This window comes from Monodon monoceros, unplaced genomic scaffold (assembly GCF_005190385.1).
Source record: "Monodon monoceros isolate NGI ecotype Baffin Bay Population unplaced genomic scaffold, NGI_Narwhal_1 Super_Scaffold_22, whole genome shotgun sequence".
Taxonomy (NCBI): Eukaryota; Metazoa; Chordata; class Mammalia; order Artiodactyla; family Monodontidae; genus Monodon; species Monodon monoceros.
In genome coordinates, this window is record NW_021703779.1 from 112,304,375 (window position 1) to 112,376,463 (window position 72,089).

The 72,089-nt window shown below is 39.8% G+C and overlaps 1 protein-coding gene across 1 annotated transcript; it reads left to right on the plus strand.

Annotated features, from left to right (window-relative positions):
- The first annotated feature begins 31,771 nt into the window (after positions 1 to 31,771).
- On the plus strand, positions 31,772 to 40,093 carry CCDC160 (coiled-coil domain containing 160). Its single transcript, XM_029241155.1, has 3 exons — positions 31,772 to 31,874; positions 32,990 to 33,047; positions 39,067 to 40,093. Exon 3 carries the CDS (start codon positions 39,091 to 39,093, stop codon positions 40,066 to 40,068), a length of 978 nt encoding a protein of 325 aa, XP_029096988.1. The 5' UTR covers positions 31,772 to 31,874; positions 32,990 to 33,047; positions 39,067 to 39,090; the 3' UTR covers positions 40,069 to 40,093.
- The last annotated feature ends 31,996 nt before the right edge of the window (positions 40,094 to 72,089 follow it).

Here is a 72,089-nt window from a genome sequence, read left to right on the forward strand (position 1 = left end):
CAACGAATCAGCCCGGTTCATTTTGGTTGTTACATGAAAGGCACTGACACCACTTTTTAAATGAGCCCCCAGCTCCCATTTCTTAATGTTGTGAACTGAAGGAGTCATGGTAATTCACCTGGCTTTAAAATTTCTCGCAGTTGTTGAGTTCTGCAGCCAAATAAGTTCCACAAAATAAACTCATCGCAGGCACAGGAAAAGCAGCTCTTTTGAAAATACCTTGTGATCAGGCTCTAGGTCACGACCTGGGTCTTGAGAAACTTGAGTTAGTAGATGTTAGTTTTTCTTAGCTCTTTGTTTACCCTGGACTTAGACATTTTGTATTATTAAAAACCTGTGGCTTTTAAGGACATTCTATTTATCTTTCCAGGCTTTTTTGATGGAAATGCCTGGATTTTCTTGGAAACAGGGATTTTATTGTGGATTCCTGGTGCCCCTTGGAGAGGCTTATTTTTCTGGACAATAGTTTTCCTTAGTGTCACTACTCTTTTCATCTCCCAATGATCACAAGCTCCCAAGGTCGAGAAAAGTGCATCCTTTTGTTCTAATGAATCTGAAATTCCATTTTTAAAAGTCTGCAAAAGGGGCTCTTGGTTAGTAACTTAAGGCATAATTCTATTGCATGAAGTATCCAGAGCGGTTAGCCTTCAAGACATTTGGAGAAAAAGAAAAGCCAGCTCAGTTAAAGTCAAAAAGTTAGCAGCAGTGTTCATAGTTGGATCATTGCTACTTAAGGATTTTAATCTTTTATTATCTGTACTTTAAAGTGTGTTGTACAATATAGGCATGCTTGCCTTTGTTAAAAGAATAGGACCCAGTAAACTGGCATAAAGAAGTAAATTACCATTGCCTCTGACTATAAATGGAATGTTCATGGTGTGAAAAGTTCTATTTGCTCCAGACTGAATCTCTTGCCCCCACGAGAGTATGAACATTAAAGTGCTTTATGAATTTGTGTTGCATGCTATTTTCATCGATAACTCAGTCTTCCAGGGAAAAGTGAATAACCATTTTTTAGTTAAAACTAAAAAAGCATTTTTTAGTTTTAGCCAATAGCCACATGTGGTTATTTTATATTTGAAGTTTAATTAATGAAAATTCGACAACACAAAAAAATGCAGTTCCTCAGTCTCAGTAGCCACATTTCACGTACTCAATAGCCACATGCAGCTGGTGGCTCCTGTACTGGGCAGTGAAGATACAGAATGTTGCCATCATTGCAGAAAGTTCTATTGGACGGCACTGCCTCAAAGGGTACTTATTCTCTGACATGACTCTTAGTACCTGGCAGCAGAAAACGCTGATGGTTGTTATAGCTTGCCATTCACAGAAGCCCAACTTTCTAGAAGATGAATGGTGTCTCTTCTTCCCAGTCATAATGTAGAGAAATTCACTGGGGCTGGTAATTTGGTGTGATTATTAAGAATTCTGAAATTTTCCCTCAAGAGTTTTTTGTTACTCTAAACTATAATTAAAAAGAAACAACCAAACCAAACCAAACCAAATCCCTCAGTGCCATCTAGCTTTGATTAAGCAAGGAAGAAATGTAGCTTCTTCTATTTTTTTCCTAACCAGGCTATGTAGAACAGTATAGAAACCGTGTTTGGTTGGCATACATTAAGTGCACACAAAAATTATCATTGAGGATTGTTAAGATAAGATATAATGGTAATATGTTGTAAGGTGACTACTATTCAAACTTACCATGTGATACCATTTTTTCAAAAATCACCTATTTGGCCTTTTCCTTTTTACAGTGACAGTTACTTCCTTTTAGTCTTTCAAAACATTGTGTCTCAGAAATAATGCTAACTAGCTTGGTTTTCTATGCTTCCCAGATTTGTGATCCCTTCAACTTTTCACAGGTCCTTTATCTATTCTACAGACCAACTGGCTTGCTCAGGATTCCTCAGGTATATCGTGTGCTTTCTTCATCTCCAGTTTTTGCGTTCTGGAATGCTGTCTCCATCTCTGTCTTTCTGAGACTTATCCATTCTTCAAGGCCCATTTGAAGTGCTACCTCCTCCGGATCCCTCCGGGTGAAGTGACCCCTCCTTCCTCCGAATTTTAACTGCATTATAATTAAGCGTCTCACCTCCCTTACTGGACTGTAAGCTCGTTGGCACAAAGATCTTGGTCTTAGTCACCACTGGAGCCCTCTACATACTCGGCACAGGGCTGGTGCTCTAGACTTGGAAAATCCTAGCAATATTCTAAATATACACACAAAATTTCTTTGAACTGCATCTGCACTGACAAAGCAAAGGCAGTCGCATTGCACATTTGGCTTTACATTAAGTTTTAACAAATATTTCACCCAAGCCAATTCATTTTGGCTTATAGATTATATAGATCATATTACCGCAGTTATAGATACATCGACCTACGATATTGTACTCATGTGAGCCAAAGAAGAAAGAAATTGGGTTTCAACAATATGAATTCTGGTTCTAGTCAAATCTAGATTGTATTAACACTCGACAAGATAACATCTTTCGTGTGTCAGATTGGCAAAGGCTAAGAAGATCCTGATAAAGCAGTGTCGGTATGGAGAAACAGAGACTCATTTATCTCACATGGGAATGTAAATTGGCATAATTTCTGTGGAAGGCATAAGGTAATATGGTAATAGCTATCAAAATTTAAAAATGGAACAAACAATTTTACTTAAAGAAATGTATTCAACAGTCACCCTTTCACCACTATAGCAGAATGCTTATGGTCTCTTGAGGGAAGTATGCAGCACCATCTAGGAAGTGCTCTTGCCAAAGCATTGGACCTGAATCTGATGAGGCCTGCTTATCAAACTACCAGTTTGGAGGAAAGACGAGGAAGAGAGGAGAACGCGTTAAACAACACCGTGCGAGGCAGTCAGCAAAACCCAGAATGCGGAAAACTGCAGGACAAACAACCCAGTTTTGCCAACAAATAACTGCAAGGGGAAAAAAAGGGAGGGAGAATTTCTAAATTAAAAGTGACGTAAGAGGCATGTCCATCAAATGCAGTATGTGGACCTTGTTTGGATTCTGACTTTTAATAGATCAGCTGTAAGCGATTGTCCTTAGGGGAAATTTGAACACTGACAGCATGTTTTTGATATCAGGAAATGATTGTTATTTTTTAGGTATGGCAATGGTATGTGTTTAATTTTTTAAAGAGTCCTTATCTCTATAGATACATAAAGAAATATTTATGGAAGAAATTTGCCTCAAAATAATAACTATGAGTTAGTTGATTACTGTTAAAGTTGGGTGTTCAGTATACAGGAGTTCATTGTGTTGTTTCTCTACTTTTGTGTATCTTCTACATTGGCTTTTTAAAAAGAGCGAGGTGTAATGTTTTATAACAGTATTGCCTGTAATTGGAAAGAAACCTATAAACAACCTATATATCTAGAATAAAGACTGGTTAAATAAATTAATGTATAGTCACACAATGGAATACTGTGATATTGTTAAAAATAAAGATAGATGGATCGACAGGTAGATCTGATATGGAACAATCTCTCAGATATAGCAAGTAAAAAATAATGTAGGAGAATATGAATAATATGTTCCCATTTATGGAAAAAGGAGGGGATAAATATACACATATGTACATATATTTGTATAGGTTATTTCTAAAGGTATTCTTAAGAAATTGCTAACAGTGGTTGCCCTGCATAAGGGTCTGGGTGTTACAGGAGAATGGAGTGAGAGAGAGACTACTTTTGACAGCTTTTCTAATTTAAAAAATACTTCTCATTTTTTCACACTTGAAAATATGGCCCAGAATAGTAGTTAAGAACTAAACTTCTTGAGTTGACTCATGTTCATTGCCAAATAGATGCTAGAAAAAATTTTGCTGACTGGTAAAAGTTTGGGAGTTAGAACACATTTTGAAATTATCTGTAAATTGGCAAGCATTAATGCTCTCCTTTGTGTCAAAGGAAATGCATGCATTTCTCACTCACAAATGAGAGAAACATTCCCATTTGGAGATTCCCCAGAGGGACCTATGTTTATAACTAAACACATGTTTTCAAGGGCTACGAAGCTGCAGAGGAAATTCGACCCTCTAGGGCAGTGGCAGAGATAATCCAAAACAGCAGATAATCCAAACTTCATAATATTTTGTTTCGAAATGCATAATATTATTTTTAGAAGCAGGCCATTTATGTTCTTGATTATGTTTTGCTGAGGGTAATAGACATATTAAAGTGAATTTGTAGTCTCTGAGCACCCACCAACAGAAGGTGGTGGAAGACATGGGCCAGAAATCTGCTTTGTGATAGAGGAGATACTGATAACCTATAACTGGGTCAGGAGGTCGTGACTGTAGATTTTTATTTCACTTCCCATCACCATGTAGACATTCTGCCTTTGCCTTCCTATGACCTCCTCTCCAAAATCTTTCTGAGAGCATTCCATCGAATTTTCCTTCCAAACGAAAGTTTAAAATAACAATACTGATCTGTAAGGAGAGAAGAAATCATTAGCATCCTTTCTATTTATAAAGTAAAAGATTAGGGTATTTTTCAATTAATATGTTCCACGTGGACAACTCCATTATTCCTGCCTAGCGAAAGGTGATTGTCCAGCACACTGGTTCCTCCAGGTATACAGTTTAACAAGTAGGGCAGAAGCCTTAGAGGTAGACAAGGTGGAAAGTCCTAGATCACTGGTAAAGGGCATTGCTTTAAAAAATATTTTTGTTGTTTTCTGGGTTTTGTTATTGTTGTTGGGCATGGACTTGATGGATAAGGCAAATGCTGCCAAAGGCGAAGAATGAATCCCTTTTCCTGACCACCACCTGCCTGACAGTGTGCCGGGGCACTTCTAGGCCTGGGACCTTGTTTCAGATTCACAAAGACCCCGTAAAAGAGGCGAGGGCTGGGAGCAGCTGCATGGGGCAGAGAAAGAAGTGGGGACGCCCCCTAGATATCTAGCTCAGCCGACCGGGTAGATGTGATGCCTTTAACAGAGATGCAGAACACAGCAGGAGCTGCAGATTTGGGCAGAAGTTAGGAAGAGTTAGTGAGCTCCATTTTCCACAGGATAATTGGTGGGTCACTAGGTCCTGATGGGTCACGTGGTGCACGGTGGGTCATAACCTTTAAGCCAGTGAAAGAAACAAGCCATCCTTTCTATCCCTCTGAAAATCTTAATTCTCACCATATGTTTTACTGCCCATGGCACATTACAGATCACTGGTCTATTTTTTAAACGCCAGAAAACTGTATTTCTATTGTTCTTGTCTTTATCCATTTACTACTTACGTTAGCAACAGAAAAAAAGTTTTTAAGTGCAAGTAACATAGAAGTGTGTTTCATTTACCATAATTGCTGTGTTCCCCTAAAGTGCATATACATCCATTCATTTTCAACTCTCTTTAGCAAAATGTTTCTTTAAAGAAATACAAATATACAGTAAAACATAAGAAAATGCTCAACATCACTCAGAGTTCAAGAATGCACATTAAAACAGCATTATTCACCTTCTCATATTGGCAGGGGTGTGCGGGAAGCCCATAGGCACTCTCCAAACAATAATAGTGAGAATACAAATCTTGGCAACCTCTTTGGGGCCAACGTCCATGCACTTAATCACTCTATACCACCATGCTGTGCAAGTTTTGTGATTTTTCTCCTACAAATATATGCACACCAGTACAGCAAACATTGTCTAAGAATGTTCATTACAATATTGAAATAGCAAACAGCTAGAAAGAGCTTAAATACCCATGAATGAGTGACTAGTTAAATAAATTAAGGTCCATCAGGCAATGGAATAACAAGCAGCTGTTAAAAATAATAAGAGAGATCTATGCGTATTGGACTCTATGTTTAGTGTGATCCTACTGACATCCAAACAAAACAAAAACAATCTTTCTTTCTCTGCTTGTATGTTGTAGAAAATTGGGGGATGAATTAGAAAGAAGCCATTAATGATGGTAATGCCCGGGAGGCAAGATTATGGTGGGACAAGGAGAAAGGAAGACTTTTCTTTTCATTTCTAACCTTACTCTATTGTTTGACTTTTAAAAAATGCATATGTATCTAAAACAATAGAAAAAGAGATGCTGAAACTTTTCAAAACCTATAGGGAATTCCCTGGCAGTCCAGTGGTTAGGACTCTGTGCTTCCACTGCAGGGGGTGTGGGTTCGATCCCTGGTCAGGGAACTAAGATCCCACAAGCTGTGTGGCATGGCGAAAAAACAAAAAACCTATGCCTCTCTTTTGGTACATTTAAAAATGTTGTGTCCTCCTTTAGTGCTGTTTGAAATTTAAAAATAAATTGGACATAGTAACTGCAAACAAATCATTGCAATGCAAAAAAATGTCTTGTTCTCAAAACTCACACATGCCCCTCCCTAGGGATTCTAACACTGTCTTATCCTACAATCTCCCTTAATTCGCTCCAGAATGCTCAATGTTCTTATTCCTCTTCTTCTGTAGTTTATTTTTTTATTGAGATGTAATTGACATGTAACATTGCATAAGTTTAAGGTGTGCAACGTGTTGATTTGATACACTTATATATTACAGTTTGATTACCACCATAATTTCTTTCTGTGGTGAGAACACTTAAGATCTAGTCTCGAAGGAGTGCTTCCCAGTGCTTCCCAGAACTTCTGCTGCCAGTGTCCTTGTCCACATGGTGAGCCACAGCCATACCCACCCTGCCTCTGCAGGAGACCCTCCAACAGTAGCAGGGCAAGTCTGCTGGTGATGTATCCTCTCAAGGTATTTGTGTGAGAAACTCTTTATTTCTCCTGTATTTTTGAAGGACAGTTTCTCTGGACATAGAATTAAAGATAATTAAAATGGCCCCATATTTCAAGACATAAGTCAAAGATTTTCAGGAGTATGGTAATCTTTAATGGCTAAACCTCAGGAAATTTTCTTCACAACCAGGGAGAACATATAGACCAGAGGGCAGACAGCAGAAGCAAGAAGAACTACAATCCTGCAGCCTGTGGAACAAAAACCACATTCACAGAAAGATAGACAAGACGAAAAGGCAGAGGGCTATGTACCAGATGAAGGAACAAGATAAAACCCCAGAAAAACAACTAAATGAAGGGGAGGTAGGCAACTTTCCAGAAAAAAAATTCAGAATAATTAGGGAAGAGGATCCAGGACCTTGGAAAAAGAATGGAGGCAAAGATCGAGAAGATGCAAGAAATGTTTAACAAAGACCTAGAAGAATTAAAGAACCAATACCTAGAAGAATTAAAGAAGAAACAAACAGAGATGAACAATACAATAACTGAAATGAGAAATACACTACAAGGAATCAACAGCAGAATAACTGAGACAGAAGAACGGATAAGTGACCTGAAAGAATGGTGGAATTCACTGCTGCAGAACAGAATAAAGAAAAAGAGAATGAAAAGAAATGAAGACAACCTAAGAGACCTCTGGGAGAACATTAAACGCAACAACATCTGCATTATAGGGGTGCCAGAAGGAGAAGAGAGATAGGACCCAAGAAAATATTTGAAGAGATTATAGTCGAAAACTTCCCTAACATGGGAAAGGAAATAGCCACCCAAGTCCAGGAAGTGCAGAGAGCCCCAGGCAGGATAAACCCAAGGAGAAACATGCTGAGACACATAGTAATCAAACTGACAAAAATTAAAGACGAAGAAAAATTATTGAAAGCAACAAGGGAAAAATGTCAAATAACATACAAGGGAACTCGCATAAGGTTAAGAGCTGATTTCTCAGCAGAAACTCTACAAGCCAGAAGGGAGTAGCATGACATATTTAAAGTGATGAAACGGAAGAACCTACAACCAAGATTATGCTACCCGGCAAGGATCTCTTTCAGATTCGATGGAGAAATCAAAAGCTTTACAGACAAGCAAAAGCTAAGAGAATTCAGCACCACCAAACCAGCTCTACAACAAGTACTAAAGGAACTTCTCTAAGTTGGAAACACAAGAGAAGAAAAGGACCGACAAAAACAAACCCATAACAATTAAGAAAATGGTAATAGGAACATACATATCGATAATTACCTTAAACGTGAATGAATTAAATCCTCCAACCAAAAGACACAGGCTCGCTGAATGGATAAAAAAACAAGACCCATCTATATGCTGTCTACAAGAGACCCACTTCAGACCTAGGGACACATACAGACTGAAAGTGAGGGGATGGAAAAAGATATTTCATGCAAATGGAAAGCAAAAGAAAGCTGGAGTAGCAATACTCATATAAGATAAAATAGACTTTAAAATAAAGAATGTTATAAGAGACAAGGAAGGACACTACATAATGATCAAGGGATCAATCCAAGAAGAAGGTATAACAATTATAAATATATATGCATCCAACATAGGAGCACCTCAATACATAAGGCAACTGCTAACAGCTATAACAGAGGAAATCGACAGTAACACAGTAATAGTGGGGGACTTTAACACCTCACTTACACCAATGGACAGATCATCCAGACAGATAATAAATAAGGAAGCACAAGCTTTAAATGACACAATAGACCAGATAGATTTAATTGATATTTATAAGACATTCCATCCAATAACAGCAGATTACATTTTCTTCTCAAGTGCGTACAGAACATTCTCCAGGATAGATCACATCTTGGGTCACAAATCAAGCCTCAGTAAATTTAAGAAAACTGAAATCATACCAAGCATCTCTCCTGACCACAATGCTATGAAATTAGAAATCAATTACAGGGAAAAAACTGTAAAAAACACAAACACATGGAGGCTAAACAATACATTACTAAATAACCAAGAGATCACTGAAGAAATCAAAGAGGAAATCCAAAAATACCTAGAGACAAATGACAATGAACACACAATGAACCAAAACCTATGGGATGCAGCAAAAGCAGTTCTAAGAGGGAAGTTTATAGCAATACAAGCCTACCTCAAGAAACAAGAAAAATCTCAAATCAACAATCTAAACTTACACCTAAAGGAACTAGAGAAAGAAGAACAATCAAAACCCAAAGTTAGCAGAAGGAAAGAAATCATAAAGATCAGAGCAAATCATAAAGATAAATCAAATAGAAAAAAAGAAAACAATAGCAAAGATCAATAAAACTAAACGCTGATTCTTTGAGAAGATAAACAAAATTGATAAGTCATTAGCCAGACTCATCAAGAAAAAGAGGGAGAGGACTCAAATCAATAAAATTAGAAATGAAAAAGGAGAAGTTACAACAGACACCGCAGAAATACAAAGCATCCTAAGAGACTACTACAAGCAACTGTATGCCAATAAAATGGACAACCTGGAAGAAATGGAAAAATTCTTAGAAAGGTATAACCTGCCATGACTGAACCAGGAAGAAATAGAAAATATAAACAGACCAATCACAAGCAATGAAATTGAAACTGTGATAAAAATCTTCCAACAAACAAAAGTCCAGGACCAGATGGCTTCACAGGTGAATTCTACCAAACATTTAGAGAAGAGCTAACCCCCATTTTTCTCAAACTCTTCCAAAAATTTGCAGAGGAAGGAACACTCCCAAACTCATCCTATGAGGCCACCATCACCCTGATACCAAAACCGGACAAAGATCCTACAAAAAAAGAAAATTACAGACCAATATCACTGATGAATATAGATGCAAAAATCCTCAACAAAATACTAGCAAACAGAATCCAACAACACATTAAAAGGATCATACACTGTGATCAAGTGAGATTTATCCCAGGGATGCAAGGATTCTTCAGTATACGCAAATCAATCAATGTGATACACCATATTAACAAATTGAAGCAGAAAAACCATATGATCATCTCAATACATGCAGAAAAAGCTTTTGACAAATTTCAACACCCATTTATGATAAAAACTCTCCAGAAAGTGGGCACAGAGGGAACCTACCTCAACATAATAAAGGCCATATACGACAAACCCACAGCAAGCATCATTCTCAATGGTGAAAAACTGAAAGCATTTCATCTAAGATCAAGAACAAGACAAGGATGTCCACTCTCACCACTATAATTCAACATAGTTTTGGAAGTCCTAGCCATGGAAATCAGAGAATAAAAAGAAATAAAAGGAAGGCAAATTGGAAGAGAAGAAGTAAAACTGTCACTGTTTGCAGATGACATGGTACCAACATAGAGAATCCTAAAGAGTCCACCAGAAAACTACTAGAGCTAATCAATGAATTTGGTAAAGTTGCAGGATACAAAATTAATGCACAGAAATCTCTGGCATTCCTATACACTAATGATGAAAAATATGAAAGAGAAATTAAGGAAACACTCCCATTTACCATTGCAACAAAAAGAATAAAATATCAAGGAATAAACCTACCTAGGGAGACAAAAGACCTGTATGCAGAAAAGTATAAGACACTGATGAAAGAAATTTAAAATGATACAAAAAGTTGAGAGACATACCATGTTCTTGGATTGGAAGAATCAATATTGTGAAAATGACTATACTACCCAAAGCAATCTGCAGATTCAATGTAATCCCTATCAAATTACCAATGGCATTTTTTACAGAACTAGAAAAAAAAATCTTAAAATTTGTATGGAGACACAAAAGACCCCAAAGAGCCAAAGCAGTCTTGAGGGAACAAAACGGAGCTAGGGGAATCAGATTCACTGACTTCAGACTATACTACAAAGCTACAGTAATCAAGACAGTATGGTACTGGCACAAAAACAGAAATATAGATTGATAGAACATGATAGAAACCTCAGAGATAAACCCACACACCTATGGTCAACTAATCTATGACAAAGGAGGCAAGGATATACAATCGAGAAAAGACATTCTCTTGAATAAGTGGTGCTGGGAAAACGGGACAGCTACATGTAAAAGAATGAAATTACAACACTCCCTAACACCATACACAAAAGTAACCTCAAAATGGATTAGAGACCTAAACGTAAGACTAGACACTATAAAACTCTTAGAGGAAAACATAGGAAGAACACTCTTTGACATAAATCACAGCAAGATCTTTTTTTTTCCACCTCCTAGAGTAATGAAAATAAAAAGAAAAATAAACAAATGGGACCTAATGAAACTTAAAAGCTTTTGCAAAGCAAAAGAAACTACAAACAAGAAGAAAAGACAACCCTCAGAATGGGTGAAAATATTTGCAAACGAATCAATGGACAAAGGATTAATCTCCAAAATATATAAACAGCTCATGCAGCTCAATATTAAAGAAACAAACAACCCAATCCAAAAATGGGCAGAAGACCTAAATAGACATTTCTCCAAAGAAGACATACAGATGGCCAAGAAGCACACAAAAAGCTGCTCAACATCACTACTTATTAGAGAAACGCAAATCAAAACTACAATGAGGTATCACCTCACACCAGTTAGAATGGGCCTCATCAGAAAATCTACAAACAACAGATGCTGGAGAGGGTGTGGTGAAAAGGGAACCCTCTTTCACTGTTGGTGGGAATGTAAATTGATACAGCCACTATGGTGAACAGTATGGAGGTTCCTTAAAAAACTAAAAATAGAATTACCATATGACCCAGCAATCCCACTACTGGGCATATACCCAGAGGAAACCATAATTCAAAAAGACACATGCACCCCAATGTTCATTGCAGCACTATTTACAATAGCCAGGCCATGGAAGCGACCTAAATTCCCGTCAACAGAGGAATGGATAAAGAAGATGTGGTACATATATACAATGGAATATTAGTCAGCCATAGAAAGAACTAAATTGGGTCATTTGTAGAGAGGTGGATGAATCTAGAGACTATCATACAGAGTGAAGTAAGTCAGAAAGAGAAAAACAAATATCGTATATTAATGCATATATGTGGAACCTAGAAAAATGGTACAGATGAACAGGTTTGCAGGGCAGGAATTGAGACACAGATGTAGAGAACAAACGTATGGACACCAAATGGGGAAAGCGGCTGGGGGATGTGGTGGTGGTGGTGGTGGGATGACTTGGGAGATTGAGATTGACATATATACACTGATATGTATAAAATCGATAACTAATAAGAACCTGCTGAATAAAAATATTAAAGAAAAAAAAGATCTAGTCTCTTAGCAACTTTGAAATATATATATAATACAGTGTTCTTGACTATTATCACTATGCAGTGCATTAGATCTCCTGAACTTATTCATCTAGTTGCAACTTTTAAAAATACTTGTTAAACAGCTTTATTGAGGTATAATTGACATAAAACAAGCTGTACCTATTACAAGTGCATAATTTGATAATTATTGCCATCCGTATATACCCATGGAATCATCACCACAATCAAGATAATGAACATATCCATCACCCCTTAAAGTTTCTGGTGCCCCTTTGTAGTCCCTCCTCCCTCCACCCCATGCCTTGAAAACCTCTGACCTGCTTTATGTCACTATAGACGAGTCTGCCTTTTCTAGAATTTTAATATAAATGGAATCATTTATTATAGAGTCATTTTGTCTGGCTTCATTCAGGATAATTATTTTGAAACTATCCATGTTGTTATATGTAACAAAAGTTCATTCCTTTTTATGGCTGAATAATGTTACATTGTGTGAATATTCCATAATTTGTTTATCCACTCAGCTGTGAAAGGACATTTGAGTTGCTTTCAGTTTTGGGCTATTAGAAATAAAGTTGCTATAAATACCAATGTACAAGTCTTTGAAATGGACATATGGTTTCATATCTCTTGGATAAATACCTAGGAGTAGAATGGTTGGATCATATAGTAGGTGTATATTAAGCTTTTTAAGAAATTGCCAAAATTTCTCATCACAAGAAAAAAAATTCTGTAACTGTGTAAGATGACAGATGTTAACTAGACTAATTGTAGGGATCATTTTGCAATATATACAAAATTTAATCATTCTGTTGTACACCTGAAACTTATATAATGTGGTTTGTCAATTATACCTCAATAATAATAATAATAATAAATTACCAGATTGCTTTCCAAAGTGCTTGTATCATTTTACATTCCCACCAGCAGTGTACAGGAGTTCCAGTTCTTCCAGATCCTCGCCAACATTTGGTACAATAAGTCCTTTTTTTTAATATTTATGTATCTATTTATTTATTTGGTTGGGCCGGGTCTTAGTTGCGGCAGGTGGGCTCCTTAGTTGTGGCATGTGAACTCAGTTGCAACATGCAGGCAGGATCTAGCTCCCTGACCAGGGATTGAACCCAGGCCCCCTGAATTGGGAGTGCAGATTCTTACCCACTGTGCCACAAGGGAAGTCCCACAATCAGTCTTTTTAATTTTAGTCATTCTAATAGGTGTGAAGTGATATCTCATTGTGTTTTTTTTTTTTTTTTTTTTCGGTACGCGGGCCTCTCACTGTTGTGGCCTCTCCCGTTGCGGAGCACAGTCTCCGGGCGCTCAGGCCCAGCAGCCATGGCTCACGGGCCCAGCTGCTCCGCGGCATGTGGGATCTTCCCGGACCAGGGCACAAAACTGTGTCCCCTGCATCGGCAGGCAGACTCTCAACCACTGCGCCACCAGGGAAGCCCTCACTGTGGTTTTAATCTGCATTTCTTTAATGACTAATGACGTGGAGCATCTTTTCCATGTGCTTATTTGCCATACGTATATCTTCTTTGGTAAAGTGTCGATTCAAATCTTCTGCTTTTTTTTTTCTTAATTGGATTACTTGTCTTTTTATTATTGAGCTGTAAGAGTTCTATACATTCTGTATACAAGTCTTTTATCAGATACAAGATTTGCAATTATTTTCTTCCAGTCAATGCCTTACTTTTACATTTCTTGAACTGGGTCCCATGAAGAGCAGAAGTTTTAGATTTTGATGAAGTCCAATTTATAAATTTATTCCTTCATGGATGTGCTTTTGGTGTTATATCCAAGAAATCTTTGCCTCATCTAAGGTCAAAAACGATTTTCTCCAAGATTTTATTTTATAAGTTATATAGTTTTAAGACTATAGTTTAGACTAGGTCTGTGACACATTTGGAGTGAATGTTTTTTTTTTTTTTTTTTTTTTGCGGTACGCGGGCCTCTCACTGCTGTGGCCTCTCCCGTTGCGGAGCATAGGCTCCGGACACGCAGGCCCAGCGGTCATGGCTCACCGGCCCAGCTGCTCCGCGGCATGTGGGATCTTCCCGGACCCGGGCACGAACCCGTGTGCCCTGCATTGGCAGGCAGACTCTCAACCACTGTGCCACCAGGGAAGCCCGAGTGAATATATTTGATGTGACATATGGATAAAAATTATTTTTTTTGCATATGGATATTAAAATATTCCAGTACCATTTGTTGAAAATACAATCCTTTCTTCACTAAGTTGCATTTGCACTTTGTCAGAAATCAGTTGTGCATATATATTCATACATCCCATATGGATTTTATAATCAGATTATTGATTTTTACCAAAAAAATCTTCTGGGATTTGGATTGGGATTGTGATGAACCTATGGATCAATTTGGGGGAGAATTGATATCTAAAGTGTTAAATCTTTGAATCCATGAGCACAGTGTATCTCTCCATCAACGTAGGTCTTATTTGATTTCTGTCAACAATTTTAATATTTTCCAGTGTACAGGTCTTTCACATCTTTTGCCAGATTTATCCTATTATAAAAGATATTATTTATTTCAATTTCCCTTTGTTGCTAGTATATGGAAATACAATTGATTTTTATTTACATTGATCTTGTATCTTACAACCTTGCTAAACTTACTTATTAGTTGTAATAATTTTTTTGTCGCTTCCATAGGATTTTGTACACAGAAGATCATGTCTCAAAGAATAAAACTGGTTTTACTTCTTCTCAATCTGGAAAGATGTTATTTCTTTTCTTGCCTAGTTTCACTGGTTAGAAACTCTAGTGATATATTGAATATAAATGGGGAGGACAGACATCCTTACCTTGCTCCCAATCTTAGTGCAAAAGCATTCAGCTTGAGCTTCCCTGGTGGCGCAGTGGTTGAGAATCTGCCTGCTAATGCAGGGGACATGGGTTCGAGCCCTGGTCTGGGAAGATCCCACATGCCGCGGAGCAACTAGGCCCGTGAGCCACAACTACTGAGCCTGCGCATCTGGAGCCTGCACTCTGCAACAAGAGAGGCCGCGATAGTGAGAGGTCTGCGCACCGCGATGAAGAGTGGCCCCCGCTCGCCACAACTAGAGAAAGCCCTCGCACAGAAATGAAGACCCAACACAGCCAAAAATAAATAAATAAATAAACAAACAAACAAATAAATAAATAAATAAGCCAAGCATTTGAAGCCCTTAAAAAAAAAAAGCATTCAGCTTTTCACCACTGAGTATGATATCAGCTGTAGTAGATGCCATTTATCAGGTGGAGGAAGTTTCATTCTATTCCTGGTTTAGTGAGACTTTTTATCAGAGATGAACATTGGTTTTTGTCAAATACTTTTTCTATGTCTCTTGTGATGCTCATATTTTTTTCCTTTTTAGTTTAATATCCTGAATTACATTGATTGATTTACAAATGTTAGCCCAACCTTTCATTCCCAGGAAAAACCCCACTTGGTGAATTATCCTTTGTATAGTTTATTTGATTTGTTAATATTTTATTAAGAAATTTTGTATCTATGCTCATAAGGGATTGTGGTCTGTAGTTTTTATTTCTTGTGATTCCTTTTTATAGCTTTGGTTTCAGATTAACACTGTCTTTATAGAATGAATTGGGAGGTATCCCAGCTTCATTTTCTAAAAGAGTTTGTGTAAAATTAATATTTCTTTCCTAGATGCTGGGTAGAATTCACGAATAATGTTATCTGGGATTGGAGTTTTCTGTGTGGAAGGCTTTTCAATAAGTTCAATTTCTTTATAGATAGTTACTCAAGTTCTGTATTTCTTCTTGAGTTTTAGTAGGTAGTTTCTTTCAAAGACTTTCTCCGTTTCATCTAAGTCATTGAATTTATAGATGTAAAGTTGTTCATAACTTTCCATTTCTGTCTTTTTAATATCTGTAGACTTTATAGTGATGTCATCTGCCTCATTCCATATTAGTAATTTGTGTCCTCTCTCTTTTGCTGATCAATCTGGCTAGAGGTTTATAGGTATTATTAGTCTTCTCAGAAAGAAGAATCAATTTCATTGATTTTCTCTGTTGTTTTTATATTTTTAAATTTTACTTATTTTTACTTTGACTTTTATTTCTTTTCTTTAGCTTACTTTGAGTTTCATTTGTTCTTTTTCTAGATTTTTACAGCAGAATTTGAAGTCATTGATTTGAGAACTTAGAACTGGCTTCTTTTATAACATAGGTATTTATTTATTTATTTAAATTAATTAATTAATTTAGTTTTGGCTGCGTTGGGTCTTCATTGCTGCGCGGGGACTTTCTCTAGTTGCGGTGAGTGGGGGCTACTCTTCATTTGTGGTGCATGTGCTTCTCATTGCAGTGTGTTCTCTTGTTGAGGAGCACAGGCTCTAGGCTCATGGGCTTCAGTAGTTGTGGCACGCGGGCTCAGTAGTTGTGGCTTGCAGGCTCAGTAGTTGTGGCACACAGACTTTGTTGCTCCGCGGCCTGTGGGATCTTCCCGGACCAGGGCTCGAACCTATGTCCCCTGCACTGGCAGGCAGATTCTTAGCCACCGTGCCAGCAGGGAAGCCCCTACCACATACTTTTTTTTTTTAAATTTGAGTATAATTGCTTTACAATGGTGTGTTAGTTTCTGCTTTATAACAAAGTGAATCAGTTATACATATACATATATCCCCATATCTCTTCCCTCTTTGTGAGTGCTTTAAGTTTTTCTCTGAGCACTGCTTTAGCTACCTATAATAAAATTTTATGTGTTGTGTTTTCATTTTCATTCAGTTCAAAATACTTCTAAAATTCTTTTGAGCTCTACTTTGACCCATATGTCATTTAGAAGTGTGTTAGTTTCCAAGTATTTGAAGATTTCCCAGATGTCCTGCTGTTATTGATTTCTAATTTAATTCCATTGTGATCAGAGAGCGTGTTTTATTTGAATTCTTTTAAATTCATTGGGACTTATCTTATGGCCCAGAAAATGTTTTATCTTGGACAATCTGTGTAATTAAAAACAATACATATTCTGCTGTTAGTGGTAGAATTTTGTGTAAATATTAATTAGGTCAAATTAGCCAATAATGTTGTTCAGTTTTTCTATATTCTTAATGACTTTCTGTCTACTTGCCCTATCAATTATTGAGAGAGGGGTGTTGAAGTCTCCAACTATAATTGTGGATTTGTCTGTTTCTTTTTGCAATTCTATAAGTTTATGCTTCATGTAATTTGAAGCTCTGATATTAGGCACAAAAATATTTAGGCTTCTTATCTTATCCAGAAGAATCAACTGTTTTATCATTATGCAGTGATATTCTTTACCCCGGTAATAGTTTTTACTCTGAGAATCTACTTTGTCTGATATTAATATAACCACTTCAGCTTTCTTTTGATTAGTGTTGGCACAGTATCTTTATCCATCCATTTGGTTTTATCCTATGTGTCTTTATATTTAAAGTTTCTTGAAAGTGACATATATTTGAAACTTTGTTATTCAATATGACAATCTTGAGGTGTATCAACCATTTATACTTAATGTGATTATTGATATGTTTGGGTTTAAGTCTACATTTGTACTATTTATCTTCTATTTGTCCCATTTCTTTCTTGTTCCTTTTTCTGCCTTCCTTTGGATTGAGTATTTTTAATTATTACTTCTTATCTCCTTTGTTGACATTAGTTATAACTCTTTGTAGTTTTTTTTTTTTTTTTTTTTTTTTGCAGTACGCAGGCCTCTCGCTGTTGTGGCCCCTCCCGTTGCGGAGCACAGGCTCCGGACACGCAGGCTCAGCGGCCATGGCTCACGGGCCTAGCCGCTCCACGGCATGTGGGATCTTCCCGGACCGGGGCACTAACCTGTGTCCCCTGCATCGGCAGGCGGACTCTCAACCACTGCGCCACCAGGGAAGCCCTGTAGTTGTATTTTAATGGTTGCTTTCTTGGGCTTATAGTACAGGAAGTCGTCTCTTTGCATGGTACTGCTGGACTATAAAAATGACCACGCAAGCTGAGCTATACAAAGAGATCTTAATAATGAGAAAGTAACGATAGTCCTGTGAGCTTGAAAATTTTAACCAAAATATAAAAACTCTTTTACTGTTGTTTATAAATGTATAGAGAAAAGAAAATGTAGTAAAGTGAATATGTATCTAGTACACTGTAATTTAAAATATGAAAAACGTCGAGAATTAAAGTGTTTTGTTTCTTTGTTAAAAAAAACTTATCAAGAAGACTTCCTCTTCCAGGAATATGGTATAGACATACTTTTTCCTATTCCTCCCTCCAAGTACAACAGAAGAAGACTCTGAAAGTTGGACTGAAACAGACAAACCATACTGGCTAGGGACCTTGGTCCCCAAGGAATAACATGGTGTTGAGTTCCCCGGGTTTTCTTTATTGCCTCATTTTTCCCAAACATGGAGATGAAGAAGTTGGCAACCCAGAAATGCCAAGAGGAACAGACCCAAAAAAGTCCCAGTAAAAACCTGCACTCTTTAGCCAAAAGGCCAGGAAAGGGGCAGCCTAGAAAGAAAGAAAACATTTTTCAGGAACTGCTCTAATCCAGCCAAACACCACAGAAAAATCTGTGATCCCACCCCCAGCTCCAGCAGCAAATGCTCAGTAGCTGGCTTAGAATTCCACACTAAGCAGGCGGCAACAAAGTGCTGCAACACTCCCACCAGGGTAGTGTCAGAGAAAGCCGAGTCAGGAGCCAGGACTTCCACTCTGCTGACCCATAATAAGCGTCCCTTCTTCCTCCCTCCCCCCTGTAAGGTATAAGTGGAGACCACATGGACAGCTTGGACTTGCCAGTCCTGGCTCCTTCCCCTCCCCACTGGAGCGGTAGCAGAGGTAATACTAGTTTCACAAAATGAATTGGGAAGTGTTCCCTCCCCTTCTATTTTCTGGATGGGATTGTGCAAAACTGGAGTTAAATCTTTAAACATTTGGTAGAATTCTCCAGTAAAATTATCTGGGTCTGAATATTTCTTTGGGGGGAATTTTTAAATTATAAATTTATCTTTTATATAGAAAATCCTGAAGAATTCACACACACACACACACACACACACACACACACACACCATCTTAGAGCTTATAAACCAGTATAGCAAGGTAGCAGGATACAATATCAGTATACAAAAATCACTTGTATTTCTATACACTAGTGAAGAACAGTCCAGAAATGATATTAAGAAAATAATCCTATTTATAATAGCACTAAAAATAATAAAACACTTATGAATAAATTTAACATGAAAGAAGTGCAAGACTGGAAACTACAAAATATTATGGAAAGAAATGAAAGACCCAAATAAATGAAAAGAACTCCATGTTCACGAATTGGAAGACTTAATATTGTTAAGATGGCAGTAGTCTCTAAACTTGAAGCTTTGTTCTACAAAATTTTGGATATAAGTAAATTACGTTAAATTTGAACAATTCCCTCAAATATTCCCTCTGATAGTCATAGCCTGAGCTTGAAAAGTAACTTTATTTTATCTAAATGACCGCATAGTGAATACTTCAATTACCAAAAAATTATTAGCACTCATTGACCAAAAACCCTTGCTTTTGGGGGTGTGAAATTTGGGGGGATTCCAAATAACAAAATTCCAAGCCAACATGACAAATATGTGCTATTTGTAGATGATTATTCATTTGCTTTAACTAAAGTGTAGATAACAATAATAAAAAGCTATGTATTAAGTTATTGAGGAAGGTGCTGGTCTTATCCATTAAATATTAAGAAGGGGAAAGTAATCTAGGCTACCTGGCTTTAAGCATTATGGGTCTAGTCACAGATGTATCTTATTTTAGCCTGATTTCTAGGAGTATTATTGTCATCTAACTCAGGGTTCCCCAACCCTACCGTCTGAGGCCTGTTAGGAACCAGGCCACATAGCAGGAGGTGAGTGGCGGGAGGGCAAGCATAGCTTCATCTGCAGTTCCCCATTGCTCCCCATCTCTCACATTACCACCTAAGCCATCACTCGCATTACCGCTTGAACTGTCCCCCCCACCATCCGTGGAAAAATTGTCTTCCACAAAACCTGTCCCTGGTGCCAAAGATTGGGAACCGCTCATCTAACTCATACCCCTTGGTTCTAATTCTGTGTTCAACATGTAATTTTTAGTTATAATTATACTATTCATGTAGGTCTGCTTAAGGGGAAATAAATCAATCATTTAACATATGCTTCTTGTGCTAAACACTGTGCTAAGTCCTGGGCATAGAGTGGGAAGATAGCAAGTAAGGCCTCCACCTTCTTGACATTTAAAGATAATTGGGGGAACAGACCTTAAATAAATAAACCTACAATAAATATTTAATTGAAAATTAGGATAAATTTTCTAAGGGAAAAGGACAGGATGCCATTGGATCAGGTGGTCAGGAAAAGTCTCTGAGAAAGTAACAGTTAAGGTGAGATAATGATGTATGAATAGGAGTTAGTCATGTCAAAAGCATGGAAACAATATTCCAGGAAGAGGGAACAGCAATTGTCAAGAACCAGAGGTGAGAGAGAGTTTGACATGTTTGAGGAGCTGACAAAAACATCCGTTTGTCTATGGCATTATATGAGGGGACATTAGGGATATATAGGCAGAAGTTAGATCATACAGAGTTTGTGGTTGTCTGTAATGGTAAATAGTTAGGAATTTATCTAAAGCTCAAATGCAGTACTTTGAATGGTTTGACCCAGGTAAAATGATCTAATTTTCATTTTTATTTTTTTATTTTGCTCTCAAAGAACTTTATTTTTTCTACAGTCCCTTCTTTTTTCTTTTTCTTTTTTGGCCATGCCATGCAGCACGTGGGATCTTAGTTCCCCAACCAGGGATCGAACCCACGCCCCGCAACAGTGGAAGCACGGAGTCCTAACCAATGGACCGCCAGGGAAGTCCCCCTCAAAGAACTTTATCTTTTAAAAATTTTATTGGAGTATAGTTGATTTACAATGTTATGTTAGTTTCAGGTGTACAGCATAGTGATTCAGTTATACATATATTCATAATATACATATATTCATTCTTTTTCAGGTTCTTTTCCTGTACAGGTTATTACAGAAAATTGAGTAGAGTTCCTTGTGCTATACAGTAGGTCCTTGTTGGTTATTTATTTTATATATAGTAGTATGTGTGTGTTAATCCCAAGCTCCCAATAATTTTCCTTTTTAAAAGATCACTGTGGTTGCTGAGAATGAATTGGTTGAAGAGTTGGCAGAGGACATCACGAGGAGGCTATTGAAGTAATATAAGAGATAGATGTTAGTAGGTGAAGGCAGAATGGTGGCAGAGGAAATGCAGAAATGAGAAGAGCCAGATGTGAGCCCTGAGGAGTGGTCATTGAGGAGCTGTATAGGAAAGTGAGGTGTTGTGGAAGCAGAAACTGGTTCTAAGTGGGAAGTAATATAATCAGGTGTGTCAGAAACTGGAGAGGTTGAATTCAATAGGAGGGAAAAGTATGTCAAATCGATATGGCAGCTTAGTGATCTTTTCTGACCTCTGTAAAAGTTTTAGTGAATCCAGAAGCTATGTTCAAGTGGGCCAAAGAGGGAGTATAGGCTTTCTGTTTCTGGCATGTCATCACTGCTGAGAACAACAAAAAGTACGGTTCATAGATAAGAAAACATCTACTGAAAAGCCTTGAAGGTCTGTAAGGTAAGGAATTATCAGGCTAAAACCTCCAAGAATGTGAGAACATAGAGAAGTGAAGTAATGAAATCAGTTTTGTCCTGAAAACAATTGAGGAATTTGGGTGTTTGAGGATTTCAACTTCCCAAAAGCCATTCAAAACATAGGGGTAAAAGACACAGGCCCAGAGACCAATTAAAGGTGAACAGTCTAATAGAAGTCCTTTTCCTATTAAACTGGATTTCTTCCCCAAAGGAATAAATCCTCAGTAAAGGAGAACTTAACTTGCTTTCCCGCCCACTCCCCCAGGGACTACAAAAGAATATTTTCTTGGTGGTGCCAAGCAGGACAAGGAGGAAAAAATTGGCCGAGAAGCTGTCATCATGCAGCCCCAAATCACACTGCTGGGGTGACTCAAGACATCTCTAGTCATAAATTTAAAGTGATTCTGGCCTGTTAATATTCCCAGACACTTAGCAAAAGCAAACATAGATCCTTTGTGAAGAAATTCACCTTTGTCCTAGATCTCAAAGAATTTGTTCAAATTATTTTGTAAGGAAAGTGAGCAGCTCACAAAAAAAGTTAATAATCAAACAAGGAATTGAATTACCATAAGTGAGAATTAGCAAAAAGTAACAGACAGCAGAGCCATATGTGGAAATAATTTAGATCTGGGAATTATTAAACACAGAATATGAAGAGGTATACTTACTATGTTTAAAGAAGTAAACATGTGTGTGGGAAACAAGAAATTCTAAAGAATGACCGTATTTGAAAAACGATTTCATTGAACTTCAGAAAGAAAGAAAAAAATCATGATTGAAATTAGGAACTCAATAAATTGAAGAGATTAATAGCAATTTAGACACAATTAATTAGAGAATTAGTGGATTGGAAGACATTTCAGAAGAAATTATTTATAAGACAATAAATCTTAAAAGTTCTCACAAGAAAAACATTGTAATGTGTGGTGATGAAAGATGTTAACTAGAATCATCGTGCTGATCATTTCACAATATATACAAGTATCAAATCACTTTGATGTACACCTGAAACTAATATAATGTCATATGTCAATAATATCTCAAATTTTTTAAGAAAAGAAATTATTCAGATATCAGAACAGAGAGGCAAAGAGGTGGAATATATGAAAGAGGCTAGAAAATGATCTTATAGGCAGGCTTTGCTATTGTTTGATAAGTTTCAAACCAAGATGTATAATAAAGCTTTTGTTCTGACAAAAAAAAAAAGATAAAAGAAAGCAAACAAGAAACTTGGAATTTAGAATGATAGACTCAGGTCTGAAGTATACACCTAATCAGAGTTCTAGAAGGAGAGTCGAGAGAGGCAATAGCTGAGAGCTTTTCAGAACTGAGCAGAGACACCGGAGTAGAGCAGCCAGAGGAAAGACACAGATTACTTTCAAAGAAAGGAGAGACACTAGACAGCTAACTGACAGCTGATTCCCAACAGCAACAGTGCAGTCAATTGACTACCGAATTATAGTTTTAATGTGCCAATGGAAAAGAACTATCAATCTACAAGTGTATGCCTTGCAAAAGTATCTTTCAAGCAAGAGAGTGAAATATAATGAGAGGAACTGCCACCAGTAGAACCCCATTAAAGGAAATTCCAAATGTAGAATAATATTTGTTGCAGATGCCAGAGATTCAGAAAGGAGAACAGAGCAAAGCAAGTGAAAATATATGAATAAATCTAAATAAATATTTAATATAATACTAATTAATATGAAATAAATAGTAACTTAATTACTTTAGAAAGTAATTAAGTCTTAGAGGGTTAAAGTATATAAATATATAGAATTAAAATATAATACCAACACAAACTGAGAGGGAGCAGTAAATGAACCTAGTATTTAAAGTTTCTTTTGTTGTCAGAAGAGTATTAATTAGTTCCAAATTTTTGTAAGTTTTCATATTGCAGTCTCAGGAATGGATAACTATTTAAAAATAGAATCAGAGGGCATAATCTTGAAATTGAAAGATAAGGAAACTGTGGAATAAAAGAAGGTGAGAAAGAAGGGAAAGAAAAGTGGAAAAGAGGAACTTACAGAACAAAAATAAGGCTATAGAGTTATCCCAAATATTCAAGTAGGTAAACTGAACAAAGATTGTCAGACTGGTCTTAAGAAACATACAGCCAGTTAAGTTATGTACTGAGACATATCAAAAAACATAAGAAAGCAGAAAAGTTGAAAGGAAATGAATGGGAAACGTATATATCCTAAAATAGTACGCAACCCAACTCGATCTCCAGATTCAAGGCAATTCCTATGAAAATCTCAGCTGGCTTCTTTACAGAAATTGACAAGTTGACCCTAAAATTCATATGGAAATTCAAGGAGATCAAAACAGCCAAAACAACCTTGAAATAGAAGAACAAAGTTGAAGGACTCATGTATCCCAATTTGAAAACTTACTGCAGCACTGCAGTAATCAAGACAGTGTGGTACCGGTACAAAGGTAGACATATAGATCAATGGGATACAATGGAGAGTGCAGAAATAAACCCTCAAATTTATAGTCAATTTATTTTTTAAATTTATTTTTTAATTGAAGTATAGTTGGTTTACAATATTGTGTTAGTTTCAGGTGTATAGCAAAGTGATTCAGTTTATATATATGTATATATTTTTTTCAGATTCTTTTCCATTATACACTATTACAAGATATTGAATATAGTTCCCTGCACTATACAGTAAATCCTTTGTTGTTTATCTATTTTTTATATAGTGGTGTGTATCTGTTAATCCCATAATCCTAAATTATCCCTCCCCTGCCAACAGTCAACTGATTTTTGACAACGGTGCCAAGACATTCAGCAGGAAAAGAATAATCTCTTTAACAAATGGTGTCAGAAAAGTTGGATGTTCACATGTAAATGAATTGTTGGCCAATTCTCTCTTTTTGTTATCTGTTTTAGTAAAATGTCACTTGGATTTATCACTGGGATTCATGGAATCAACGTAACTACACACTTTGCTGTCTGTGCATGAAATGAATACAGCTGTGAAGCGACCAATTACCAGCAAACTTTGAACAAAGTGATGTGATTGATTACTGATCATGATGCACATCTGTTAGTTACATAGTTGTGTATGGATTGAAGAGCTAGCAGCAAAGTCTGTAACTATGCAATTACAGTTAATATACTGTGGTAATTAAAATTTGAACCATGTTTTTGGGAGACTGGTGTTATTTAATGAACTGAAATTTGTGCATATTGAAACCAAGCAAAATAAGAACTATCTGTATACACACTTTACTTATTAGAGTCTACCTTCAAGTGATATACTGTATAACACTCACATATAGTACCTTGCGATATGCTTCCATTTCTTCCCTCCATCATCTGTGCTATTTTTGTCATACATTTTACTTTTACATATGTTATAAACCCACAAAATGTTGATAATTTTTGCTTTAGGCAGTTGAATATCTCTAAAGAGACTCGAATAAGAAGTCTTTATATGTACCTATATATTTACTATTTCTGGGGCGCTGCAGCCTTTGTGTAGGTCCAGATTTTCATCCTCTATCAGGACTGAAGGACTTCCTTTAACATTTCTTGGAGTTCAGGTCTCCTGGTGATGAGATCTTTCAGCTTTTTTAATATCTGAAAAAGCCTTTATTTGCTTTTGCTTTGAAAGATGTATTTACTGAGGAACGAAATCTAGGTTGACTTATTTTTCTTGCACCACCTTAAAGGTGTTGTCCCACTGTCTTCTGGCTTGTATTTTTTCTGATGTGAAATCTCCTATCCTCAGTATATAATATGTCTTTTTTCTCTGGCTGCTTTTAAACTTTTCTGTATCTCTGGTTTTAAGCAATTTGATTATCACATGCCTTGGTGTAGTTTTCTTTATGTTTTTTATGCTTGGAGTTTGTTGATCTTACTAATTTTTGAGTGTCCAGTACTTTTGAGTGTCCAGTGCCCAGCATACTACCTGATATGTTGAAGATAAATCAATAAATATTTCCTAAATCAAGAATGATTTTGTAAGGCAAATCAACTATATGAATGCATCTGTTTGGATTTCCAAATAGTTTAAATTGTTAAACCAAAATCACTTTCACCAACAAGTCTTATTATCTTTTTCTGAGGGCTCTTATTTTCACTCCAGCTCCTCCCACCTATTGCCTTGCACAGTAAGTTCTAGTAAATCTGAATTATCTTAAGTTTTCTAACCTGTCATGCTGTTTTGTGTTTCTGTGCCTTTGCACGTGCTATTTCCTTGGCTTTTACCTCCTTGGTCTGCATGGAGAACTACTACTTATTTTTCAAGACCCACCTTAGAGGTTCAACTTCTGAGGAACTTAAGACTTCCTTGACTCAAACCCCTTCCCCATCTGATTGACCACTTTTTCATCTGAGCCCATCCTTATTTTATAAATATTACCATCACGGCATTTATCACATTTGTCTACCTGAATGCTTCTAGCATTTAGCCCAATTCCGGGCATGTTGAGGTACTCAGCAATCATTGCTTGAATAAATGGGAGTTGGGGGAAATTTAAGAAAAAGAACAGAGAAATTAGAAGAAAGTCATATAAGGCTGGATTCAGTTGCTTTTGAATCAAAATTTTATTGAGGTACACAAACATAAAAAATGTGCAAATCTTAAGTGTACAATCCATGATTTTTACCTGTAAAAGCATCAATATAACCAGTGCCCAGATCAAGAAATAGAACATTACCCAAACCCCAGAAGCCTGCCTGGTGCCCTCTCTCAGTCACTATCTCCCCTAAGATAACTATTATTCTAACTTCTAACACTAGCAATAAGTTTTGCCTGTATAATGACTTCTATATTACAGGCAAGACTGGATCAAAATTTGATACTTTTATTATACAGGGCTACTACTACCAATGGCTAAAACTTGTTGAGTGCAAACACAGTTATAATTGCTTTACATATATTAACTAATTTATCCTCAAAGCCACACTGTGAAGTAGGTACTATAATTACTCCCCATTTACCAGTAAAGAATCTGGGATACAGAGAAGTTAAGCAATTTGTTCAAAGACCCATAACAGCTAAGTGGTGGAGCTGGTATTTGAACCCAGATAACAAGTCTCCAGAACTTGTGCAGTGCAATGTACAAACAACATCAAACTCTATATCTCAGCAACATGTGATATGTCAACGGTTTGAAACGGCTACTGTTCATCACCTGCTCTTGCAAAATGTGAATGTCAGAACACGAGATATAGGGTCTCCCAGGCACTTGTGGCCAGATGCCCTTTATATGTCAGTGCTGCATAGTTGTTGAAAACCAGACCTGCCTGAGTTCAAACCCCAGCTCTGCTACTCCCTAACCGTGGGACCTTAGGCAAGTTACTTAATCTTTTTGTGGCTCAGTTTTCTCATCCAAAAATATAGGTAATAATAGTACTTTATGAAAGTTAAAGGAATCACTCCTGGCACAAGGTATGAGCTCCATTCATTCATTCATCTATTGAACAAATATTTGTTCAGTGCCTACCATGTGCCAGGCACTTTATTTGGTGCTTAGGATATATCAGTGAACAATCAAAGATCCCTGCCCTCTTGGACCTTATAGTGTAGTGCAGCCTGGAAGGGGGGTGGATGGAGAGAACAGAAGAAAAACAACATAGTATAGTATTTTTGAAAATGATAGGTGCTATGTTTTTAAAAAGTAGAGTAAGGATAAGGAGCAGTGGGAATGCTGGAGAGGTTGAAAGTTGACAAGATTAAATAGAAGGGTAGGGGTAGGCCTCACAGAGAAGCTAAGCTTTGAACAAAGACTTGAGGAAGGTAAGGAATTAAGATATGTGGATATCATGTACCTTTCAAAGAGCATTCAAGGAGAGGGAACAGGTAGCTAAGTCCCTTATGGTAGGAGGGTGCCTGGGTGTTCTAGGAACAGCAAGGCAGCCAGTACTGATGGAGTAGAGTCATCAAGGGACAAAGTGGCAGGAGAGGAGTTCAAAGAGGTATTGTATGGGGAGGGGTGAAAAAGAGGGTACAGGGATTCTCCATGCAAATCCTGTGGGGCCTTGTAGGCTGTTATAAGGATTTTGTTTTTTACTACAAGTCAAATTGAGAGCCTTTGTAGGCTTTTGAGCAGATTGGTAACATGGTCTGACTTAATAGTTTATAACAGTCTCTCTGGATCTGTGTGGAGAATAGGTGGTGGGGGGTTGTGGGTTGAATTGTGTCCCCCCCCAAAAGATACGCTCAAGTCCTTACCCGCCCCTGTACCTATGAATGTGCTCTTGTTAGAAATAGGGTTTTTGCAGATGTAATCAAGTTAAGATGAGGTCATATTGGATTAAAGTGGGCCCTAAATCCAGTAACTAATGTCCTTATAAGAGGAGGGGAATTTGGGCACAGACACCCACAGAGGGAAAACAGCTCTGTGAAGACACACAGTCACATAGGGAGAACACCATGAGAAGACAGAGGCAGAGATTGGAGTGATGTGTCTACAAGCCAGGGAAGGCCGCAGATTGCTGGCAACCCCCAGAAGTTAGGAGAGACAGATTGTCCCTCAGAGGCTCCAGAAGGAATCAACCCTGACGACACCTTGATTTCAGACTTCTAGCTTCTAGAACTGTGAGAGAATAAGTGTCTGTTGTTTTAAGCCCCCACCCCTGGTTTGTGATACTTTGATACAGCAGCCCTAGGAAACTAATATAGGGCAAGGGTAGAAGCGGTTAGGAGGCTAGTTTTCATAGTCCAGTCAAGAGATGACAGGGGCCAGGATCAGCGTGGTGATAGTAGAGACAGTGAGAAGCCATCAGATTCTGAATACATTATGAAGGTACAGCCAACAGAATATTCTGATGTACAGGATGTGAAGTGTGAGAAATGTTAGTTATTATTATCTGCATGAATAATTTAAATAGTTATCAACATGAGGGCTTCCCTGGTGGTGCAGTGGTTAAGAATCTGCCTGCCAATGCAGGGGGCACGGGTTCAAGCCCTGGTCCAGGAAGATTCCACATGCTGCGGAGCAACTAAGCCCGTGCGCCACAACTACTGAGCCTTGCTCTAGAGCCCGTGAGCCACAACTACTGAGCCCCTGCACCACAACTACTGAGCCTGCGCTCTAGAGCCCATGAGCCACAACTACTGAGCCCACGTGCCACAACTACTGAAGCCTGCGTGCCTAGAGCCCGTGCTCCACAACAAGAGAAGCCACCGCAATGAGAAGCCCGTGCACCGCAATGAAGAGTAGCCCCTGCTTGCTGCAACTGGAGAAAGCCGGCGCACAGCAACAAAGACCCAACACAGCCAAAAATAAATAAATTTATGGAAAAAATATTTATCAACATGACACATATACCTATAAATGTGTATTTTCTCATTGTCCCAAATATCCCAGGCTTGAGGCTACTCAAGCAGGGATCGTTTGCCAGGGAAATCAAAAAGAAGCTTATTTTGCTGTGTGATCAAAGGGTAAATCACATTACTTGCCTGGGTCTCAATATCCTACTTGGTAAAACAAGAAGCTTGGGTTCCATTGTATGAGCGTATGATTCTATTATTATCAAGTGCCTTGTTGCTTTGGTATTGATAAAGGTCCCAGAGGGTAGTAAACTGTTTTCTGTCTTCCATTTTTGAAAACCTATCTCCAAGTCTGCAGTAGCTTGGAATAACAAAACTCTCTGTCCTCACTGTTGTTTACTCTCTGCCATTTGATACTTGAGTACATGAAGGAGTGACCCACCATATTTAAAAATAGAATGTAACTTATTATGCAAGACCAAAGTAACCCTTTGTGCATTTTTTCAGGGATATGGAAGTGGAGTGGGCTTGCCTGATGGGAGTCTGGGAAATAAAGGTTTGGAATTCTAAATCTCAAGACTTTGGACTCCACTTCCCAGAACACAATTATCACCATCACCTGAGTTGTCACCATCAGTGCGTTTTTGCTTTTCTTTTTGGCTGTGGGAACTTCGTTCCCCAACCTAGGATTGAACCTGGGCCCCCCACAGTGGAAGCGCAGAGTCCTAACCACTGGACCTCTGTGGAATTACCCTCCATCAGTGTGTTTATATTTATATTTTAGGAGGGTTAATGAATGTATAAGACAAGGTAATACTAATACTAACGGTAATAGAAACATTTATATAGGGTTTGCTATGTGTCAGGCATTACTCTAAGGTTTTTTGTTTGCTTGTTTGGGCTGCGTTGGGTCTTTGTTGCTGCGTGCGGGCTTTCTCTAGTTGCGGCGAGCAGGGGCTACTCTTCATTGCGGTGCGCGGGCTTCTCTCATTGTGGTGGCTTCTCTCGTTGCAGAGCATGGGCCATAGAGTGCACGGGCTTCAGTAGTTGTGGCACACTGTCTCAGTAGTTGTGGCTCCCGGCTATAGAGCACAGGCTCAGTACTTATAGCGCCCGGGCTTAGTTGCTCCGTGGCATATGGGATGTTCCGGGACCAGGGCTCGAACCCATGTCCCCTGCATTGGCAGGCGGATTCTTAACCGCTGCGCCACCAGGGAAGTCCCTACTCTAAGGGTTTTAAAAATATTAACTCACTCAATCCTCACAACATTCCTATGAGTTAGGTTCAATTATTACTCCTATTGTACAAACAGGGAAACTGAGGCACAGAGCAATTAGGAAAGATTCCTTTATTACATTAATAAGGGATCTTATATCAAGCAAAAATAAATGTAACCCTTTTAAAAGGATTAAAATAGACATGATAAATGCAAGGCAATTTAGAGACTTAATGTCGAGGAAAGTAGTTTTGTCAGAATCCCACAGACTAATTCTGATGCGGTCCATAACAAAATCCATGTTGACATTAGGCTTCTTCCTTCCTCCAAACTTTGTTGACACTGGTTCTCTAAGGAGGAAAAGGAGACTGAGAACCAGGCCCCCAGGCACCTGAATGCAACCTTGCCAGCCACCAAACACCTGTTAGATCCGGTTCCCAAGAAGTTTTGAAGTTTTGAAATGTATCCTGGTCTTGTTTCTAAGTCACTCCCTTGCTAGGTCTTGAAAAATTAGACTGCCGCTTTTTAGATGTGCATAAACCTCCCTTCACCTGAGATTCCAGAGCCAGTGTTTCCTTTCACCTTCATGCTTCCTAGAAAATACCAGCTTTCCTAAAAGTCACTATGATTACTATTTTGGACACTCCAGACCCTCTGTTTCAGGCCCTACAATCTTTGTGAGGGCCATCTTTAGGTCAAGCCCAGGCTGGGTCCCTGTTAGAATATAGCCAAGGTGTGTTGTCAGTGTGTGTGTGGCCAATTTGATGATGGAAGAATAATCATTGGGCAACCAGGCTAATCAAAGTCTGAGAAGGTCGCTTATTTATTTAACAAAATAGTAGGACTGAAATGAAGGACGTGGGTTTGTATCCCCAACCAAATCCTGGAAGTCCTGGAAGTTGTGAGCAACCTTTGAAGCTGGAACAGAGTAGTTTGGGGACTGATCAAAGGAAACCACTTTACACTGCCGGTAGTGTAGGACTAGTTGCCTGCAGTAGGTTTTAAAGTCAAATAGGTGCAAGAGTGGTTTAGAGAAATTCCTGAGTGATGCATGAGGAAACCGTGGGCTACCCGGGGTACAAGCCCAGTCTCCCATAGGGGCACGGCCGGGGGACATGCTCTCCTGTCACACGCCCTTAGAAAGTCGATCAGAGGCAGAAATTCTGGCCAGACCATTGTGCGGACGGGCGGGGGGCGGGGTGCAATTCGCATATTGTCAAGGACCCTGAACCAAATCCAGGCTACCTTCCGGAGCTAACCGTCCTCCATGTCACGTTACTAAACTGCAGGCCTAGGGATTATCCCTGTGTCACTCCCTCCTCCCCCACAATCGCAGTGTCCAGGTGGATTTGTGAGTCACCCAGACCCTCCGTAATAAGCCCACCATGGGTGGGGCTGCCTCGCAGTTTCTCGACCCTTCCCGCCCTGACTCAGCTCTCTTCATCTTCGAGCTCGGCTTTCGTGCAGGCAGAAGCCGCCGCGGCGCCCGCCCCACCGGGCATGCTCAGTGCTCGCGCGGGCTGTGACGATCGCCAGGCAGCGCCCGGCCCGGCGCTCTGGGCAGCGGCGCGCGGGTCCCTTTAAATCGGGCTGGCCGGTTGCCAGGCAACGGCACGGCTCGCGCTGGCCCTGCACTGCAGAGGCTCTGCCCGGGGCCGGTCCGGAGGGGTCGTGTTGGCCAGCGCCGAACCCAGGGCAGCCGCCCGCCGCTGGTGGTCGTCTTCAGGGAAGAGGGGCCAGGGCCCACCGGACCCCACCCACGCCGCCAGGTATGTCTGCGCCCGGCCCGGCCGGGGCTCCCCAGGCTAGACCCTCGCCCTCCCTGGGTGAGCCGGGCGGAGGCAGCGCGCTCCCCGCCTCGATGCCCACTGCGGGTTTCTTCACCCTTAAGGGTCCCGGCCGGGAACTGGCGGGCGTTTGGGAGGGAAGGGGACAGGGTGTGGGACTCGGGGTGTGGAAGGAGGAGTGGGGTCAGGCCTCGCCCCTGCCCTCTTCCTCACGGCCCGCCAGCAGAGGGTAGGGACTGGAGAGGTGGGAGGTGTCACCTGCGGTGGCGGCCCGGGCAGCACCCTGACCGCTAGCCACCTCGTCTCCACTGGAAGCAGCGGTGGCAGGAGTTTAGTTAACCATTTACAGAGAAAACCCCCAAACTATGCATGCTTAGATGCAGCTTTATAGGAAGAAAGTGACTTCCATGCTAATAAAGTACTCGGCCTTTTGGAATTAAGGCGACTTCGTATCTTTTCTCCTAGAAGGAATTATTCCACACTAATAATAAAGAATTGGGGGTAAGAACCGTGCACAGGGCCCGGTTTTCAATGGTACTTTGCTTCGCTCTCAGTATCGGCCAAACAATAGAGAAGACAATTTGTCCGCTTGGCTCCTATGTGAGGACCATGAAAGATTAAGGCAAAAACCGGGATCACTTCCCTTTTTAATGATTTTTCAAAATAACTAGACTCTGGGGGAGGGAGGCAATGCCTCGGCTCCCGCCTCTGCTAACGCGGCTCTTGGCCTGCTGCTTACTAACAAGCATGCCGCTGTGGCCACCAGTGGTAGCTCATTTGTTCAATAATTGCTAAAGGCGAGGAGGTACCGTGTTGAATAAGACGCCACCATGATTCTTGTCCCATCTGATATTTGCATTGCTGGGGGAAGGAAGACTTAGTGGTGTGGTAGTGGGGAAATTGGGTTGACAAGTTCAAAAGGAAACTTGCTTCAAAGTGTCTGACATCGCATTTCAGGTAAGCCAAACAACATTAAGGCTATCACTTGTAATTTTAAGCTACATCTCATATGAACACAGATTTGGGCATTTTGGTTAATTATATATTAACCAAAATATATAACATATATTTTATATGTAATATATTTTCTTTTTCAGTTCAATCTGGAGAAGGAGAACAGCGGCATCAGACAGAAGACCTTGGACGTCAGGAATTGTAAGTACCGTTTTGCTGGCTGCTAGCTGGTTATGGAGGTTTAAGAAGCACACAGCCTCACCCAGTGTAAATCTTCAATCTTTTAACTAGACCATTAGTCTGCACTGTCAGTACACTATCAAAAAAGCCTCATGAAAATACAAAAGAAAAGTGTCCTGAAGACTTTAGGTAAGCCAAATAAACTTTAAGGGAAAAATAAAAGCCCTTTCCCTAAAATGTCACCCCCCAAAACCTCATAAGCCAAAAGAGAAGTTATAAGTACTTACAGAAACTCAATTAGAATCAAAACATTGTAGGATTTTCAGGAAGAATATTAAGGGTCATTCATTCAACAAATATTTATTGAGGGCCACTATGTGTCAGGCAACAGCAGGGATACAACCATGAATAAGATGCCAGGAGATCACAGCGTATTGGTGAAATGAAACTATGTATGAAATGATGCAGAAGCACAAGAAAAGCTCAGAGTGCGGAGTCATCCTTGATAATCTTCAAACTGACACCCCATTTGTAATATTTCTAAGATATTATTGGTGGCTCTGAAAAACACTGGGACATTTGGAAAGTTCATGGTAAAGCAATTGGTGATAAAAAATGCAAATCTCTTCGGATGTAGAAAAGACTACAACTCTTCTGCTTAGAATCAATTTAGCTTTGGAAATTTGCGGACATCAACAATTTACAGGATTTAGGGCTAATTCTTCCATGAAGATGCAGGTCGAATTAATGTAAGATTCAAGTTTAGGTTCCCTCCTACTTACCTTAATAGTACTTCCTTTTTTTTTTTTTCAAACTGACTTTTTCTGAGGTCTGATGACTTCAGGCTGGCAACTTTGAAGCACATATCTTTTGAGAAGGGTTGGGTTATTTGACTGGTTTATGTTCCGAGGGAGGGTAAGGAAAATCTAAAAAAGAACAAAACCCATGGTGTATAGTATACTTTAAAATTGCTTCCATTTTCATTTTCAATAATTTCTCCTAACCACCTGGAAATAGGTATATTGTCCCTATATTACATCTGAAGAAACTGAGGTTCACAAAAGGTAAGTTTTCACATAGTTCTAAAGTGTGGGAGCCAAGATATCTGATTCCTTCAGTCTTTTTTTTTTTTTTTACCATAGTCCACACTTAATTCCTTTCTCAAGAACTTTCTTTTCCTTCCCCACAATTTTGCATGGTAGAACATGTTTACCCACCTTCCTTCAGACAGCTTTGGGCAGTCCTCATTTTTGTATTTAATAGTTTCTGTAAACCAATGATTTTGGAAAGGCTGGGGAATGGAGAAGCTCCCCTAAAGGGAGCAGGTCAGCATCTTCTGGAGCAAGGAGAGGGGATAATGATGGCTGTGTTTTGTGCCTGGGAACAGTGGAAGCAGAAAAATAAGTTGAGAACTACTGCTTTTATGTGAGAACAGATTGGACAATTGAGCAAAGAAGCAAGGCCAGTGACTTTCTTTGAAACAGACGTTTTTTTCCTGTCTTGGCCAAGCAGTTTTTCTGAGGGTTGAGAGAACCAAACCATCCAAGAATAATGGGAAAACGTTGCCTGGGCTAAGAAGGGCCTTTTGTCTTCCCCTTACTGCCCCATCACAGGTTGGAGATGACCTTTGCTAAACATCACTCCCAATTTACAAAGTTTGGGATGAAGCACTCTTGTGAGGTGGGAAAAAGCCTCTGGAGGTTTCCCAGTCCCTGCCTACCCCTGCTTGGAAGAATAATTGCATTTTGCAGACAGATCAAGAATTATGCAAAAGAGATGGTCCTGAAATTTTGAAATCAAATCTAATGTAAATGAGATAAGGCAAGAAAGAAAAGAGATCTTTGATTTTTATGTCATCAAATTTCCCTAAAGCATGTGGTTTAAAGTATAAATATTTTAGAACATAAATAATTAGATTTCACATATTTGATCACTTATCCATCTTAATATGAGCATATTTCCCAGGGCCCCACACCTTGAAGATGAAAATTGGATGGTTTTGTGGGTTTCTCCTTTCACAATAAACAGTGTATTACTTTCTGGAACTTTTTGAAGACATATGCATTCACCCAAGATTTTTATGAAACAGTTTACCTAAAGATCCATAATAAATGATCACTCTTTGCTTAGCTTTCAACAGTTACATTATATGATATTACATTATAAATCCATTTTCAGTTTATCAGTGGTTCCCAAATTCTTTAGGTGAGTAGAAGCCATTTCCATGAGTCAAGAAATTTCCTTACTCCACCAAAATGCCCTACTAATTTGCCACTGCAAAAGTAAGTCACCAGAGGATGAATGGTGATGTTTTCAGGGAGACACTAACTAGAACCGTCAGGTGTCCATTATCAGTTCACGTCAGAGACAAATGAACAGATGTAGCTGTATAATGGACAACCATGCCTTAACAGTGCAGTCCCAAGGACTTCTGGGGGATCACTGGCTTAGAGGACCACTAATGTTGTTTTTGTCATATGACTTTATATTGTTTTCCTGTGTTTTCATTTCTTTAAATTTTTCATTTCTCTTGGACCTCCTTCCCCTACCCTTCAGTCCTTCAACATCCAATATAGTGTTGGGTAGGCACTTGTAATAATAAATGACCCACTAAAAAGGCATGCTTATACTTTCAATAATGGCTCTGGCTTGATTTGCCTTATGCTACGACAAATTACCTAATCAAGTTTATTGAAAGCAAAATGGCTGCCACGCCAGGGTAGAGGAAGGAGTATCATTGTCTTAAAGCATATTTCTTGTCTTTGCCAAAGAATACTAATGTCATACTTGTTCTGCGTAAAAAACAAACCACGCAATCTGTGAAGAGAAAATGAGCCTGGCACCTTTTACCCGCACTCTGGGCTTTGCCATACTCTGTGACTAGATTTGGGAACAAGCCCTTAAAGGATATCTTGCCAATGAAAGAGAAAAAGAAAAAAAGAATGGAAGGAGGGAAGGGGGAAAGGGAAAGGGGAGGAAAGGAGAGAGAGAAAGAGAGGGAGAGAGAAAGAAAGAAGCAGCTCAGAGACCCCTTGACCCTGCCCTGTGTAAGCTATGGGAGGGAAATTCCAAAAGGCTTTTCAGACCTTTCTCTTTCTGGCCTTTGATATGTGACATGCAATTCTCCTTACCCTCCCCCCTTCATTTTTCCTCTCTCCTTTTGTGGCCCTTTAAAAATACCTAAGCTCTGAAAATAGTGGGTTGTTTTCTTTCAATTTGTGGAGTGAAACCTAACAGAAGAATAAAGAGGAATTTTAGAATAGGCACTGATCTGGGAGACAGGGTCTCAGTTTTACCACTATAGGCTGTGTGGACTTGGACAAGTCGCTTAACTTCTCTGAGCCTCAGTTATAAAATAAATGGACTCTTCCCAGTTCTGTGAAAAGCATGGGCTGTATCAGGAAATTATACAGAGGCCCAGGAAAAAAATGTGGTGATGCTGGAAAAATATATGTATATATGTTTTTAGCCAGAGATTTATGGGAGGGTTGGAGATAGAAGTCACTTTTTCAAGGTGCAAAATCATTAATGAAAAGAGCTTTCTATTTTAACCTTTCTCTATACCCAGACCTCTATCTCAGATTTGTCATTATTGCTAGCTTCATGTATAAAGTGGTCTCACCTTGCCCCTCTGCATACCGCTTTCCTGATCAATCTCACCAATGCCTTTCATCCAGAATTAGGTAGGAAGAATAGTAATGTCTCTCCCATTGCTACCTGATTAGAAGCATTTTAAAACTTTTACAGAGTTGTCTGGTAAAAATTTGACTGCTAAAAAATGTGACTGGGCTTCCCTGGTGGTGCAGTGCTTAAGAATCCGCCTGCCAATGCAGGGGACACGGGTTCGAGCCCTGGTCCGGGATGATCCCACATACCGCAGAGCAACTAAGCCTGTGCACCACAACTACTGAGCCTGTGCTCTAGAGCCCGTGAGCCATAACTACTGAGCCCGCGTGCCACAACTACTGAAGCCTGCGTGCCCAGAGCCTGTGCTCCACAGCAAGAGAAGCCACCGCAATGAGAAGCCCGCGCACCACAACGAAGAGTAGCCCTCACTCACCACAACTAGAGAAAGCCCGTGCACAGCAACAAAGACCCAACGCAGCCAAAAATAAAATAAATGAATAAATAAATAAAAATGTGACTGGCAATTAGTATTGCCATCTTTTCTCTTTCCTCTGTTCCTTTCCTTTATGATCCCTGTAATAATTCCCAGTATTTGCATTCATATTTCTAGAGAGGAGAGCAAATGGGATTATGGTCATCTTCCTCTTTAAGGACAGATAGATCATCGATGCTTCTGGATGGTGACTAACAGAATAATAAAGTCAGAACGGACCATTTCAGGAGAAAGGAGAGGATGCTCCAATGGCAAATACATACCATGAATTTCAAGTCTTGGCTTACTACCGTGGTCTGATTGACTAAACTTAAAGCTTGGGTTATGGCTTTTGAACCAATCATTTTAACACCTTCACTGCATATTTGTACCTTTTCCTTTCCTCAAAGCCAAATAGTTGTCAGTGGAGATGTATCCTTGGGTATAGAGTGAGTCCCTTCCCTCTTCTTTTGGGGGGAAGGTGTCAGGCATGTAGGTATCGAGTTTATTCTCTCATTGTCTGTAGTAAGAACAATTTGTTAGAATTTAAACTATACTCGTTAAAAAGAAAATTATCAAGAAATAATATAGAAAAAAGTGGTTATCTCAGGGCCACAGGATTATGAGGAAGATTTCTTTTGGTTTTTTCTTGTACGTGTGATTTTCTGTATTTTCCAAAATTCTACAGATAACATGCACTACTATTAGCATCTTTATATAATATGAAATATTACAGCTATTAAATATTATAATATATTAATATAATATTACATTTATAATCTTTAATAATATTAAAGAAAATATTAATTAAAAAATAAACACAACTGCCATTTTTTGTTACCAAGATAAAATTACATTTGTGTTCACGGGAAAAATAGATGCAGGCATACTTTGATTTTTCTCGGTGGTAATCTTCCAACTATATTACAGCAAATTAATGTATAAGATGAATAAAGTGACCCCCTCCTTCTTCCCACCCTTTGGCGGTAACTGCAGTTGCCAGTTTGGTGGCTTCAGATGCCGGTGGCCCTTCAGCATGTTGCTTGGGTCCTTCTTTCTCCCTTCTCTCAAAAGTAGTTACTGATCAAATGTTTCTGTGTTTTAGGAAAGCTCTATGTTATGGACTGTCTTTGAATAGGGAAGACTCCTTGAAACAAAATAAGTATCCTCTAATTTTTGTAAATTTAGAAAGTTAGCTGTGATTTAGTATGCTAAGTTTTCACCTAAAAGCTATATTTGGAATCAGTATCTCGAGAAAAACCCATTTGGTGGCATTAATATTTTCAACTGTTGACATTCGGTTCTCATCATGAAATTGCTGTCAAAACGGATAGAATTCTGTACGCTTGGCAGTCTTCCCTAAAAGCAAAGCCCAAGACTGGAATAGCAGGAATTTACAGGTCAAGACAGAAGGGCGTTTGGCAGCGTTAGTCATAAGGAAGTCTGCATGGTATACTTTACCCAAAGCAGCTCACATTGCATTAAGCACTGATGTTTTAGTCACTTTAAAGAATGAATAAACAGTAGTCCAACTGAAAAGAACTAGAAAAAAAACACCAGGCACATTGGAAGCACAGATTTAACTTATCAATATTAACCTATTAATTTAAAATCACTTTTACTGTTTTAAAGCAGTTGTTTTCATGCTGCTTTCTCATAGAATTATTTTCTCTACAATAAATAGCCAAGTGTGTCCATTTATTGGTTATATTTCATAGGATCAGAGAATTCTAAAGCTGGAAAGGTCTGTAGAACTTAGCTAGTTTAGCCCTTTCCATTTATAAATGAGGGAACTGAGGCCCAAGTCACTCAGTGAGTTAGAGGGAGTGCCAGCCCTCAAATATTTAGGTTCTTTCACCCCTGAGCCAGGATTCTTAGTTCTTTCCACTACCCCGGCTGCCAGTGTAAATATGTGCCTTGATTTTAAATTTTGTTTTTCAGGAATTGGAAGAGGTGCCTGAAGAAATGGATGCTAGAAGAAAACACTGGAAGGAGAATATGTTTGCTCCTTTTTATAGTGCACAGGATATTCTAGATGAGGCTTCTCAGCTTGAATCCTCTTCTGAACAAATGACTTTAGGTAAGGCCAAGAGAATGGAAGGGATTTTTAATTTGTCTAGTAGAAAGTTTCAAGAAGAAAATAAATTTAAAAGGAAAGAAGTTATTTCTCAACCAAATGAAAATGAACAAGAACCAAATTTAAGAGAGAGAAAGATAAACATTTCAAAGAATGAGGCAGACACAAATTCTGCCTCCTATGAATCATCTAATTTAGACATTGCAACTGAAGAAAGCTTTAATAGTGCAGAAGAGCCTCTCAGCTGGGGTACAGAGGAATTATCAACTCCACCACGAAAAGACAAGAAGAAGAAATTCACTGAAGGAATGTCTCCAAAACTTCGCCTGAATCTTTTGAACGAAGAGCTGGAAGCGCTTAATATGAAATGCAGAAAAATAGAAGAGGAATTCGAAAATGCAGAAAGAGAACTTTTGAACTGCAAAAAAGAAGTCTCCTCAAAACCCCTAAATTTTCAAGAAGCAGGGATGGAAACTTCCAAGAAAGACTGGGAACTTCAAGCTTTAAGAAATGACCTCTCTGAAAAAGCAACAAATGTTAAAAACTTAACAGAAGAGCTCCAGCAAGCCAAAGAGGTCATCCACAAGTTGAGCCTTGAGAACAAGGATTTAAAAGAAGCTGTTAGGAAGTTAAAGCAGCAAACTGAGGTTGGAAATGCACTACTAAAGGAAGAAGTGAAATTGTATTATGAATTAGAAATGGAAAAGATACACGGGGAGCTCAATGCCATCAAGAATGAACTGAGAGCGGAGAAGACCATACAAGCAAGAAACAACAGAGCCCTGGAGCTGCTTAGAAAACACTTTGCTTCTGTAACGTCATCAGGTACCCCTGACAGCTTTATGAGGGATTCTTTTTTTAAATAAAAAAATTAAAAAAGCCTTTCATTAGGCAAATGATTGAGCCAAATCAGTGTTTCTTGTGCTTTCTTTGTGTACAACTTAAAACATGTGTGAAGGGATGTGATTTTCATGTTTGGTGGATCAAGATATCTGTGAAAGGTATAGATGTTAACTGCAAAGCTTCAGCTTTCTCTTTCTAATGAATTTATTGCCAGAGTCCAAATAGAAATGAAGTTTTAGAAATCTCTTTACATATATATATATATATATATATATATATATATATATATTACTCAAAGACATGTAGTGATTCACCAAATCATTGATGAATACGGATCAACAGACGTTTTGTGATCTTGTGAGCAATGTGTCCTTGACACGTGAATATTCTTCCATCTGTGTTCGTTGATACTAACAATAAAAATCTCGTTTATTTGTGTAAGCATAACATGTGGGTATGGGTCTTAAAGCAGTCTGTTCAGACTCAGTGGGATACTAAAAATGTATCTGCTTTCCCTGAGATCTATCCTTAATTAGGTATACATAAATGTCTCCCCGCCAAATGCAGGTTTTTCCACCCTCCTGCTGTTTTCTCCATGCTTTCTCCCTTGACCTGGCCACGGTGCCCATAAGACCAGAAGATGGCTTAGAGACACGGCTGTGACCTTGGCTACAGCCCTGATTTTGACAGCAGTAGCTTTTGCCTTTTCTTACGTTGACCAGCAAGGGGCGTTGTTGACACAGGTCTTCCAAAATTCTACCAGGGGAAAATTTATGTTTCCTGCCCAGCTTACGTCATCAGCTGGCCGAGACTTGGGTGAAAGGTGTTGGATGTCATCTAGGTAAGCTGTTAGTGAGGTCGCTTGATTTATACAGGAATCCAGCCGTGTTAAGAGCCTTTCTTTTTTACTTTAAAAGAACAAATATGTACTGCCTCAGGCCTTTGGTGGAAACTATCGGCCAGTTGATTCTGTGCATTTGTTTGTATCAATCAAGATTTTTTGTAATTGTAGTGCTATTTGCATGGTATTTTTAAGTCCAATGAACCAAATGTAATTACAGACTGTGAAGGTGGGATACGATTGTTAAGGGTTCAGGTATTTTTCCTGATGGGAAATCCCCAGCCTGGGAGTCTAGACACTTGGGTTCTAGGACCTGCTTTGTTATTAACTAGCTATTTAACCTTCTAGGCCTGAAAGTCCTCATCTGTAAAATGAAGGAGTAGATCTATCATCCAGATTCTGTTCAGTTCTAACGTTCTGTGACTTCACCACAGTGATTTTAATCACAAGTGTAACTACCTGTGAGGAAGTAAAACCCCTGTGGCATTGGAGACGTTCAGCTCTAATACTTCAGGGGATCTACTTTACAGACCTTCTCCTTTCAAAGGAAATATACAAAGGCTCTTGTTTATAGTTTGAACATCTCCAAATACCGTGTCAATAATAAATCAGGAGAGGGAGTAACTGAGGTTATTTCTTCTCCTTTCTCTTGTTTCCTTTTTACTCACTGAGGTCGGGGAAGGCCCTGAATGGAGACAAACTAGGCTGACCTGGAGCTGAGCAGGGCTTGCCCGGCCTGGGACAATTGGACTGAATTCGAAAATAATAATCTTTGGAGCTTTCTGACTTTAGTTCTGATAACTTCCAGGAGCTGGCAGCCCGCTCAGAGAGGAAGGTGAGTTTCTGGTTTCTGATGGTCACTGCTTCCCACCCAGGATCTAGGCACAAAAGCAGACTAGGAACTCTTTGCCCTGGTTAACTCTCTTCCTCATCACCCCCTTAAAGATGACCCCTTGGTCCTTGCCCCAGAAAGACCCTCAGCCCCTGAATGCTAGTGTGCAGAGCAGCTTACATGTTTAAAATATTTCACAAATTGTATTAAGCTACTAGGCTCCATCCTCTTAGTATATTTCAATTTTTAAAGAGGAGCTTTTACTCCAGAATTTCTATTAACCAACCACACATTGAAAGTCTTTGGTGACAACTTGGTTTGCTTTATCTTGCATGAGTGTATGTGTGTGTGCGTGTGTGTGCACACGCTTATGTGTGCTTGGGGGTCGGGGAAGGAGTGTGGTGTTAGGAGGTGCAGAAAAGACAAGTGCATGGCTTAGCTCAGCTCTTGGGTGGGGCGTTTGTATTTCTAGGATAGAACTGAAACACAGTTTCCTGATGAGACAGCCTGGGATGCTGAGCCCTAGCAAGGCTCTCCCTGTGGAAAGGCCCTTTAGACAGCCTAGATCCAGACACTATCCAGGGAGACAATATACAATCAGGGGAGCCAACAGTTTGGAGCTGGGAAGGGATCACATCTTTTTTTTTTGCGGGGGGGGGGGTTGTGCCATGTGGCCTGTGGGATCTTAGTTCCCCGACCAGGGATCAAACCTGCGCCCCCTGCACTGGAAGTGCAGAGTCTTAACTACTGGACCTCCAGGGAAGTCCCAGGATCACATCTTTTGATGCTTTAATTTTTAAAAGCAGGGCTGCAACAAGCTGGGAGAAAGCTGAGAAGTTACTGGTCGTCTTCATGGGCAGATGGGAACAGCAGTGGGTTGAACTGGCTTAAAGAACCAGAATCAAGGCAGATACAAATTCTGTCCCATCGTCTCTGTAATCACACTCGTGTGATTGTGGGCATTAGGTGGCCACCAATTTAGATCAGGACATATCGTCACTGTACCTTCTAGTCTATTGAAAGGGCGATGTGGAGGTGTTTTTTTTTTTTTTTTAACAGGAATGGCACATCAGGCCACTCATCCCTTTAATCTGTTGGGTAAAATATTTGAAATCAGCAATGCAACTGCACACCATTCCCTACCAACTCCCAATTCTGTACTTATTCAGAAGCATGGGCTCTAGGAATAGCTGCTCCACCTTGAGTTTATAACCCAGTTCTAGAAACATTTGCTGAGCCGTTATTACTGTAGTTAATCACTTCTAAGACACAACTTTAAAATATATATATATATATATATATATATATATATATAGAGAGAGAGAGAGAGAGAGAGAGAGAGAGAGAGAGAGACATCCTTGAATTTGGGACACATCTTTAAATTGATGGCATGCCATAGTATAATTGTCAGTGTTTGTTTTTTTAAATCTCCCTTAGTGGTTCATAAAATAATGGTGTATCTTACAATCAATGGAGTTTTAGATTTGATGAAATGTGGTATGTGCTAGGCCGTGGATATGGGGATAAAAGGATTTATGAATAAGACGGGTCTCTGACCTCAAGGACCTTACTTATACAACTAACTAAAACAATGTGGCAAGGGCTTTACTAGCAGTGCTAATACAAAGTGCTGTGGGAACACAGAGGAGTATCAATTAATTCTGCCTGTGGGGCTGGGAAGGACTTCATAAAGGAGGTGACATTTGAGCTGGGCCTTGAAGGATAAGAAGGATTTTTCCAGGCAAAGCATGGGGGCAGGGGTGGGGGCATTTCTGGAATGTGAATGTGGAAGCTCTATTTGGCTTCAAAGAAAACTCTTAACAGCAATGAATTACAATGCTGGGATGTTACATTCTGCTGACTGCATTTTAAAGTCCTGTGTGGGGTTCTACTCTGAAAACTACCTGCATTCCAACCCTTTGCAGATAAACAGGAGAATGAAGTTCTCATGACATAAACACGAGGTTCCAGATAACAAACTGCAGGAAAAAGATTTTGCTGGTGCCACTGTACCTTTGGCTGCCATCATCTTTGTTTTCGAAACAAAAGACCTAAGAGATTTTGGTCATAGTATTCAGCTAAGTCCACTGTGAGCGGTCTGGTTTCAAAGAGATGTATGAAACAGAAACACCACAGTTGCTCTTCTCTCCAAGAAGCAGTATAGCACAGAGATCAAGTGCACCAACTTTGGTTATCCACTTACTAGCTGTGTGACCTTGGTCAAATTGCATGAGTCTCTGTAGCTCAGTTTTCTCACTTTGCCAGATGGAGTTAATAAATAGTGTTGTTGGGAGGATAAGACAAGATCACATATAGTCAATAAATGTCACCATTATTGTTATTATTATTATTATATAACTGACAAGGGGAAATTGACCAAGTTAGTCTGTCTCCTTCCAGCTATTATTCTCACTAAGCTTTTTACGCTTACTGACCCTCAAATTGTGTTCTGTGGAGAGGATATGATAAACTCATTCATAAGATGTATATCAATGATGTGTGATATATTTGGGAAGATAGAACAAGTTGCGGGGAGGATATTTTGATTTCATCAGTATATGAAGCCTTAAGCCAAAGTAGTGAATCTGTCATGATGGACTTTCTGGCCTCAAGACAGATCCCATAAAGGGAATTTTCTTGGGTCAGAGCCCAGTCAACCCCCCTCCAGTCAGGTCGGTGTGAGGCTGGCCCCTGGCCTTGGCAGGCAGGATACCAGAAGGAGGAAGAAAGCCCTGCTCTAGTGCTCCAGTGGGAAAAAGCTCATCTAGGAAGAGGGAATGGAGACAAGAGAGGCTATTATAGTATTTTTCATTTCCCCTTGGCACAGGGAGCCAGGCAGCTGGGGACCCACTACTACAGCTGCTCAGATAAGAATAAGTCATTGTCTTGTTCTTTGTACTCATAAGACACTGAAGCTGTGGTTCCCCATGTATTGTAGGTGTGCCCTCCTGTCCATCTTTCCATACTGAGTATCAAGGTGGTGTCTCCCCTGTTGAGTGGCCAGAGCTACTGTTCACAGAGTCTCTCTCTCACACACACACACACACACACACACACACTCTCACTCTCACTCTAGTTCTCGCTCTCTCTTTCTCGTGCATTCTCTTTCTCACCATTGATCACACCCAAACTTTTGATGATTGCAACATTTCAGTGGGCTCAGGTTGCATTTCCCAGGAGACTCAGTTTATACCTGGTTCTCTGAGGATGTGTCCTGGAGTAACCTTGAAGCATTTCTTTGGCCTTTCAGCCCATGCCTGTTGACTCCACAATAGGTGTTGTCATGTATATTCCAGATCATGATAGGAAACATAACCTGAGAGAATCTTCTTATGTCACTAGTACTGTAGCCTGCATTTGGACTGTTGGTTAGAGCCTAGTTTATTATGTGTCACACACTTCCATGTACATCATCTTCTGTAATCTGCACAAAAATCCTTGATCATCAGATGAGAAACCAAGGCTCAGAGATACTAAATGACTTATTCAATATCACAGTAAGTAGTAGATCTGGGATTCAAACCCAGTCTGTCCAACTCCACATACAATGTTTGCTCCATTTTATCAGGCCACCTTTTGTACTAAAATGAATGAACCAAAGGTTCAGTCGCTATAGAGGTTATTCAACTTTCTCAAAGGTAAACTGGTTTATTGCTTCAATCTGGGCTCAACTTGAGTCAGCCATCTCTTAAATGGCTAGGCTGCGTAGTGAAGATGCATCTCATTATTGGAAAGACCATAAAGTATACATATTCTGATGATGGGTTATTAGGTCTACATGAGGGACACAGCACCGAGCAACATAAACAAAAACAGTTGAAATATGAAGCCCAACTGACAGCTCTCTAAAATAAGCTCCAGAACTGATAGAACCAAACTGATTAACTACAAGGGGTCTTTGACACTCATTGTAGCTTTGGGGTCTGATTTTTTATTCTTTATAATTCAAAATTATTTATCAGATTTCACCCATTTTTTCCCATTGGATCTTTGCTTCCTAAAGTGTTTTCATTGAAAGTTGACTACTTGTTAAGAAAAAAAAAAAACCTGCTCTAAGCCCCCTTACTGCTTAGAACGTGTTAAGTATGCTTGATGATTTATATATTTCCCTTTTATTTTTTCCTTGTTGCCCTGGTAAATTTCTCAGAGTTACAACAGAGGAATCATATTCTGTTCACTCATAACTGAAACAGTTCTTGGAAAAAACATTTCAAGATCTCTTTATTAAAATATCTTCAATAACAAGACAAAATGTTTTCTTTAAATTTACAAATTTATTCAAGATTTTACAAAACAACATCTCTTCATATAATGAAGTAGAAGAAAATCTGGAGAGCTGCTCTTGGCATTCATAAATGTGGGTTATGTCAGCAGACAGCCTGGAGGGCATTTCTGGTTTTGAGGTAATCAACCTTTTAAAATGCATAATATACTTTTATGTGGTTTTAATGAGTACAAAAAAATATATTTGCATATAACATAAGGACTTTTCTCCCATAAAACATGACTTATCTGAAATCTTTTCCTTTGGGTATATATTAAGGCATGTTTATAAATAAACAGCCGAGAGTTGAAGGGCTCCAGTTCGTAGTTTGTGCCAGGGCAGGGCAGTATCCTAGAAAAATCATGAGATGTGGAGTTTGCCCCGTTGGATTCACTGGTAGAAGATGGAGTTTGGGGTGCCAGAAGTTTATGAGGGATCAACACCTGTGAAGGAAAAGGGGAGGAAGCATCATTGAGCAGAGTGGGAATTGCCATGCAAATGACAAAATCTCGACAACCGGGCAGGGAGCTCTGGAGTCTTATCCATCAAAGTGATCCCTATTGGGTGGAACTGGCTGGGCCTTTGTACCTCCCGCCTCGTTTGCTCACCAAATGCGGGCTTCCTCCGGAAGGCCGAGTGGCTCTCTGTGGATAACGCAGCCCCTGAATGAGCTGATGGCTGGAGATGGTCTGCTGCCCTCACTCCCCTGTTGGGCAGTGAGTTCTCCCTTTAGGGAGACCTGGGGGGTGCATCTTTGAATCTACCACCCTCCATCCCTCTCACCTCTCTTTCTGGCTTTTTTCGGGCCTCTCTTCCAGAGGGGAAACTTAGAAGTGTGATGTTCGTGGGACTAACTACAGCACGCACCTCCGCAGCTGTCCTTGGGGCTGCAATTGACACTCAACACCTCCTTCCTTCCACTATCAGTTCTAGATCACGCTCGCCCTGAGCTACCGCCCTCTGGTGGCGTCAGTGTCTTACTGGCGGGCCTGACCCAGACTTGCATCTTTGAAGGGACTGAGCCGCTGGTCATTATGCCCTTCTCAGGCTGGGGCTGCCGTACCTGTCCACCTACAGTCACTGTTGTGCAAGGGAGGACTAACGTAGGCCCAAGTGGCAGCATAGTTCCACACGTGCTTCTTCATGTCCCCATTGTGTAACAGCAGCCCTGCCTCCTGATAATGAGTCCATTACCCCTGCCATGTTAGTGACCCCTCTTCTGGCCTGCTGGGCACTGGACACAAGGAGCCTAAAGGGCTTAGGCAGCAGCTGTAGCTTAGAATTCAATGGGATTCTTGCTGTGACCCCAGAGAAAAATGCCTCCTTTGGAGACCAGTTCCTCTAGTCCTATAGAGTTGTATACAGGGAAGGTAAGCACAAAGTCCCCACATTAAGCAGGAGTCAAGCAGAGAAGTAGAATGATTAAGAGATTTTACTTTTATATCCATACCTGTATCACCTACATTTCCCTATCTGTCTACCTACCTACCTACCTACCATCTATCATCTATAGATAGAGACATCATAGATTTTACCTTACTCAATTGTATTAGCTAGTTAAACAGTCTCTGTAAACTTCACACCTAATGCTGGAGCTTGAAGTCTGCAGGGCAGTCGGGAGGGGCAATGAACATGAAGTGGGGGAGATCAAGGACAAACCAGAACCCAGAAGCATGAGCTGGAACCCAGGAGGATGAACTGGAGTCTGTATCAGTCTCTCATTTCTTCCAAATTTGATAAGCTCGTGCTCCTTGCTCATGACTACACACACGCCTGGCCCTGGTCTAGGAGTCTGAAAAGCTGAAGGAGGCTTGAGGGGAGGTGTAGTGGCAGCCACAGGCCCGGGGGTTGCCCGCCACCAGAGAAGTGAGCCGGTAGTGACAATGTGCGTGAGCTGAAACTGTACCTGGTGCCCCTGCACTGAATTTCCAACAGAGAAGCTCTATGGCTCCTGCTTCACCAAGGCCCATCAAATCTGCAGAACATCCCACAAGTATGAGAATTCTGGGAAATGTAGTTCAATCTAGGCAAGTTGTCACATTACAAACCTACTGGATCTCTCAGTGGGTCATTAGAAGTAATGGTAATTGGAACCACTCTTGCTTCTACCCCTCGATTCCCAGACCGTGGTATTCTTTCAGTTGAGAACACAGTGCTATATAAAATTCTTTGACTCAGGGCATATACTGCATCTTGGAAGATGGCACTCCATTCTCACGGAGTATTGTCTCCCAGCTGGGGCTTCAGCTAGGCCTTCAGCAGACTGCTTCAGTGCTCTATCAGAAAAGCAACTTCTGGATAGTGTGGGATGTAATATGACCAGTGGTCCTGGGCCCACTCGTGCACTGCCTTTCTGTCAAGTTGGTCTTCCTGGTCTGACACGATGTTATATGGCATCCCATGCTAAGTCCTGAGAAAGGGGTGCTGGCTCAGACCTTGCAGGCAGGAAAGCTAAGCTCATACTTGAAATATGTGTCTATTCCTATGAGAATGAACCATTGGCCCTTTCAGGATGGAAGGGACATAATGTTATGAAGTTGCCATCGAGGGACCAGTTGGTCTCCTCAAGGAATGTTTCCATCTTGGGGGCTCTGTGTTGGTGTCTGTATTTGGCAGGTTGAATATTCTGCAGTAGCATTAGCTAGATCAGCCTTGGTCAGCAGGAGTCCATGCTGTTGGACCTCTCCATAGCTTTCATCTCTGCCACTGTGGGCACTCTGTCCATGTGCCCATCATGCCATCACTGGGGTGGCCATTGACAAAGACTGGCTGATGTCAACTGCCCATCTCATTTTGTTTACTTGGTTGGTCAGTGCCTCCTCTAAGCAATATGCTCTCTGGTGGATGTTAGCATGTGATACAAAGATCTTCACACTAAGAGCCAGTTCTCACAAGTCCATTCATGGCCTCTGCCTCAGATCTTGTTCCCCATCTTCCAGTCTTTTTCCTTCCCAAACCCTAACCAGTTAGCCAGGACATTCACCACTGACCATAAATGTATAAATATTTTAACCTCTAGCCACTTCTCTTTCCACCTGAGGTGGGTGATTAAGTACATAACCCAAAGCTCTTGCCAATTGGCAGGATTTTCACCTGGCACTGTCTTTCAAGTCCCCAGTCCTCTGAGCAAGGAGAACGCCCATTTTTCACTTGTGCCCATATACTGACCCAACCCATCCATAAACCAAGCTTTTCCCTCCTCCTTCAGTTGACCTGATGGGGTCCCCATAGAGCTGTAAGAATGAACCGAGGGAGGTGCTCTGTATAACAGTGGTGCCTGGCATGGGTGTCGGAGCTACCTGAGCTGGAAGTTTGCTTGTGCCCTTTAGTACTGTTCATGATCACCCCTGGATACCCCTCTTTCATCTTGTGATGGATTGTTGCTGGGCCTGTCTGACCTTATGATTTAATGGATCTGATAAGACCCAGTTCATGATAGACAGTTCTAGTTGCGCGGTTACTTGGTGTCCCGTGGTCAGGTGTTTCATCTTCACCAGGGAACAGCAGCATACCAGAAGTTGTTTTTCAAAAGGCATGTGAGAGACTTCCTTGGCGGCACAGTGGTTAAGAATCCGCCTGCTAATGCAGGGGACACGGGTTCGAGCCCTGGTCCAGGAAGATCCCACATGCCGCAGAGCAACGAAGCCCGTGCGCCACAAAAACTGAGCCTACACTCTAGAGCCCCCGAGCCGCAACTACTGAAGCCCATGTGCCTAGAGCCCATGCTCTGCAACGAGAGAAGCCACCGCAATGAGAAGCCCGCGCACCACAATGAAGAGTAGCCCCTGCTCGCCGCAACTAGGGAAAGCCCGCGCGCAGCAACGAAGACCCAATGCAGCCGAAAAAAAAAAACCAAAACCAAAACCAAAAGGCATGTGATTCTCTTCTGCAGATGGCATGACCTTGTTCCAGAACCCCATGGGCTTGCATTGTGATTCTCCCACAGGGCTTTGCCAAGGATTCCATACTGCGTCTTTTCCCACTGCTGATACCTCTAGTACCATATGATCTGCCAAGATTGCATGGCCGGGCAGCTTGCATGGCAGCCTGGACTTGCTGCAGAGCCCTTCACTGCTCTGGGCTCCAGTCATAGCTGGCAGAGTGCCTTGTCACTTGGTATAAGGGATGGAGTAGAATCCCTAGATGTGAGATACGCTGGCTCTACAACCCAAGGAGGCCCACTAGGTGTCATAATTCCTTCTCTGTGGCAAGAGGTACAATGTGCACGTTGTCTTTTACTTTGAAGGGAATGCCTCTGCATATCCCTGACCGCTGGAACTCTAAACATTTTATGGATCTGGTAGGCCTCTGAATCTTTGTGGGGTTTAATTCCCATCCTCAGGAATACATGTGTCTTATCAAGAGGTGGCACAATAGCTCCCTCTTGCTTTTCCGGTCTGATCAAAAAAAATCATCAATGTAGTAGGCTAGTAAGATGTTCAGCAGGGTGCCCAGAGGATTCTGATCTCTTCAGACTAAATTATGACAGAGGATAGCGTAGCTAATATAGCCCTGGGACAAAACTGTATATGTATATACTATTTCCTATTTCATTTGAATGCCAACTCTTTTTGATTCTCTTTTCTGATTGGGACAGAAAATATTTGCCAAACCAATGGCCATAAAGATGTCTTTGAGGTTATGTTAATCTGTTACCACAAAGACATCACATCTAACACAGCGGCTGTGATTGGAGCTACTACTTGGTTGAGCTTGTGGTTGTCTACAGTCGTCTCCCAGCTAATTTCTGCAGGCACAACACTGATAAATTAAATGGAGATATGTTGAGAAGCACCACCCTGTATCCTTTAGAGCCTTAATGGTGGTATTACTCTCCACAACCATCTCCCGCCATGTGATGATTTACTATCACGGCCAGGTGTTGTGGTAGTGGTGGCAGTGGTTTAGTATCAGAGGCTTCCTCTTGGCCTTCCCCACTGTGATAACTCTTATCTCACTGGCCAAGGACACAAAGTGGTAGTTGTGTGAAGTACCCAATTGTACCCTTGGAGATTGGAATGATGACCACTGAGTTCTTCCACCCAGTGGACCTCGCATGAGCTGGATCTTGGCCAGGACTCCATTTATTACCCGGTCCTCATATGTTCCCACTCTCACAGGAGGCCATGATGATATTTTGGGTCTCCGGGTAACTATGTCAACTCAGACTCTATGTCCACTAGTCCTCAAAATGTCTAAGTATACTCTTTCTTCAGTACACAGTTCCCCAAATAAATGACCAGAGGTCCCTTTGCAGAAGGGGAATCACTACAGTGCATACTTGCTGTGATATTTCAGGGTCCTTTCTCTGAGGGAGTCAGCCACATCTTCTATGAGTGAGTTGAAAACTGGCTCAGGTCTGGAAACTGGACAGGGGATTATGAAATTTTATTGAAACAGCTGCCCTTGGTCTCCCAGATCTTTTGTTATTACAAGCCGAGTAGTACTCTTTGCAGCTGCCCATGAACTTTTCCCCTAGAGATGCCATGTTCTATCTACCTTCTCCATAACTCTCTGTGGGTCGGACCCCTTGGCTGCCACGTGAACTTTGTCTTATTGCAATAATTGCAATCTCCTGGCATCTGGTGATTAAGCACCACCACCTGGCCTCTGTTGTCATGAGTTTTTTTCATCTACAATTAACCTAAGTTTATGACAGCTTTTTCTACCATCAGTCCTGGATGGCAGAGGAAGCCGCCACTGAACTTTTGAATGATAGCATAGGCTATCACGTTTTCCTTCTAGGAGCCGTCCTAATAGAAAATTTACACCATTTCCTGGGGTCCTTAACAGGGTGTTAAACCTATATCTCAGGAAAGTACTCAATAAATTCAATAACCTCTATCTGAGTTTATCCATCCCCACCTTGATCAAGCAACTTCAAAATCCAGTCTTATGTATATTCTCCCTACTCCTGTTGGCACATGCCAGCTACCTCTTGCAGCTTCTTTGGAGTATAGGCCCTTTCCTCCCTTATCAGGCCCAGTTCATCCTCAGCTGGGTTATGCTTAGGCTTAGCCCAGCTATAAGGGAAACAGAAAGGGGGGTGGTGGTGGGTCATGAGAGGGAACACATGTTACTGTGTGGGGAGAGGCCTCTGCATGGTCTTCCAGCATGAGGCTGGCAGGGTGTTAGCTCTTCATAGGGATGGGGTGTCCCATGTCTACTGGTTCAGATGGTTCAGGGAAGTGTGGGGTATCAAAATTCTTGTGAGTACTCATCTAGAAGACCCCATCCATGCGTTAGGATGCCAGGTTTTCCCAGCCAAGGGTGTTGTCTTGGTTGGGTGTTTCACATTAGTCGAATGTTCAGCCACTTGGACTATTAAGTCCTGGGTTTGGTTCTGAGAGTTCTTGGCCCTCCCCATATAGGAGGTGAGAGCTCTTTTGTACTTAACCAAAGAGGCCTTCTTGGCTTTCACTCCTGGCTTTCAATTGCCCATTACCCTCAGCAGTTCATCAAATCTGTAGTCATATGATCTTCTTAGCCATGTAGTTAATATTCCCTCCCTATATATATGTTTTTATTATTTCAATAGAATATAGGCATTATTTTAAACATATTTATTATTTTTAGGGTATACAACATGATTTAATATACATATACATTGTGAAATAATGACCATAATCAACTTAATTAACACATGCATCTCCTTGCATAGTTACCTTGTGTGTGTGTGTGTGTGTGTGTGTGTGTGGTGAGAACACTTACTCTCTTAGAACAGACTTGAGGACATGGGGACGGGGAAGGGTAAGCTAGGACGAAGTGAGAGAGTGGCATTGACATATATACACTACCAAATGTAAAATAGATAGCTAGTGGGAAGCAGTCGCATAGCGCAGGGAGATCTGCTCAGTGCTTTGTGACCACCTAGAGGGGTGGGATAGGGAGGGGATATGGGGGTATATGTATATATATAGCTGATTCACTTTGTTATACAGCAGAAACTAACACACCATTGTAAAGCAATTATACTCCAATAAAAATGTTAAAAAAAAGATTTACTCTCTTAGAAAATTTCACGTATATAATACAGTGTTATTAACTATACCCACCATGCTCTAAAACTTATTCATCTTATAAATGGAAGTTTGTACGCTTTGACCAACATCTCCCCATTTCCTCTACCCCCTAGCTCCTGGCAACCACCATTCTACTCTCTGTTTCCATGAGCTTGGCTTTTTTAGGTTCCATATATAAATGAGGTCATGTCAGGCTTACTTCACTTAGCATAATGTCCTCTGGTTTCATTCATGTTGTCACAAATGACAGGATTTTCTTCTTTTTAATGGCTAAGTAATATTACATGTATATATATCACATTTTCATTATCCATTCATCAGTTGATGGATATCATTTAGGTTGATTCCATTTCTTGGCTACTGTAAATAATGCTGTGCTGAATATGAGAGTGTAGACATCTCTCCAAGATACTGGTTTCATTTCCTTTGGATATATATCTAGAAGCGGAATTGCTGGATCATATAGCAGTTCTGCTTTTTAATTTTCTGAGGAACCTCCATACTGTTTTTCATATTTATATTCCCACCAACAGTGTACAAGGGTACCCTTTTCTCCACACCCTCACAAACACTTATTATCTTTTTGATAATAGTCGTCCTAACAGGTGTGAGCTGATTGTGGTTTTTGACTTGCATTTCCCCAATATTGAGCATCTTTTCATGTACCTATTGTCCATTTGTATGTCTTCTTTGGAAAAATGTCTATTCAGGTCCTTTGTCCATTTTCTAATTGTTTTTTTTTTTTGCTATTAAGTTGTATGAGTTCCTTATATAGTTCAGATATAAATTTCTTATCAGATATATGGTTTGCAAATATTTTCTCCCATTCTGAAGGCTGCCTTTTCGTTTTGTTTATTCTTTTCTTTGCTGTACAGAGGCGTTTGAGTTTAATGTAATACCACTTGGTTATTATTTTGCTTTTGTTACCTATGCTTTTGGTGTCATATCCAAAAAATTATTGTCAAGACCAATGTCATAGGGCTTTTTCCCTATGTTTTCTTCTAGGGGTTTTATGGCTTCAGGTCTTACATTTAAGTCTTTAATCCATTTCAAGTTAATTTTTGTGTATGGTGTAAGATAAGGGTCCAATTTTATTCTTTTGTGTGTGTGGTTATCCTGTTTTCACAGTACCATTTATTGAAGAAACTATCCTTTCCTCATTGTGTGCTCTTGGCACCCTTGTCAAAAATTAGTTGGCCGTATATGCATGGGTTTATTTCTGGGTTCTCTATCCTATTCCATTGATCTATGTATCTTTTTTATGCCAACACCATACTGTTTTGATTACTATAGCTTTGTTACATAGCATGAAATCAGGATGTGTGATGCCTTCAGGTTTGCTCTTCTTTCTCAAGATTGCTTTGGCCATTTGGGGGCTTTTGTGGTTCCATATGAATTTTAGGATTGTTTTTTCTCTACTTGTGTGGGACCCTGAAGCAAATAATGCTGACCTAAGTGCTCTGTATCAATCCAAAATGGCTACACTTTTATAGTCCTGCCTCTCTGAGTCACCAGATGCAGGCTGTCTCAGAAAAGGTGTGACCTGGCTGTAAGGTGACTCTCTGTAGCTTGGAAGGAGCTGACAGCTGGAGGCTGTTGCTGACTGAACTCCCCACAGCTAGGCAGCATTTCCTTCCTTGAGGTGGGCTTCTTTGTGTCTACCACAAAGAAGATGAGGAGGATCTGAGTCCTGACTCACTGTGTGGCACTGGACAAAGTACTCTACCTTGCTGAATCTCTATGGAAATACTTCCCACGTGGGGTAGTTATGGGAAGATTAAATGAAGCAGTGCACATATGATATCATTTTGTAAACTCTAAGGTGTGTCATAAATGTCCACATACAAAAAAAGTCCACACGCAAACTGGGATTCATAGTTTTTTTTTTCTTTTCTCTGACCTACTTCCACTTCTTTCAGCCATCTAAATTAAGACAAGTGATGCACTGGATAAAGTTTATGCATTCTTTTCTGTATTGGGGTGTTTAATATCCATTCATGTGAAGATCCATGTTTGATTTAATTTGGATATCCAATAGTGCCTAATACAGAACTTGGCACTCAATAAATATTTGTTCAGTGGGTGAGTGAATGGGAAGAGTTGTGCCCACTTTTAGAGGAGAAAGAAAATGTTATCAGAAATAAATAATTATCTGGAAAATTAGATTAAATAATAAATCCATAATATTTGGTTTTCATGATATAGCTGCATTAGTAGACCAACAGGTTAGGAAATCCTTTAGTTTGAATATGCCATTACCAATGGGCTGAGAATTTACCATCAGATGAGTCCTGCATGGTCTGAGATAACAGTCACTGGCTTCTTTGTAACAGGCACAAATTATTAGCAGGATTTACCTGGTGGCTCTATAATCTGGTTCATGCAAGTAAGATCTTGTTTAGATAGACAATGCTTCTTGCTATCCTATGAGGATCCTATGTGACCATGTACATAAGAAGCTTTGTAGAGGACTGCGTACATGCTTTCATTTCCATTAATATTATTTTCTGCCCAATCAGTCCCTCCTGGAAAGGTAATTTCAAGCCACTGTCAAGAAGTCCTATCCTTGAGGCCTTGCTCTAAAGTGTCACTTTCTCACTGAAGGCTGGACTTTAAGTAATTTCCTTTCTTTCGTACCAAAAAATAAGCTCCCTGATTATCACAGTACAGATATTCAATAATATTTGTTAAATAATCGACTGAATGAAATATTTTTAAAAGGCAATTTTAAAAAGAGGTGTTCATTGCTAAATGGGAGGCCTCATTCTCCAACACTCTATTAAATGTGCTGCTTCCAAGAGGAGAACTGAGCTACTTTATTTTCACTCTAGGCTTTCCCCAAGTTTGGTAGGACTTTATATAGAAACTTTATCTTTTTTATAGTGTGAGTTCAGTTTTATTTATGCTGATATATATATGTATATGAAAAGAGAAAGATACATATATATAGGGAGAGAGAGAGACAGTCAATCTATGTTATAGTCAATACATTTGTAACTTCTTCTGCTTAAATTTTTCCAGTTAAATTTCCTATACAAAGTCATTGCCAGTTAACGTGCTCATTGATGCATTGATGACATAGAGCTTAAATTACCAAAATACACTTAGAAAGCTATAGTCTTGGACTCCCCTCCCTCTCCAAACTGAATAATTAACAATGTCATAGCTTGCATATATAAATAGTGTTTGAGAAGACAGTCATATCTCAAGTACAAGAATATCCATTCCACCTACTTTGAATTACAATATTTCCATTACTTTGTACAGTGTTTATATATAGATAATAATAGCTTCTTAAATACTCATTGTTTAGTTTAATTATTGTTACCTTTGCAGAACAGTGTGACATTATAGAAATTGTTTTGGCTTTATTTTGGAAAATTTCAAACATACACAGAAGTAGACAGAATAACATCATGAACCCCCATGTACACACATCACTCAGCTTCAATAGTTACCAACATGTGGCCTGACTTGTTGCAAATATATTCCTTCCATTCTTGCTCACTCAATTCCTATTGCACAATTTTAAAGCAAATCCCAGACAGCATATCATTTCACCTATAAATACGTCAGTTTATAGAAACTATTTTGAAAGAAGTATTTGCCATCTCTTCTTTGTTTACTGGTGTGTGTAACAATATTAGTCCCCTTGAAGAAGATGTAAAATCAAATATTCTCAGCAAATAGGCTTAAATAATCATTTGGTCCTCAGTGTCCGAATAATCACACAGTAGGTGTTCAACAAATGTCTGTTTGTGGGTGGAAGGGATAAAGGCTAAAATGTATTCATTCTTCCACTTAATAAACCAGGGCCTGGGAAAATCAAAAAAAAATATTCTCAGCAAGGCAGTATTTTAGTCCTGTATTTTTAAAAAGCAGCTTAGGGACTTCCCTGGCGGTCCAGTAGTTAAGACTCCAAGCTTCCACTGCAGGGGGCACGGGTTCGATCCCTGGTCGGGTAACTAAGATCCCGCATGCCGTGAGGCCAAAAACAAATTTAAAAAGCAGCTTAAAACAGCACGTATATTTATTATCTCACAGTTTCAGGAATCCAGGCTTGGTTTAGCTGGGTCCTTTGCTTCAGGGTCTCCCACAAGGCTGCAATCAAAGTGTTGACTGGTGCTGGGGCCTCTTCTGAGACTCAACTAGGGAAGGATCCATTCCTAAAATCTCACGGTTGCTGTCAGGATTCAGTTCCTTGTGGTCTGTTGGACTGAGGGCCACAGTTCCTTGCTGGCTGCTGGCCAGACACTCACCTCATTTCCTTGTCGCCTAGGCCTCCCTAACATGGCTGCTTGCTTCATCGAAGTATGAAAGCTGAGAAGGCAACAGAGAGTCTGCTAGCGAGACAGAAGTTACCATTTTACATAACATAATCGTGGAAGTGACGTCCTATAACCCCTGCCGCATTCTACTGGTTAAAAGCAAATCACAGCCCACACTGGAGGGGAGACAATTACACAAGGTGTGAATGCCAGGAGACAGGGGTCATTGGGAGCATCTGAAAGCCAACATGTCATACCTCAGACCTAAAGAGTTGTTGATATGATCAAGGTTCAAAACAGCCTTCAGAGCTAGGTCCAATCACTACGGAGCAGGGCTCTATTAAGATTGGCTGTGGCCAAGAGGTGAACTGCGCACAGCAAAAGGTCTCTTAGACAACCTCCACTAATCTGACTAGCTGAACTAACAGATGCTTTCCAGCCTCTGTGGATGTGCTCACTAATGCCTGAGGTGACTGCCTGCGGGAGGGTGGAAAGCTTCCCTCAGGCCAACCCTGGGTGCTCCTGTCTCGTCCATTTGGGTGGTATGCCTTCCACAACTAGGTTCAGTTTGTCCCTGTCTTAGTCCATTCTGGCTGCTATAACGAAACACCAGAGACTGGGTGACTTATACACAATGAACTTTTCCTCGCACTTCTGGAGGCTGGAAGTCCAAGATGAATGGGCCAGCATGGTCACATTCTGGTGAAGGCCCCTTTCTAGATTGTGGACTGCCAATTTCTCACTGTGTCCTCACATGGTGAAAGGGGTGAGGGAGTTCTCTGGAGCCCATTTTATGTGGGCACTAATTCCATTCATGAGGGCTCTGCCCTCATGACCTAGTCACCTCCCAAAAGCCTCACCTCTTAATACCATCACCCTGGGGGTGAGAATGTCAACATATGAATTTTGGAGGAGGGACACATTCAAACCAAAGCAGTTCCCAAACCTGATAACACCAGTTATTGTAATTATATTATAACTAAGCACTACGTAAATCGAATAGGTATGACTATAAAAATGTTTTTATAAAAACTAAGTTTAATGCTTACAGAAATTACTATTAAGAGACTCAAGTTGCTAAAATATCATTGTCAGTTTGTGGCTGAGATATCTGTAAAGATGAGGAAAAATATGAAAATCTAGAAATATTCTGCTTTCAGATTTCTATACCCATGTCTCTAAGTCCTTTATTCATTTCAAATAAACAGAAACTGGAAATCAGACAGAGCATAAATGTGATATTTAAACAAGAAAGACAAGGAGAAAAAACCCATCAGCATATTCACACATGGGAAAAAAACCTTGGCCTTAAATCAATAGATTGGTGAGCAAGTGTACAGGTTTTAAGGTAGAATAAAATGTTCATGTACCTTTTTTCCTTTTTTTGAATGATTTTGTAGTTAGCATGTATTGATCTCCTATATCAGAACTGGCTGTTGACAGTCTACTTGTGTATCCCATGGGCATCCCGGGTAAGGGCTCACTTCCCACCTACCTTCTGCTGTGCTCTTCTTCCAGGTGGTACCACCCTTGCTTGAGCCTCTGACTTCGATTTCCCAGCACCCAGTTGGTGTTCCCTGCTGGGTAGCTGACTCCATTCACCCATGGGCTTAGGTGGCTGGAGATCTGGCTGACTGCCATGCAGACCAAGCACCCTGCTTCTCTCAGCTCACGTTGTTTCTCTAGGCCTGTGATGGATTGAAACCGCTGGAGCCGTTCAGATGCTTGGCAAACCACGGCTGTCACTCCTCCCAAAACCTTAGGGTCTGAGAATAGAAACCTGAGGGACTTCACATCTAGCTGTGTTCACAGGTTCACCCGACTTAGATTGGCTTGTCTCCAGGCAAGTCCTAGCTGTCAGGTCTCCCAGGGAGACTTGCCACCCTCTCCCCTTATCTGTCCTAATTGCTCCTCTCTTTTTTGTTAACAGTTTTATTGATATAATTTACATACAATTCACCCATTTAATGTGTACAATCCATTGGTTTTTACTATATTCATAGGCTTGTGCAACCATGTCCACCATCTAATTTTAGAACACTTTCATTATCCCAAAAGGAAAGCTTGTACCCATGAAGCAGTAGATTCTCATTTCCCCATGCCCCAATGCCAGGCAACTACCAATCTGCTTTCTGTCTCTACAGATTTGCCTATTCTGGACATATGTCAATGGAAACATAAAATATGTGGTCTGTTTTCCTCCATTGCACATAATGTTTTTGAGGTCCATCCATATTGTAATATGTATCAGTACTTCATTCCTTTTTATGGCTGAATAATATTCCCATTGTATGAATATACTACTTTTTGTTCATCAGTTCATCTGTTGTGGACATTTGGATAGTTTCCACTTTTTTGGCTATTATGAATAATGCTGCTATGAACATTCATTTACAAGTTTCTGTGAGGACATATGTTTTCATTTCTCTAGGAGTAAAATTGCTGGGTCACATGGTAATTCTATGTTTAACATGTCAAGGAACTCTGGATGCATTTAATAGAAAATTGATTCTTAATTCTCAGCATATAAATTTTTTTACTTCATGGATTATTCACCAGCCAGTTTAATCTCACACTTGCATCCCTGTTAGTCATATATCCCATGATCATTTGGTGTCTGCTCAGGGAATAAAAGTAAACTTAATTATTGGTCCAATCACAAATAGAATTAGGCAACTGAAAATAACAAAAAATATGTATAAATTTTGGATAATTAGGAACTTGCCATTACTACTTAATTTATCCACTGTCCTTTTTGTATTTAGCTCATTTTTACTCTAATCAATTTGAAAAATGATGAAAAAATCGAGTACACTACTTATATCTCACTAGCTGTATTTCTGTTGTTATTTTAGAAAGATGGCAAAGGAAGTAGTTGAACTTGAAATTTAACATTTTTTTAAACTTTCTTTTTGCTGCAGTCTAGACCACCAGCTTCTTTAACTTCCTGAGTTGGCCTCACAAAGATGTGCTTGGCATCCTCGCTCAAGATGGTGCTTTAAATAGGAATATAGGGACTTCCCTGGCAGTCCAGGGGTTGAGACTCCATGCTTCCATTGCAGGAGGCCCGGGTTCGATCCCTGGTCCCACATGCCACTGGGCAAGGCCAAAAAGAAAAAAAAAATCACCTGCTATGTCTGTGACGGGTACTTTATAAATAGGAATACAAAAGGAACTAGCTGGATTAGCCAATAACTGGCCTCATCCTCTTTCTACCTTCACTTCGACTCGAGAGCTAACCCTCGTACTCACCCCATTTCTAAACTCCCCTGTTTTCCCACAGTGATACTCTGGAGAAAAGGGCAAGGGGGAATGCATCATTGTGCCATTCTGGGATGTGTTAGTATGATAGAAAAATCTTCAGTAGCTTCCTGCCTCAGCTTCCAATCACTTAATTCCAATCTCTTGATAAGACTATCTAGTTTGTACCTGTTTCCTGGTTGCAGAGCGAAATTTATCTTTGGAGATCTGTAATCTCCAAAGTTTTATTTTAGAAATTTTCTTAAACTGTGTCTACATAGGCAAAAGGGAAACTGGGTTTGAGAGCTACCCTGATTATCCTAGTAATTCAGGCAAAATACCTGGTTCTTGGGTAAAATGACAATGGTTGTGTTAAATTCTTCTAATTCTCTATAGTACCTAAATGCAAGTGATTATGCTGATAACATGGTCCTTAGTGTACACATGGGGGCATTATGATTTGGGCCTTTGGATCTTTTAGTAATTAGAACCCAGCTGATAAAATAAGACTTTTACCAAATCTCACCCAATGTTAAACAAAACAAAGTTTCATAAACATAGCAGATAATTACTCCACTTTTTATTTTACTTCATTTTAGAGCTATAGGTTTGGAACATGCCTTAAAATTCTGTTAAAACAAAGTGAAATGCTTTCTACCAAAGCAGCTTCCTCCCAGACATATGTCTGTGTGCGTGAGGCAGCAGTGGCTCTTTATAGTTTATGATGAACCAGTCATGACAAGTCACCATGATCTATTTCAGGCCAGGCCCTCTTCCTTTGACTCACATGGAATCTGAAAGGTTAAAATCTTCTACTGTACATACTACAAGACACTAAAAAAAACAAGACCTTCACCCTACAGTTAATTTTTTGGTTTATATTTTTCTGATGATAGAAGTAGTACATATTCATTGTGGAAAATCTAGAAAATAGACATGCTCTTTGACCTACCAATTCCATTTCTGAGCATCTATTCTGGCACATGATTTATGATGTGCATGGATGTTTACCGTAGCATTGTTTGTAGCAGCAAAATATTGGAAACAACAGAAATGTACATCAAAAGGGAAAGAGTTTGGGCTTCCCTGGTGGCGCAGTGGTTGAGAGTCCGCCTGCCGATGCAAGGGACACGAGTTCGTGCCCCGGTCCGGGAAGATCCCACATGCCGCGGAGCGGCTGGGCCCGTGAGCCATGGCCGCTGAGGCTGCGCATCTGGAGCCTGTTCTCCGCAACGGGAGAGACCACAGCAGTGAGAGGCCCATGTACCGCAAAAAAAAAAAAAAAAAAAAGGGAAAGAGTTTAATTACAGTAACCCCATGCTTTGGAATCTATGCAGCAGCTTTAAAAAATGATGTTAATCTATACGTACCGACATGGAATGGTTTCCAACACATATATTTCCTTAAAATTAGTTGTATCTTTATCACAACCAGACATTGCTTTTCCTGTTGAAGAGGCTATCTGATTTGTTTTAGTAAAATACAGAACTAGAGAGACAGTTTTGACTAGGAAAGCTTACAGAGTAAACACCATCCCTCTCTGTGACTGGTAGATATTTTCTCTTTATCAGTATAGCTTCCATTTACTGCTTTTTTTTTTTTTGCAGAGGTAGGCATAGGTGTTCTATTTTAAATTTTATCAAAGTATTCAATAACACAAGCATAAGGTTAAAAGTATGAAATAGTACAGGTTTTTAATGAAATGCAATAGTTCCCTGTCCCACTCTTCTCCATTTAATACATACTTCCTAGAAGCAACTATTTTTAACCATTACTCTTTTTAATTCTTCTGGTGGTCACCGACTAAATGCTAAATAGCACACATATCATTTAAAAAATTCAAATTTTGCCCAAAATACTTATAATGCAAAACAGTCTCCTGACACATGACCTCTATTTCTACTCCTCCAGAAGTAATCAATTTGTTGTCCTTTTCCCGATTTTAATAAGGTAATATATTCACATAATTCAAAAATCAGAAGTACTTAAAAAGGTACACATTGAGAAGTCCCACTCTCTCTCCCTTCCACCCCATTTTTATCTGGTTCTTTTATACTATTCCAGTATTTATGAAATATATATTCTATTGTCCTTTGGTACACAAAAGTATCGTACTCAAAAAAAACCCACAAAAAACAAACAAAAACAAAAGTATCATACACTAAACACTGTCCTGCATTTTCTTTCTTTCTTTCTTTCTTTCTTTCTTTCTTTCTTTCTTTCTTTCTTTCTTTCTTTCTTTCTTTCGGGCAGAGAAAGTTTTATTTCAGGGCCAAGCAAGGAGAATGGGTGGCTCGTGCTCAAAAAAAATGAACTCTCCTGCACTTTGTTTCTTAATATTTGACAACACATCTTTTCATATCAGTACATAGACAGCTTCCTTTTTTTATATATAAATTTATTTATTTTATTTTATTTTTGGCTGCGTTGGATCTTTGTTGCTGCACGCGGGCTTTCTTTAGTTGTGGCTAGCAGGGACTACTCTTCATTGTGGTGCATGGGCTTCTCAGTGCAGTGGCTTCTCTTGTTGAAGAGCATGAGCTCTAGGCACGCAGGCCCAGTAGTTGTGCCTTGTGGGCTCTAGAGCGCAGGCTCAGTAGTTGTGGTGCATGGGTTTAGTTGCTCCGTGGCATGTGGGATCTTCCCGGACCAGGGCTCAAACCATTGTCCCCTGCATTGGCAGGTGGATTCTTAACCACTGCACCACCAGGGACAGCTTCCTTATTTTTTAACAGCTGTATAATATTGCATTCGGTAGATGCCCCATAATTTAACCAGGCCCTTACTGGTGGAAACTTGGACTGTTTTCATTCTTTTAATTGATTTAGAATGTTTTGAATATAAGACCATAAGACCTGGAAACTTTGGGGATATGACTTTGGCCATTTACTTTACAAATTGCTTTCAGGAAGAGATAAGGGGAGTAAGGAACTCCCAGCAGAAGTTAACCAGCTACCTTTTATGGATGAGCACAATCTAAGATTTCTCCCATAAACCTTTTCAAGAGTAGTTTTGAGACCCATGGGAAAGGCAGGCCCTCGCTCTTGAAACCATTTCCACTAAGATCAGGAACAAGACAAGTTTGCCCACTCTCACCACTATTATTCAACATTGTTTTGGAAGTTTTAGCCACAACAATCAGAGAAGAAAAAGAATCCAAATCGGAAAAGAAGAAGTAAAGCTGCCACTGTTTGCAGATGACATGATAGTATACATAGAGAATCCTAAAGATGCTACCAGAAAACTACTAGAGCTAATCAATGCATTTGGTAAAGTAGCAGGATACAAAATTAATGCACAGAAATCTGTTGCATTCCTATACAATAATGATGAAAAATCTGAAAGAGAAATTAAGGAAACACTGCCATTTACCATTGCAACAAAAAGAACAAAATACCTAGGAATAAACCTACCTAAGGAGACAAAATACCTGTATGCAGAAAACTATAAGACACTGATGAAAGGAATTAAAGATGATACAAACAGATGGAGAGATATACCATGTTCTTGATTGTAAGAATCAACATTGTGAAAATGACTATACTACCTAAAGCAATCTACAGATTCCATGCAATCCCTATCAGACTACCACTGACATTTTTCACAGAACTAGAACAAAAAATTTCACAATTTGTATGGACACACAAAAGACCCTGAATAGCCAAAGCAACCTTGAGAAAGAAAAATGGAGCTGGAGGAATCAGGCTCCCAGACTTCAGACTATACTACAGAGCTACAGTAATCAAGACAGTATGGTACTGGCACAAAAACAGAAATATAGATCAATGGAAACGGATAGAGAGCCCAGAGATAAACCCATGCACATATGGTCACCTTATTTTTTTTTCTTTTGCGGTCTGTGGGCCTCTCACTGTTGTGTCCTCTCCCGTTGTGGAGCACAGGCTCCAGACGCACAGGCTCAGCGGCCATTGCTCACGGGTCTAGCCGCTCCGCGGCATGTGGAATCTCCCCGGACCGGGGCACGAACCCGTGTCCCCTGCATTGGCAGGTGGACTCTCAACCACTGCGCCACCAGGGAAGCCCCTGGTCACCTTATTTTTGATAAAGGAGGCAAGACTATACAGTGGAGAAAAGACAGCCTCTTCAATAAATGGTCCTGGGAAAACTGGATAGCTACATGTAAAAGAATGAAATTAGAACACTCCCTAACACCATAAGCAAAAATAAACTCAAAAGGGATTAAAGACCTAAATGTAAGGCCAGACCCTATCAAACTCTTAGAGGAAAACATAGGCAGAACACTCTATGACATAAATCACAGCAAGATCCTTTTTGACCCACCTACTAGGAAATGGAAATAAAAACAAAAATAAACAAATGGGACCTAATGAAACTTCAAAGCTTTTGCACAGCAAAGGAAACCATAAAGAAGACGAAAAGACAAACCTCCGAATGGGAGAAAATATTTGCCAATGAAGCAACTGACAAAGGATTAATCTCCAAAATTTGCAAGTAGCTCATGCAGCTCAATATCAAAAAAGCAAACAACCCAATCCAAAAATGGGCAGAAGACCTACACAGACATTTCTCCAAAGATATACAGATTGCCACAAACACATGAAGGAATGCTCAACATCATTAATCATTAGAGAAATGCAAATCAAAACTGCAATAAAAAAAAGGAAAAACAAAACAAAGAAAACTACAATGAAGTATCACCTCACACCAGTCAGAATGGCCATCATCAAAAAATCTACAAACAATAAATGCTGGAGAGGGTGTGGGGAAAAGGGAACCCTCTTGCACTGTTGGTGGGAATGTAAATTGATACAGCCACTATGGAGAAAAGTATGGAGGCTCCTTAAAAAACTAAAAATAGAATTACCGTATGACCCAGCAATCCCACTACTGGGCATATACCCTGAGAAAACCATAACTCAAAAAGAGTCATGTACCACAACGTTCATTGCAGCTCTATTTACAATAGCCAGGACATGGAAACAACCTAAGTGTCCATCGACAGATGAATGGATAAAGAAGATGTGGCACATATATACAAGGGAATATTGCTCAGCCATAAAAAGAAACGAAATTGAGTTATTTGTAGAGAGTTGGATGGACCTAGAGACTGTCATACAGAGTGAAGTAAGTCAGAAAGAGAAAAAGAAATACTGTATGCTAACACATATATATGGAATCTACAAAAAAATGGTTATGAAGAACCTAGGGGCAGGATGGGAATAAAGACGCAGACCTACTAGAGAATGGACTTGAGGACATGGGGAGGGGGAAGGGTAAGCCGGGACGAAGTGAGAGAGTGGCATGGACATATATACACTACCAAATGTAAACTAGATAGCTAGTGGGAAGCAGCCACATAGCACAGGGAGATCAGCTTGGTGCTTTGTGACCACCTAGAGGGGTGGGATAGGGAGGATGAGAGGGAGACGCAAGAGGGAGGAGATATGGGGATATATGTATATGTATAGCTGACTCACTTTGTTATAAAGCAGAAACTAACACACCATTGTAAAGCAATTATATTCCAATAAAGGTGTTTAAAAAAAAAAGGTGAGGGCTTCCCTGGTGGCGCAGTGGTTGAGAATCTGCCTGCCAATGCAGGGGACACAGGTTCGAGCCCTGGTCCTGGAAGATCCCACATGCTGCGGAGCAACTAAACCTGTGTGCCACAACTACTGAAGCCCATGTGCCTAGAGCCCATACTCCGTAACAAGAAAAGCTACAGCAATGAGAAGCCCATGAACCACAACAAAGTGTAGCCCCCGTTCTCCACAACTAGAGAAAGACTGCACGCAGCAACGAAGACCCAACACAGCCAAAAATAAATAAAATAAATAAATTTTAATAAAAGGTTGATAGCATATATCAATATTTGAAAAGTTGCATACATTTTGAAAACAGGAGAAGAAATAGAAACCAGGTAAAATATACTTTTAGCAAAAGGCTCAGAAATATTTTTTGAAAACAAGAGGAGTCAGAAGAACCAAGAGGAGCATAATAGTGAATATATTAAAGAGTTTATAAATTTCATTCAAAATAAGGCTTCTTTTGTTTGTTGGCTTTTTAAAATTAAATATGTGATTTTGGGGGCTGCTTTCATTTTCAAAAGATAAGCACTTTCAAAATATTTAAACTAATCTTGACTGTATTTATCATGATATTTCCAAATAATATTATATGCATATTATCATTTCTTGATTTGTCCATTTGAGACATTATCCATTCACTTTTCTTTTTCTTGTTAAAAGTACATATTGAAGGTCTATTATATTCATTGTGCTAGAGCTTAAACATAACATAAAAAATAAACCATGATTTATCAAGGTTTTATAGTATCAAGGTCTTTATAATTTAGGAACTGAGTCAAGAACACAAAAGTTAATACATTAAAAACATAGGACTTCCCTGGTGGTCCAGTGGTTAAGACTCCACGCTTCCACTGCAGGGGACGCGGGTTCGATCCCTGGTTGGGGAAGTTCTGCACGCCGTGAAGCGCGGCTAAAAAGAAAAGTATATATATATAATTATTATATTTTAATGTAAGGCATATACATGTTCTTTAGCACTATTCCCTAAATACCTCTTGCATTATCCTGATTTCTTTTTATTAATAGACTTTACACTTTAGAGCAGTTTTATGTTCACAGCAATACTGAGCAGTAAGTACAGAGATTTTCCATATATCTCCTACCTCCACATATTCATATCTTCTCCCTTTCTTTTTTTTTTTTTTTTTTCGGTACGAGGGCCTCTCACTGTTGTGGCCTCTCCCGTTGCGGAGCACAGGCTCCGGACGCGCAGGCTCAGCGGCCATGGCTCACGGGCCCAGCCGCTCCACGGCATGTGGGCTCTTCCCGAACCGGGGCACGAACCCGTGTCCCCTGCATCGACAGGCGGACTCTCAACCACTGCGCCGCCAGGGAAGCCCTCCTCTCCCATTATTAACCTCCCCCACCAGAGTGGCATATTTGTTACAACTGATGAACCTACATTGCCATGTAATCGTGCAAATCCATAGTTTATGTTAGCATTCACTCTTGGTATTGTTCATTCTATGGGTTTAGGTAAATGTATAATGATAGGTATCCACCATTATATTACGATGCAGTCTATTTTCACTGCCCTAAAAATCCACTGTACTCTCTGCCTGTTCATCCATTTTCCTCTCACCCCTGCCCCAACCCCTGGCAACCACCGATGTTTTTTTGTCACCACAGTTTTGCCTTTTCCAGAGTGTCATATAGTTGGAATTATACAATATGTAGCCTTTTCAGATTGACTTCTTTCACTTAGTCATATACATTTAAGCTTGCTCCATGTCTTTTCGTGACTTGAGAGCTCATTTTTTAACATTGTTAAAAATAATATTATTATATTAATAATATTCCATTTCTCTGATGACACATGATGTAGAGCATCTTTTCCTATGTTTATTTGCAGTCGTTGTATCCTCTTCAGTGAGGTGTCTGTTAAGGTCCTTGGCCCATTTTTTAATTGTTTTTCTTTTCTTACCGTTGAGTTTTAAGAGTTCTTTGTATATTTTGGATAACAATCCTTTATCAGATGTGTCTTTTGCAAATACTTTCTCCCATTGCATGAGTTGCCTTTTTACTGTTGTTATTGTCTTTGGATGCACAAAATTTTAAATTTTTCTTGAAGTCCAACTTGTCTGTTTTTTCTCTTGTTGCCTATGTGTTTAGTGTCATATCCAAGAAATCATTGTCAAATTCAATGTTGTGAAACTTTTGCGCTATGTTTTCTTCTAAGAATTTTACAGTTTTAGGTCTTACATTTAGGTCTTTGATTCATTTTGGTGTATACGGTGTAGGTAAAGATCCAGCTTCATTCTTTTGTATGTGGATATCCATTTTCCTGAGCACCATATGTTGAAAAGACTGTCCTTTCCCCAATGAGTGATCTTAGCATCCTTGTCAAAAACCATTTGACTATGTATGCAAGTGTCAAAGGACCGTATCAAGAATATGAAAAGATAATTCACAGAATGGGAGAAAATTTTTGCAAATCTTATATCTGATAAAGTTGTTGTATCCACAATATATAAAGAACTCTTCCAACTCAGCAACAAAAAGACAAACAGCCCAATTAAAAATAGGCAAAGAAGATATATAAACTTCTCCAAGGAAGATATGTAAATGGCCCCAAAGTGCATGAAAAGATGCTCGATGTCATTACTCATTAGGGAAATGCAACTCAAAACCACAATGAAACACCACTTTACACTCGCTAAGATGGCAATAATCAAAAAGCTGGACAGTAATGAATGTTGGTAAGGATATGGAGAAAATATGAACCCTGATACACTGCTGGTGTGAAGCAAAATTGTGCAGCTGATTTGGAAAGCATTTTGACAGTTCCTCAAAAAGTTAAACATACTTACCATATGACCCAGCATTTCCTCTTCTAGTTATACACCCAAGGGAAATGAAAATATACAATCTCACAAAACGTGTCTGTGAATGTTCATAGCAACATTATGTATAATAGCCAAAATGTGGAAACAATCTGTGTCCATTGATCTATCGATAAACAAAATGTGGTGTATCAATACAATGGAATGTTAATCGGCCATAAAAGGAATGCAGTACTGATACATGCCACAACATAGATGAACCTTGAAAACATGATGTCAAGTCAAAGAAGCCAGACACAAAAGGCCACATATTGATAATTCCATTCATTTGAAACATCCAGGATAGGCAAATCCATAGAGACAGAAAGTTAATTAGAGGGCAGGGTTCTCAACTTGGTGAATATACTAAAAAGTACTGAACTGTACATTTTAAAATGGTATGTGCCATGTGAATTATATCTTGGGGGAACAAAAGAGGAAGAAAATGAGGGGGGAAAATACCACTACAAAGCAAATGAAATTGTTGTTGTTGTCACAGATTCTCCTAAGGTGCCAATTATTTTCTCTATGAAGGGAAGGAGTAGGTTCCTGATAAAGCCAGCATCTAATTGGGAATGGCTGTGCTCCAGGAGCCTGCAGGACAAATGTTAATAACACTTCTCTAATAGTCACTCCGGTAATTTCTCTAGAAATGTGTGCCGTACATTTTGTTTTCCCCAACAATTTCTGTTAAAAGCACAGTGATGTTTTCTGTTCAATGTTCTATCCAAAAGTTAGATGCATAGGTTGTTCTAGGAAGATGTTTTCCTCTCCAGCTGGTCTATAGACATGCCAGTGAGCTGATCATGTTTGATGAAAAGCTGAGTCTCACTTATACACCTTGCTGGCCTATGAAAGAGGATTGATGCTGTGTCAGTTAAGTGACATGCTCTGGTTCGTAATTTAAATCCCATAAATTTGTGATCATGGCATTTGTTTTTACATTGAAATGGGAGAATATAAATACTTAGGTTTGTGTGGAATGATTTTGTCACCTAGTTTTCCAGTGAAAAGTTTTTCCTTCACTTGTTTATTGTTAATGTTCTTGGCTTCCTGCCAATTCAGTAACAATGACCCCCCCCCCCCACATTGTCATCTGAAAGAATTCTGCAAATGTAGATTTGGAACAAATGTCTAATGGATGAATGAATGAATGATGTGTTTTTCTTGTTTATTTTTCATGGGGGGTACAGAATCATAAATAAATGCTTTATGTTGTAATTCAGCCACTAAGAAATTAGGTCCAACATCGTTTAAATGAGAAGTCAGTTGCCAGGAAGCAGATGGACAGCAGTGTGATGGGATCTTTTATGAACATGCATCATCTTTGTCCCCAAGCAATAGCATGATACCTAGGAGCCCAAAAAAAGCCAGGCAAGAGTGAGGATTAAGCTATAAAAGAAGGTGGGTCTTCCTGCGCTCAGTCTCTTTACTTCCTCCTCCAAGCAATTGACCTCCACTTAACTGAGTTACTGAATGAAGGCTTCATACTGGCATGGAGTGTAGTTTCCTAAAGGACCCCCAAAGGTTGGGTTTGTTGAGCCTAAGCTAACAGTTACTGCTCTCTGTTGCCCCTTGTGGATGCTCCGGAGGAATACAGCCTGATAGACTGATAGAAGGAACAGACAGCTTCATCATGGGAGATGAAATAGTCAGAAGTCGAAAAGTCTTAGCAACAGTTGTCAATGAATAAGGGCAACCCCTACGTTAAGGTTGGAAGTTGCTTTGATTGCTCACTTGCGGATGACAGCGCTCAGCTCACAGGAGTCCTTGCCCTGACTATTTTGTCTTGCCCTGTTCCTAGACCATTTGTCAGCCCTATTTTTCTCCCCTTCTTTGAAAGTGTATTGAAACTCCAACCTGAACGGCACCCGCACTTAGACAACAGTGACTGTCCCTGGTAATTACTCATGGAATTACTGAACTAACCAAAAAATTTTTCTGTGGCAAGTCCAAATTCCTTTCTTGCTGCAGCGTCTCCCTGCTGTCTAAATTTCTCACCTGAATTTGGAAGCTTGCATGGATTTTTATCATCTACTGCACAGTCCGAGTTGGTCCCATATCTCCACCACTACCAAGCTCGTATGTAAATTTTATCCTTATCTTTCAGGCCTAGTCCACCTCTAGGCCCATTTCCCATCAAGCCTTTCTGTGTGTGTCTTGTTTCTGCCAAAATGTGGGTTCTAAGCATTAGGGTCACATCATTTCCATGCTGGCTGGCATACAACTAAGAACACAGGAATTACTTAAGAAATTTATCTGAAGAAAACGAAAACACTAATTTGAAAAGATATATGCACCCCCCATGTTTATTACAGCATTATTTACAATAACCAAGATATGAGAACAACCTAAGTGTCTGTCGATGAATGTGAATGGGTAAAGAAATTTTGGTATATACATACAGTGGAATATTATTCATCCATAAAAAATAGTGAATTCTTATCATTTTCCACAACATGGATGGACTTCCAGGGCATTATGCTAAGTGAAAAAAGTCAGACAGAGAAAGACAAATACTGTATGATCTCTCTTATATGTGGAATCTAAAGAGAAAAAGACCCCACCAGGTTCATAGATACAGAGAACAGATTGGTGGGTGTAAGAGGCAGAGGGTGGGGGGGTGGGAGAAATGGTTGAACTGTTTGGGGGGATTTTTTTCATTATATAAATTGAATAAATTTTTTTAATTTAAAAAGGAAGGGATTGGGACTCCCCTGGCAGTCCAGTGGTTAGGACTCCGTGCTTCCACCGCAGGGGGCACAGGTTCAATCCCTGGTCATGGAACTAAGATCCCGCAAGCCGTGCAGCTCGGCCAAAAATATATATATATGTTATATATATAAAACATATATATTATATATATATAAAAAACATATATTATACATATATATAAAGGAAGGGATTAGGGGATGGTGGACACAATCCTAGCACCTTTCCTCCACTTGTCTCTGCAAGACAGTTATCCCCATACTTCCAACTGGAGAAGGCTTTACACTTAACAGTAATAATGAAAAGAACAATGGCTACCATTTATTGAATGGGCACTGAGGACCAGGCACTTGATGTGCAGCCCTATGAGGGAGGTATTATTAGTCCGATTTTAATGTTGAAGAACACGAAGCTCAAAGAAGATACAATGCTTGGGCAAAATCACACAGCTAGCTAGCTTGTGGCAGAGCAGG

Excerpts from the sequence above, each read along its gene's own strand:
- CCDC160 (XM_029241155.1), top strand. The coding sequence starts at position 39,091 with ATGGATGCTAGAAGAAAACACTGGAAGGAGAATATGTTTGCTCCTTTT.